Source organism: Culex quinquefasciatus, chromosome 3, assembly GCF_015732765.1.
Source record: "Culex quinquefasciatus strain JHB chromosome 3, VPISU_Cqui_1.0_pri_paternal, whole genome shotgun sequence".
NCBI lineage: Eukaryota > Metazoa > Arthropoda > Insecta > Diptera > Culicidae > Culex > Culex quinquefasciatus.
In genome coordinates this window covers 62517937-62590025 of record NC_051863.1, presented here as the reverse complement: position 1 = coordinate 62590025, position 72089 = coordinate 62517937, and the positions used below count along the sequence as shown (strand labels likewise).

The 72089-nt window shown below is 39.6% G+C and overlaps 5 protein-coding genes and 1 long non-coding RNA gene across 8 annotated transcripts in view; 2 read left to right on the top strand and 4 right to left on the bottom strand.

The window, feature by feature from the left end:
* Positions 1–30515, top strand: part of LOC6046831 — a 138646-nt gene extending 108131 nt beyond the window's left edge. For all 3 annotated transcript variants that reach the window (XM_038262458.1, XM_038262457.1, XM_038262459.1), the window contains exons 8-10: positions 17099–17254; positions 20560–20698; positions 28954–30515. In XM_038262458.1, coding sequence (XP_038118386.1) covers positions 17099–17254; positions 20560–20698; positions 28954–29801 — 1143 coding nt within the window. In that variant the 3' untranslated portion in view covers positions 29802–30515. The remainder of the gene's footprint in view (positions 1–17098; positions 17255–20559; positions 20699–28953) is intronic.
* Positions 21342–22417, bottom strand: LOC119769559. The gene is made up of 3 exons (XR_005278423.1): positions 22403–22417; positions 21898–22083; positions 21342–21840 (listed from the first exon to the last, which is right to left on the bottom strand). It is a non-coding gene; the product is annotated as an uncharacterized LOC119769559 (long non-coding RNA).
* Positions 30516–51856: 21341 nt separating the features above from the next.
* LOC119770694 (uncharacterized transmembrane protein DDB_G0289901-like) lies at positions 51857–57671 on the top strand. The gene is made up of 2 exons (XM_038266032.1): positions 51857–51937; positions 55892–57671. Exon 2 carries the CDS (start codon positions 55898–55900, stop codon positions 57503–57505), a length of 1608 nt encoding a protein of 535 aa, XP_038121960.1. The 5' UTR covers positions 51857–51937; positions 55892–55897; the 3' UTR covers positions 57506–57671.
* Positions 57672–59043: 1372 nt separating this feature from the next.
* LOC119769943 lies at positions 59044–60946 on the bottom strand. The gene is made up of 2 exons (XM_038263822.1): positions 60479–60946; positions 59044–60420 (listed from the first exon to the last, which is right to left on the bottom strand). The coding sequence occupies exon 1, from the start codon at positions 60922–60924 to the stop codon at positions 60589–60591; it is 336 nt and encodes a 111-aa protein (XP_038119750.1). The 5' UTR covers positions 60925–60946; the 3' UTR covers positions 59044–60420; positions 60479–60588.
* Positions 60947–60959: 13 nt separating this feature from the next.
* On the bottom strand, positions 60960–63228 carry LOC119768974. Its single transcript, XM_038260834.1, has 2 exons — positions 61840–63228; positions 60960–61769 (listed from the first exon to the last, which is right to left on the bottom strand). Exons 1-2 carry the CDS (start codon positions 63226–63228, stop codon positions 60960–60962), a joined length of 2199 nt encoding a protein of 732 aa, XP_038116762.1.
* Positions 63229–63248: 20 nt separating this feature from the next.
* On the bottom strand, positions 63249–65527 carry LOC119768973. The gene is made up of 4 exons (XM_038260833.1): positions 64615–65527; positions 64094–64573; positions 63695–64026; positions 63249–63647 (listed from the first exon to the last, which is right to left on the bottom strand). The coding sequence occupies exons 1-4, from the start codon at positions 65525–65527 to the stop codon at positions 63249–63251; spliced, it is 2124 nt and encodes a 707-aa protein (XP_038116761.1).
* Between the last annotated feature and the right edge of the window lie 6562 nt (positions 65528–72089).

Here is a 72089-nt window from a genome sequence, read left to right as displayed (position 1 = left end):
TTTGAGGAGTGATCTAGCGGGAGAGTAAGCATTTTCACATATTTTTGTCAAAACGGGCATTTCAACACACACAAAAACCATTAGCTGTTTTTTTATCTGAATTGGTATTTTAAAATGGATAACTAAAAACCGAATCAAACGTTTCTCACGCTTGATATTCATAAAGGACTACAATGGAGGGGGCGTAATTTGATCAACGGTTTGCATTATGGTGCAGCTCCATCCACAATCAAATTTGCATGGTGTGGTTAACCTTTGACTTTTTTACGCCAATCGAACAAATGGGGGTTTGGATCATAGCGTTCCAATTAGTATCAGAAAATTAATTGAGCTGGATGAAAAGTTATTTATCTGCATTAATGAACTGATAGGCATTGTTAATTTATACTTAACTAGAACATTTAAAAATTATTTCACAAAATCAGCAGGAAAAAAGTTTACCTATTTAAAATCTGAGCTTTTGTAAAAATAATTATGCCTTTTTCAACATAATTAAAAAAAAACATCTATTAAACTCTGTTACGATACAAATTTCAATGCTTTTCAGTCAATATATTCAAAATGCTTGATTGGTGTACAATACTAATTAAACCGCCCCTCCCTCTCAACTGATTAACTGCTACTAATTAAAACACTGACCACAGCTGCCCTGCGCTAAATGGGCGCAAGGCGTGGGTTAACCGAGGTGTATGCAAATTTGAATGAAAGTTAAGCTGCAGCATTATGCTGCTCGTTGATCAAATTATGCACCTCAATTACGCCGATGGGATGAATATCAAATGGGAAAAATCAACGTGCTATCATATCACACGTGCATTTTGGGCTAAATTGAGTTAATAACGCTATTTTGGGCTGCTTTAAATGCCTTACCTTTTGACCTCTCAAGGTTTCCAAACCTCGATTTCAATCCTGTGATTTTTAACAAAACCTTTAAAACTCTGTGCAATGTTGACACTCTTCATATAAACTGTAGTTGCGATCTGTCCGTGGCGTATTTCAATGGAACCATCAGTCTTTCTGATAAGCTTTTAACAATTTTCATAAACTTCACCTGAAATTCTTTTTTCAGCCATTTTTGCATAAAGAAATCAGTGCTTAAAGCTCCGTTCTATGCATAAATTATGACTTCCAGGGCACCAGCCAGTCATTTGCTGTCGGGAAAATTTGCATTTTTACACCGCCATTTTCCATGTGCAAATCGGGGCTGCACTGAATGCCATAATTGATTCATTGAGCCTTACTGTATATTGGTGAGCGGCGAGGGGGGTTTCCCTCACAGTCGCGCCTACTGTTGGCTTTTCATTAGCATTCTAGCGCTGTCCTTTGTTGGCAACAGTAAAACACCGACGGTTTGACAGTCGTCATTATTAGGGTTGCAAATTATGTTTATTGTCAATATTATTATTTTTTTAAATATTTCAACTTTCAAATCTTATTTTTGTGAGCGTTTGTTCATCTGACCTTTTCGATTTCATTTTAAAGTGAACGTTCTTCAAAATCGAAATGTGTCAAATCACTAAGGTTCAACTGTATCATGTCCCAGTGAATACCGTACCATCTATTGGAGAAGAGAGGGAAGAGATTGGGGGTGAAATTATCTGTCGAATCCCGCCAGTAGACAGGAAGATTTGCGAAACGGTGTAATTAGTTGCCTGAACAGGGGAAAACCAACAAACCGCAACGACGCGAAACGTAATTCCGGCGGATTCCACCAGTTGGATTGCGCGAAGTCATTGGGACAGGGAAAACGAATGTATGGATTCAACTTTGAGCAGATATTTCGAAATAAACTAAACAAAATTATACTGAGGATTTTACATTTTAGTTCAGTGTTTCTCAACCGGTGAGGAATTTCCCCCTGGGGGGAATTTGGTCATTCTAGGGGGGGAATGAGGGTTCAATAGAAATTCAATGTCTTAAATCATTTTCTGACACATTCTTTGCCACTACCAGTTTCTTTGATTAGTAATAACAACATTTGTTTTTTTTTCACAAAAAATAATTTTTAAAGTTTCAATTTTTGTTAATTTTGGCATTTCTTGAAACAATAAAATGATTTTTTTGATATTTCTCAGGCATTTGTATTTTTTGGACACAAGCAGTTTTTTTGTGACAGATTTTTTTGCTGGTTTCTGTGATATTTTTGTACAGTTTTTAACAAGAACACTTTTTGAGAAATAATTGGAAATTTAAAAAAAAAAGATTTTCAAATATTAGTTAAGATTGTTTGAATTCTTCACATTTTTTAGAGTAATCTGTCTTATGCAGCAGATAGTTATTAATTTAATTGCACACATTTCATCATTGTATTTATTTATTGTAATTTAAACGAAAAGAAGCCTAGAATAGTGACTTTTCTTGTTCAAGAAAAATTGATCAAATAAACAATCCACCTAAAGTTTGAATTTAAATCGTCTCTTACTCAGTTTAGTCACGCAATATCGTTATGAAACTTTCAGGATTGATAGAAAGTCATCTACTTATTGGATTTAGTGAATTTTCTGTAATATAAAATTTCGTGATTTTCTACATGTAATTAACCCCTTAAATTTGTCTGAGAAACGTTTTAGATAAGATAAGTGGCTGAAAAACAGCCACTTTTCTAGGAATTTTGCGATCGTATTGGTGTCTTCGGAAAAGTTTTAGATATTGAGAGAACTATACTGCCGTTCTACGCATAATAGTCCCATGTCAGTTTTGACGATTTTGACTTTATGCCATTTTTAAGTTTAGTCTGATGTGTACTTTAAGAAAAACACATAAAATCTGGTACTTTGTTCGGAAACTCATCAAAAACAACACCAAGTCTGTTTGTCCCATCGTTGAACTTCTACGCATAATTGTCCCACCAAGTATTTTCTTACACGGAATCATTAGTTTAACGAAGCATTATGCCTTGTTTATTTGTTGTATAGCAAGAGGATCACAAATAAGGGTGATAAACTGCTAACTGGGGCGATTAGGGACACATAGGGTGAATAGGAACCCACGGGACAATTATGCGTAGAAACACAGAAATCGGTCGAAAAATTTCAATCGCGTTTTTCTCAGTTGCACTTTTTTGAACATGGGACAATTATGCGTAGAACGGCAGTATAGAAGACACAAATTCGATTTTTTTCGAACGATATTCGTTTTAAAAAAAATAATATTACTCCATTTCGCATTTTCAAGGACTCAGTTTTATTAAAATTGTTATCGATAACTACTTTACAGAAATTTTGCACAAGTCCACCGTTTTGAAGACGATTTATAATTTATAATTTTGCTTAAGATTGGCCATGTGATTGCTGAGATAATAGAAAAAGAAACAGGAAATGTTATGATCACTGAGTCTCACCCAAACATCCGCCCATTTTGAAATGCCAATATCCCAGCAACTGATGGTTCAAATTTCTGTGTAGAACAATGATACAATTGTGAAATTTTCTAATACATTTAAAAACAGTTTTGAAACACTCCAACAGAACAGAACAAAAATAGAATGGAAAATTAATACCAGTGCTAAAAAGTAGAACTGGTAGAAATGGGTAGAAATGGGTGCTGAAAAATGGAACTTTTCAGCACTGGTACCTAAAATTAACATTTTTCAATATTTTTTTATCTTGAACGACTCGTGCTAAAAATCTTCCTTTTGCGATTCCGTCGTGAAACTACTTACTTTTCCTGTCATTCTTGAACGACGAAATAGCCTACTTTTCTGTACCAAAAATAACAGAATCGAATAGCAACACTTTTCAAAATAAATGCTGAAAAGTTCTACTTTTCAGCACTCAAATGGGTGCTGAAAAGTTGAACTTGTTTCGAAAAGTAACACTTTTCAACATTATTTTGTTTTAAACGGTTGATTGACAAAATACATGATGTTTTTAGGAATTGCAAAGAATGTTGTATGGAACTCGTTGCAAAAATTTATTTTTTCAGCACTTGTCATATTTATTCAACTAGGTGAACCTCGTTGGATAAATGTATGACTCGTGCTGAAAAAATCTTCTTTTTGCAACTTGTTGCATAAACTACTATTTTTTGTATGGAGCGTGGACAATCCAAAAAGTGTATAAATAACACTTAAGTGCTGATAACTTTTAATAGGGTTGTCAGATCCTCGATGTTTTAGACACATTTGAAAGGTCTTCCGATTATCTAACTAGCGACAGATCGCATAATGAACCCTGACATCATTTTCATTGAAATATCTAAGATCCGGCCTCCAAAAAGAGTATAAATAACACTTAAGTGCTAAAAACTTTTGATAGGGTTGTCAGATCTTCAATGTTTTGGGCTCATTGGAAAGGTATTTTTAATACCTTTCTGAAAATGTATAACATGACAGGTTTTCTTGTAAAAACCACCCTTTGTACAATCTTCCGGACATATGCCTAAATCGTTTTTTTAGCATAACTTTTGAAGTACTTAACTAAACTTGCTGATTTTAAATAGAGACTTGGGGTCTCAGATCGAATGAGTTTAATACCGTCAAAATCCGTTAATCCAGCCCGGAGATAATCGAGTGGCATTTTTTTTGTCCACCCACCTACACACATCCACACAGACATTTGCTCAGAACATGATTCTGAGTCGATATGTACACGTAAAGGTGGGTCTACGAGGTAAAATAAGTTCATTTTTCGAGTGATTTTATAGCCTTTCCTCAGTAAGATGAGGAAGGCAAAAATGGACAAATTGTCAAAATCATTCCATCTTGGAACGGTTCTTTCAAAAGACCAAAGTTTCAAAAAGAACCTCGGCTCTTTTTTTGAGAGCCATGGCTCATTCGTTCTTTTTAGTGGACCGGCTCTTTGAGCAGTTCGCTCTTTTTTGCCCACCTCTATTTCCAGCATTAAAAATTGACCATCAGTTGCATTAGGAAAACTTCAATTTTCCTTTATCTTTTCTTTTATTCGCTGTATCTTAGCAATCAAAGAGCCAATCTTCATTAGGCATTTTTAAGATTTTATTCTGAACTCTTTCGAAAAAAAATATTTTGGAAATGTATTTATATCAAACTTTAAGTGGCTATAATTTGAAAACGACACGTTTTTTTACTAACTTCAACTGCTGCACTAAAAAATGGCAATAAAATACCAAATTTTAGTATTACTTGTGCACATACCAGCGACCAAAATGTGCCCTTGGTTGCCCAGTAATTGATGGTAAAATACCATGAAATCATACCAAAGTCTTGTATGTGGAAGGGCACAACAATACCAAACCATAATATTCCAAGGGAAAAATAATACCTCAAAATAAAACCATTTCAATACCAAGTTGAATAACAAAACTTGGTATTGCCATGGTTTTATTTTTAATTTTTCCCGCGCCCTTGGAAAATCATATTTTGGTATTCCTGTGGTCTCCCAAGTAACATTTTTTTCCATGAGTTCTACAAGAGCTCTTCAAGATATTTGGAATTTGGGAATTAAAAATATTTTTGTTATACGTTTAAAAGTTTACGAAATGCCAAGTTTGCTTTTACGAATAATATCATTGTTAGTGTTTTCACGAAAACGTTTCTAGAGGTCCTATAAATACAAGCACAACACAAGGTTTTCACAAGCCAAAATTTGATCTTTTATTTAATAAATATGTTTTGTAAGGATTTTGAAAAGAACAATCATTGACAATCAAGTTTGAACTGAGGGACACCCGGAAAGTTATGCAAGTTATCCCTTTAAAATCAAACTGACAGTTAAATAAAAATATCTTAATAGAGAAAGCTTTGGCCCAATCAAAAAAGCAATGAAATTTTTATAAAGTTGTTAAAATTCCGTACAAATCCGTATTATGCAGAAAATTCCGTACCAAAATTCCGGCCTGTTAAAAATCCGCGGAGAAGGTTGAAAATCCGTACGGTAAGGAAAAAATACGTACAGTTGGTAGCCTTATTGATACCAGAGAAAGGTATTATTACACATTTCCCTTGTTGTCCCCATGCTCGGGAAACCAGGCCAAAATTAATTCAGTGTCTTGCGAACCTTCGAGGTGAACGGACACTAGAGCTGCGGTATTTTTTACTACCTAAGCTCAGAGTTATTTCAAACAAAATTCACAGTCTTTTTAAAGACTACCTGAGTTACTTTCCAAAATTCTAAACAGTCTTTTCAAGACTAACCCCACCTGAAATTTTGTTGTATTTTACAAACGAAGCCATCTTTTAAGAGAACTTTGCTTGCAAAATGCGTCAAAACAAAGGTAAACGCAAATCTTCTGAAGATTTGATCGTTACGTCGGTGAAGCGTTTGAACGCTAAACCGGCTAACGGAAACAGAAAAAGAAAACAGCCTCTTCTGAGGTCTGATTCTGATTCTGAAAGTGAGGTCAATCCTCCAATTCCATTGGCAAACGGTTTCGGTGTTTTATCCGAAACTGTGGACAAGGATCCTTCTCCTCGTACTGAGCCTTCTGCCGTCGAGAAACGAGTAAAGGCTCCGCCAATTGTAGTGACTTCCGTCTCCGATTTGGCAAGCTTTCGAACGCAACTGAAGAATTGCAAGGAAACTTGCAATTTGAAGGTTTCGTTCCAGCTTGGTCGAAGAGGAGAATGTCGCTTGTTGACGGAATCTTTACAAGATCACCAAACTTTTGTTGGTTATTTGAAAAACCACAAACACAATTTCTACACGTATGAGACCAAGAATGCTCGTCCATTCAAGGCGGTCTTAAAGGTCTCTCCAACGACTTGTCGGTGGATGAGATCAAAAACGAACTTAAGGTGTTGCTTGGCTTTGCCCCATCCCAAGTAATACCAATGAAGAAAAAATCAAACGGGAATATTTCTCGCTTTGGTTTGACTTCACAATTTTATCTGATTCATTTCAACAGAAATGAAATCAACAATTTGAAACTTTTGGACAAAGTTCAGTTTTTGTTCCATGTACGGGTAAAGTGGGAGCATTTTAAGAAACATGGCGGTAATGGCCAGAATCTGACCCAGTGCCGGCGTTGCCAGGCATTCGGTCACGGTACTGATCATTGCGCCATGGTTCCAAAATGCATGGTTTGCGGGGATTCTTCTCACGACAAGGACAATTGTCCCGTGAAAGAAGTCACCCAATTTAAATGTGCAAATTGTGGTGGAAATCACAAATCAAATTTCTGGGATTGCCCCATCAGAAAAAAGGTTTTGGATTCTCGTGCTAAGCATCAGCCGAAATCCAAACCGAAATTTTCTTAAAGTCAGGTTGTACCTGCATCTTTAAATCAAACGTTCGTGCTGTCTCACTCGAACAATACCCCTACCGTGGAAAAGTTAGGTAACACTAATGGTATTTCTTATGCCAACGTCGTTTCGGGTTCGGGTTCATCCACGAATTTTAAATCCTCTACCAATATTCCTGAAATTGGGCAGGTACCTCAAATCTCATTTGAAAATGTTTCTGCTGGCAACGCTTTGGGATCTTCTGATCTCGGCGATGTTACGTTTGAAAAAAATGACTTTTTTGCAAAACTCACTGTTTGGTTTGATTCAAACAATGAGTAATGCTACATCCATGATGGAAGCTATCCAGATTGGATTAAAATTTGCGAATGATGTTGTTCTTACCCTGAAGTTTAATCATGGATCTAAGTAATTCCATCAATATTATGAATTTTAATGCTCGCTCTTTGAAAGCGAAAGAAAATGAATTTTTCAACTTTTTTACGAGTTCATAACGTGCATGTTGCTGTTATAACCGAAACATTTTTAAAAACTGGCACTTATTTGAAAAGTGATCCAGATTATAAAGTTATAACCAATAACAGAATGAATCGAAATGGCGGTGGAGTTGCAATAGTTATCCACCGTAGTATGACTTATAGCACGTTACGTGACTTTAAGTTAAAAGTTATTGAAAGTTTGGGCATTGAACTTGAAACTTCTTTTGGAAAAATTATGATTGCAGCTGCATATTTGCCATTCCAATGCACTGGGGAAAATAAAAATTATTTCAAAGGGGATTTGAATAAACTTACTCGGCATAGATCTCGATTTTTGATCATCGGTGATTTTAATGCCAAACACCAATCTTGGAATAATTCAAAAGTAAATTCCAATGGTAAAATTCTATTCAGAGATTGCACTTCTGGTCTTTATTCGGTTTTATACCCGAATGGGCCAACTTGCTTTTCTTCTGTTAGAAATCCATCAACAATTGATTTGGTTTTGACAAATCAAAGTCAGTATTGTGGTCCTTTAGTGACTCATGCTGATTTTGATTCTGATCACCTTCCAGTAACATTTTCACTTTCTCATGAAGCAGTTACCAGACCCAATAGTTCTGTGTTTAATTACCACAAAGCTAATTGGGACAGGTATCAGCATCATATTGAGAATAATTTAAATCATGATTTTGTTTTAGAAACCAAAGCTGATATTGATTCAGCCTTGGAATCTTTAACTAATGCAATTTTGGATGCTAGGAATATTGCTATTCCTAAAGTCCAAGTCAAATTTGATTCTCCCATTATTGATGACGATCTTCAGCTTCTGATTCGTCTGAAAATGTTCGCCGAAGACAGTATCAACGTTCTCGTGATCCTGCACTGAAGCGAATTCAAAAGATTTGCAAAAGGTTATTGACCACAGATTCACTCTCCTGCGAAATGAAAAGTTCGCAAGAGATGTCGAACAAATTAAACCTTATTCCAAACCTTTTTGGAAACTTTCAAAGGTTCTTAAGAAACCTCAAAACCAATCCCTTCTTTAAAAGATGGTGATAATATTCTATTAACTAATGGGGAAAAAGCTCAAAAACTTGCTCAGCAGTTTGAGAGTGCTCATAATTTCAACTTGAATGTTTTGAGTCCTATTGAAGAACAAATTTCAATAGAATTTCAGAATATTGTTGAACAAGAATTTTCATCAGATGAAGTTTTTAATACGGATCTGAATGAAATAAAATCTATTATCAAAAATTTAAAAATATGAAAGCCCCTGGTGAGGATGGCATTTTTTACATTTTAATTAAAAATTACCTGAAGCAACTTTAAGTAGCTTGGTCAAAATTTGCAACAAATGTTTTGATTTGGCATATTTTCCCAGTAGTTGGAAAAATGCCAAAGTAGTTCCGATTTTGAAACCGGATAAAAATCCTGCTGAAGCCTCAAGCTATCGGCCCATTAGTTTGCTTTCATCTATTAGTAAATTATTCGAAAGAATAATTCTTAATAGAATGATGACACACATTAATGAAAATTCAATTTTCGCTGATGAGCAGTTTGGATTTCGCCTTGGGCATTCAACTACTCATCAGTTGTTGAGAGTTTCAAATTTAATTCGAAGCAACAAATCTGAGGGCTATTCTACTGGCGCTGCTCTTCTAGACATAGAAAAAGCATTTGACAGTGTTTGGCATAAAGGTTTGATTGCGAAATTGAAAAGGTTTAATTTTCCGATTTATATCGTGAAAATTATTCAAAATTATTTGACGGATCGTACTCTGCAGGTATGTTATCAGAATAGCAAATCTGATCAACTACCTGTACGTGCTGGCGTCCCTCAAGGAAGCATTTTGGGTCCAATTTTATACAATATTTTTACTTCTGACTTGCCTGATTTGCCCCAGGATGTCAGAAATCACTTTTGCTGATGATACAAGCATCTCCGCCAAAGGTAGAAGCCTTCGTGTCATCACAAGAAGATTACAAAAAGCTTGGATATTTTCAATTCTTATTTGAAAGAATGGAAAATTACTCCAAATGCTGCAAAACTCAACTTATTATTTTCCCTCACAAACCAAGGGCTGATTTTCTTAAACCAAAAGTCATCACATTATAAAGATGAATGAGGTAAATTTAAAGTGGGAGGATAAAGTGAAATATCTTGGACTTGCTTTTGACAAAAACCTTACTTACAAGGATCACATTGAAAGTATCCAGGTTAAATGTAACAAATATATTAAATGTTTGTATCCACTTATAAACAGGAATTCTAGACTTTGTCTCAAGAATAAACTGTTAATTTATAAACAAATTTTCAGACCTGCCATGCTTTATGCTGTGCCGATCTGGACAAGCTGTTGCTTAACCAGGAAGAAAAAACTTCAGAGGATTCAGAACAAAATTCTGAAAATGATTCTGAAACTTCCTCCTGGTTCAGCACCAGTGAACTTCATCAATTAGCCGAAGTTGACACTTTGGATGTTATGTCCAATAAGATAATTGATGCATTTCGACAAAAATCATTGCAGTCTTCAGCTGCATTGATCCGCTCTTTATATAGTTTATAAGTTAGTTTTAAGGTATCCCTTTTCCCTTTTGTACATGTAGGACCTCCTACATTTGAAATCACTGAATAGCGAAAGCTACAATATTTCATGAATAAATGAAAGTTGCTAGTATAATAGTAAAATTGAGGTGAAAAGTCATCGATTGTGATTGGACACTCAATAATATTTTAACTGAATGAATGTACATGGAAAAGAAAATCTGAATAAATATAACATAAAAAAAAAAAAAAAAAAAAAGGCCAAAATTAATTAACCAAAGCCGAGAAAACGTGTGCATATTTTGGATCAACATCATGGTCTAAAAAACGAAACTATTGGCACTACGCCCCCCGGGGCATGGCCTTCCTCTAACGTGGGATTTCTGCTCCAGCGCCTCTGACGAGACAGGAGAAACCGGGACCGACGTTTTACTTCACCATCCGATAGAAGCTCAGTGGATAAGGCGGGAATCGAACCCGCGTCTCATAGCATCATCGGGATCGGCAGCCGAAGCCGCTACCCCTGCGCCACGAGACCCACAACATCATGGTCTATATGGTCTAAATAACAAAATACTTTTCGAGTGAATGTATGGTCTTCCCCTATTGAGACAAAGACACTATTTAAACTTGAACACCATTTATGTAAGCGTTGTAATAACACGTACACACAAAACATTGTGGAGTTTGATTTAGTTCCTTCCGTCACCAGATACGACAATACATCCCAACAAAGCCTTCCAAACTCTCATTGTCCTGCCATGAAGCTATATTCAACTAAATAAACCGTAAATATAGCTGAACGATCCAGATAAAAAAAAAGCTAGCTTCAATACTTCACCACACCATGATGTCAGCTAATTTAATTTAACGACACTTTAATGGCGTGCCGCAAGTTACTGGCACGTGGCCATGCGAAAGCTTTCAATGTCAGTGTCCTGAAATAGACTCCCCGGGTTGGTCCGGAACATAAATAAAAAATCTCGGGCGCAGAGGACGCAGCCCCGGGTTTGTTTGGTGCGATGAAAAAGAGAAACCGAACAAAGTTTTAATAATTTAACGGCCAAGTCAGCGCGTCATACTCTCGGGCTGACATGACAGCAGTAAGCAGTGTTGCCGGTGTTGACGATTAATGTCGGCAAGTGTCACCAGAGTGGTGATCGCGGTCTCCGAAGGACCTTGTTTGGAAAGTTTTTAATTCATTCCGATGGGGACACTGATAAGATCGTTGATTGGCATCGTTAACAGTTTGCAAACAATGCATAATATGGGTCAATATTTTTAAGCTTGTTCGCTCAATTGAACTTTGCAAAGTTTTCCCTTAATGAAGTGAATTATTTTGCATCACAATGTAATTTCAGAAATCACTATCACTGCATCGAAAGAGTTTCCATTCCATCGGTTTATTAAATTCTCAGCACTAAAATCATAATAGAAGCTCGGGTGGTCGTATCCTGAACAAGGATTTTATTCGTTGCAATTCCAGTAATATACGATAGAATGATGGTTTTCAATTTGCAATCACTAACGAGCAGCTCAAATCGACAGGAAACTATCACCATGCTGTGTAGCTGTGAATTGTGAATACTGCATAAATTGGAATGCTTGTGCAGGAGTAACGTGTCATTTTTTTTTGGGACTAACTGAAAAGATCACAATCGGAGAGAATATTTTCACGTTTAAAATAAACATGTTTAACATATAAAAAAAACTAACCATACGAATATAATTATTTTATCTGCCCAAAAAAGGTCCGATTGCTCTGAGCGCAAAGCAAACCATCCCAATGCATGCCTCAATTCAGTACAGGATCGTTAGTCTATTTCACGTGTCGTGCATCGTTATGATAATTATTAATACCTCTTTAGAAATATTGTTGCAAACGGAAATAAGCTCTCCCTTTTGCATAGGAGTGAAATGCGATTTGCTTTAATTGTATTAATGTAAGTAGCTGCGTAATGTTTGCTGTGTTTCTGTAGCAATAATTTATAGTTTGCCATCATCATATGTAAAACAATATTTACTTAGAGCAAAGATCCTTAACTTTATTAAGCTTGAGTTTTTAATTTTTAATTAATTTAACTATTAAAAAATACAAAAAAGCTTTTTTTTAAATTATATGAAAGAACTGGCTCGGGTAAAATAATTAGACCCGATTTTTTAAGTTTGGGGTGTTCTAGCTAAGTTAGGGTGATCCAAAAATTGCATTTGTCATTTTTATTCGCGAAAACCACATTTAAAAAAACAACCTTCAGAACGAAAAAAGGAAAATCAATATAGGTCACGTGAGAGCATTACTTGCTGATTAGTAGTTTCGGAAGCCTTTTGTCATGAATAGGGGAAATATACCATTGCTCAGCCTATTTTAATTTTCGGCCTATCAGCACTTTGATCATGGATTACAACTTTCATAAAGAGTTTTTGTCTGTTACTAAGTAATAAATAGTTCAAATAAAAATGAGCAAACAACTCTCCATTGTTGATTTTTCTAAAAATGTTGATTTAATAGCGGAAAACTACAAAAGTAATGGGTACATTTCCCCTACCTTTTAGTAATTTTTCGAGTATCCACGTATTGTGAAAATTCCAAGGAACATTCACAAAAAAGAAATGGAGAGATTTTTTTTTGGAAAATCATTGGATCTTCGTTAGTTATTTATAAACATCAAAAATATTTTTTGTATATGAGATTTATCAATTTTTAAGTTTAACTACAACTTTTTTTTAAACTGGTCTAAAGGTCAAAATTTATAAAAACCGATAATGAGAATCAATTTTCCAAACAATTTTACATAAAAGTCTCCATATTGATCATCGTCCTAAGTTCAATCCTTGGGAAGATATAAAGGAGCAGTTCTCTCAGATTTCGGTCATTCGATTTTTTTGGTATTTTTTAATCCGGCTGAAACTTTTTTGGTGCCTTCGGTATGCCCAAAGAAGCCATTTTGCATCATTAGTTTGTCCATATAATTTTCCATACAAATTTGGCAGCTGTCCATACAAAAATGATGTATGAAAATTCAAAAATCTGTATCTTTTGAAGGAATTTTTTGATCGATTTGGTGTCTTCGGCAAAGTTGTAGGTATGGATATGGACTACACTGAAAAAAAATGTTACACGGTAAAAAATTTGGTGATTTTTTATTTAACTTTTTGTCACTAAAACTTAATTTGCAAAAAAACACTATTTTTAATTTTTTTTATTTTTTGATATGTTTTAGAGGACATCAAATGCCAACTTTTCAGAAATTTCCAAGTTGTGCAAAAAATCATTGGCCGAGTTATGAATTTTTGAATCAATACTGTTTTTTTCAAAAAGTCGAAATATTGGTCGCAAAAATTTTTCAACTTCAGTTTTCGATGTAAAATTGAATTTGCAATCAAAAAGTGCTGTAGTGAAATTTTGATAAAGTGCACCGCTTTCAAGTTATAGCCATTTTTAGTTGACTTTTTTGAAAATAGTCGCAGTTTTTAATTTTTTTAAATTAGTGCACATGTTTGCCCACTTTTGAAAAAAATATTTTTGAAAAGCTGGGAAAATTCTCTACATTTTGCTTTTTCGAACTTTAATGATACGTCCCTTAGTTGCTGAGATATTGCCATGCAAAGGTTTAAAAACAGGAAAATTGATGTTTTCTAAGTCTCACCCAAACAACCCACCATTTTCTAATGTCGATATCTCAGCAACTAATGGTCCGATTTGCAATGTTAAAATATGAAACTTTCGTGAAATTTTCCAATCTTTTAAAAAAAATATTTCAATTTTTTTTAAACAAAACTAACATTTAAAAGGGCCAAACATTTAATATTACGTCCTTTTAAAATGTTAGTCTTGATTTCAATATTTTGAAAATATTTTTTTTTCGAAAAGATCGGAAAATTTCACGAATGTTCCACATATTAACATTGCAAATCGGACCATTAGTTGCTGATATATCGACATTAGAAAATGGTGGGTTGTTTGGGTGAGACTTAGAAAACATTAAATTTTCTGGCATGGCAATATCTCAGCAACTAAGCGACGCATCAACAAAGTTCAATAAAGCAAAATATAGAGAATTTTCTCAGCTCTTCAAAAATATTTTTTCAAAATTGCCCCTAGTGCACTAATTAAAAAAAAATAAAAACTGCGAATATGTTAAAAAAAGTCACCTAAAAATGGCTATAACTTGAAAACGGTGCACTTTATCAAAATTTCACTAAAGCACTTTTTGATTGCAAATTCGATTTTACATCGAAAACTGAAGTTGAAAAAATTTTGAGACCAATATTTCGATTTTTTGAAAAAAATCAGTATTGATTCAAAAATTCATAACTCGGCCAGTGATTATTTGCACAACTTGGAAATTTCTGAAAAGTTGGCATTTGATGTCCTCTAAAACATATCAAAAAATGAAAAAAAAATAAAAATAGTGTTTTTTGCAAATCAAGTTTTAGTGACAAAAAGTAAAATTAAAAATCACCAATTTTTTTTACCGTGTATCATTTTTTTCAGTGTAGTCCATATCCATACCTACAACTTTGCCGAAGACACCAAATCGATCAAAAAATTCCTTCAAAAGATACAGATTTTTGAATTTTCATACATCATTTTTGTATGGACAGCTGCCACATTTGTTTGGAAAATTATATGGACAAACTAATGATGCAAAATGGCTTCTTTGGGCATACCGAAGGCACCAAAAAAGTTTCAGCCGGATTAAAAAATACAAAAATTAAAATTGAAGAAAAAATACCGATTTCGTAGAGAATTACTCAGAGGTTATAGTAATTTTTTTGCCATTTCTTTATGACAGACTTGATTTTTCTGTCTCGTAAATATTTTTACCGAAAAGCTCACCCAATTTCCCATAAGTTTATCTTTGACAGCATTTCAATTGGATGTATGGGTTGGCAAATATAAGCCTAATTACATTGCTCATAACAGAAAATAGGATGTTTTTTCAGTGTGTTTAGTTGGATAGTAGAAACCTGGATTAGTAAATTTGCTTACATAATTATTAAAACTAGTCGAATTGAAAAGTGGCCAAAGAGGGTTGGGTACAAAAGTACCAGAAAAATTCCTAATTTGAGCTAGAATTGCTCTTTATGAAATTTCATGCATATCATGTTACTTGACCGGCTTCAATCTAAATTTTTAATGCTTCAATGTTTCTTCCGAATTGATTTAGTATTTAAGAATAAATGATGAAGAGACCGATTCTTAGCACTTTTTTGTCAAACAGTCAATTTTTAAGTTGAACTTTGTATGGATCTGATAATTTTTGAAATCCAATACAAAAATATTCATCGAAACTTTTATTTAAACACTATAAAAAACTTTATTTTCCAAAAAATAGTTCATAGACATTGAGTGGCCTACCCTAGTACAGCCCATGTTCGCATAAATATCCCATATGCAAAAACAGCATGCTGAGAAAAATGTTAAGTTTTCTAAAAAAAACTGGATTTAATCCAGATTGCTAGGACAAAGTACTGGATATTTTTGGGTTTTCTGAAAGAGCACACGATTTTGAACCAAACTGCATTTTAATCAACTAAAAATTGATTAAAATGCATATGGGACATTTTTGCGATCAGGGGCACACCACTCGAAATTGACTTTCCCTGATCAAGCTTAAATTTGGTGTAGCTATTGATACTATCAAAACACGTAAGTATCTCGATTTCGAACTAGAAGTGGGACTTAGGATCGGATATTCAAATCCGGATAATTGTCCGGAAACTATCCGGAGCTCCGATAAAACGGATATTATCCGAAATTTACGGATATCCGGATACTTTTTCAAATACTGCAACAAGAAGGAAGCATTATTTTCCCCAATTTTTGGTGTTTGGAGCATTATCAATAGGGGCAGAACATGTAGTTCAGAAAGGTAAGGGACATAGCGCCCTAAACAATCAAAATTGATGAGATTTGAATCAAATGGATTACACTGGCCTACAAAAAAATGACAAAAATGACTGCGCAGCCTCTACTCGAGGGGAAACACGTGCACTTTGAATTTTTCAAAAATATTTGGTCTGGGCCGAATGGTTTTTCTCCAAAGTTTGTATTTTTCGTCAGTCTTTTTGTAACATCTTTGGCTATTTCCTCAAAAATTTTGAACGAAAAAAAATCTGGGCATCACCTTAAAATTTGACTTTTACACCTAAAAATTTAAAAATCTCATAGAAGAGGCGTGTATTTTTATTTCAGTGTATTTTTTTTTTGTTCAGAAAGCCCGTGCAATTTCCTACAAGTTTGTCTTTGACCACTTTTGATACGATGTAACGGCTTCGAGGTACACTAATTAACTTCGAGGTACAAAAATATTTAAATAACTTACGCCCTTCTCAAATGTTATTTTCGAGTACTATTGGCTCCATATACACAAAAATGGCTTATATAGGCCTAGGACAACATGGCTACAAAGTTTCATTGAAATCGGAGAGGGTCCGATACAAAAGTACCAGGAAATTTTTTGATTCGAGCTGGAATTGCTCTATATCAATCAAACTCAAGTACCATGCTCCTCCATCAAATGAGTTCCCAGCTAGGTTCCCAGTATACTTTTTCTGGTGACACATGGTGGTTTGACGAGGAATCTCCGCTTTTTTTTCAATTTTTAGTGTTACATTTTAATTTTTCGCATTGTTGGATATCCGTCAGGTTTTGTTGGGCAGTGGTAAACGTATATTGTATTATCCAAAAAATGTGTTACATTTTAATTTTTCGCATTGTTGGATATCCGTCAGGTTTTGTTGGGCAGTGGTAAACGTATATTGTATTATCCAAAAAATGGTTCAAAAAAAAGAAATTTAAAACATATTTTGTAAATTTCAGTCAAGTATTCAAAACATTAAAACATAAAAAAATCATAAATCGTCAACAATGTTTCAAACCCTTCTTCCCTTTTCCCTCCTCCTCAGGGTCCCCAGGTGTCGGTGGACAAACCCTTCCTGTGGGCGGACGGCCGGGTCAACCTGAAGGCGTCGCTCAACAAGGCCGCGTACGTGCACGGCGAGAACGTCACCGTCACGCTCGACATCAAGAACGATAGCCGGAAGGTGGTGCGCAAAATTCGGGTGAGTATCCTCTATCGTCATTCGTCCGATGAGTGCGCCGGGAGTTGCATATATTCAGGACTGTCTGTGGGAAAGGACGATTCCGATTGAAAATGCATGGAATTGCCAATCACACAAAGCGAGATCAAAAGCTTTTGGGTTAAATTGGGGAGGCATTTCTGGGAACACTCTAGTTGTAGCCACTTCAATTGAACTCATGATTTGGCAAAAGTACATTGAAGCTATTTTACACCAAATTGGAAATCAAATCGACATGGATTTTCCGGTAATGTAGAGGAAAGTATCCGGAAATTATACTGCTGGTACTGATTTCAATCTCAAAGAGAACATTTTTCGTAAAATTACTAGAATGAAGAGTTTCGAAACACGAATTCAAACTTTTAATATTTAATTTCTAGTATAAAATTCAACATTAGTTCAAAAATATCACTTTTTTTTAATCACCGTCGAAAAATGTCAACTCAGGTTCGTGTCAAAACCATTGCTTCTGGCTTTGATCAACTTTGGAAACTTTTAACAGAACACCTTTGGTGTCGCTTTGATGCTTGAAATTTCGAAGCAAATCAAATATTCAAACAGCTTTTCGTCACCATTATTTTCCATTGCTTCCGTTTCAAATCAATATCAAAACGAGAGGGTGCGCGCCACCAAATATCAATTCATAATTTAATCTCACTCGTACGGATTGCCACTTGCGTCAATTTTTCGACTCTCAAGGGTAGTTGGGCCAATTGTGATACTTTCAAGCGTCTTAGTTGTGCTATCTTGTCGTAACAATGAGTACACAATCCTGTAACACGATCCTGTGCTGTGCGACAAAGACGCCACTTTTTTTTGGTAAAAAAATGTATGACGTGTGGCAACATTGCACAAATTTGAATAGTTTTAGGTTAAAACTGAGTTTCGGGGATCTGTATAAACAACAAGGGTAAAGCATTTCAAGCATGTGACAACAAAGCACAATCACGATAGTAAGAAAAAAATGTGAATGTTAAAGTGCCTTAGGGATTCAGGTTTTTTGGCATGATTTTCATCCCTTCTGTGCGAAGATTTATGCCATATTTATGTAGATTCTTGTACCATGTCACCTGTACATATGCTGAAAAGCACTTGAAACTGACACACACCCCCAAGGGTGGAAGAGATTTGTGTTCCGCTTAAAGAACTGTGAAAAACCACGAGCAAAAAATAAAGTCTTGCTGAGACCAACTTTAAAATACTTCCAAAAGAAAAGAAAAAAAACTGGCATTTATTCGCTCTCTCAATTTTGCATAACATTACGTACAGATGGTCACATTTTCGACGATTAGTAAACTAGACGCTGCTCGTGCACGGAACTCATCAATATTCATGAGCAAATAGTTTGGTCGTACCTCTATCGAATGTGGGAAAGTTACTCTGCAAACACAGCCAGGTTGTCGAGGGAGTTTTACACGCCAGTGATGTAAAACCCAAAATGAAGTCCAATGCAGAAAAAAAAAATTGTTAGCTTTTCAAAAGTTTGTTCAAGGTTGAAATTTTAAGGTACCAAAGTCACAAATTGGTTTTCAAAAAGGCTAGAATTATAGCAACAAAAATCCATCATACGCCTCCATGCTTTTTGTGGGATAAACTTTCGATTAACTTGATGCAATCCCCCATGGCAAACCGGACACTATTATTCTTTGAGCAGTTCTCTGGAAAAGACAATTATTTCCATTGGAAACTAACCTAAATGAACTTGAATTATTTTTACGAAAAACGTAATTTTGAGAAAAAGCGTACGGCAATTCAGGAATTTTCCCAACTTTTCTCGAAGTAAGTTTTTCTGAAAATGCGCATGCTTTGAACCAGATTGCATTATTTACACGAATTTCAGATTTTAAATTTTAAATTAAAATAAAAAAGAAAATTAAATTCACGAAACCCCATAGAAACGCTTCACTGGGTCCAGAACACGCACGACCAAAAACGGATGAAATGCCCTGAAGCAACCATCAGCTACACAGTTAAAAAAAATGTGTAAATTTCAAAGCTGTTATTTGGAAGGTTGAACATTACCACTTTTAAGATTTCATTTTACTTCAATTTAGACATAAAAATTTAAATTACAACAGAACAGTGGTAAAATTACACATCTTCAGAGGTAAAATTACACATTTTTACTGATACAAAAGATGTACCCCTTCCCAGTTGTAATATTACCATGTTTTTTTTACTGTGTAGCAGCTTCGACACGCCACGCCGGAAGCACACGCATGCAAACAACCGGACGTGCACTTTACTCGGCCAACAGAGTTTAACTTCTGGCACGGTGTGTTTTATTTTTATTTTTTTATTCCATTTTTTGCAATTGCAGGCAAGTAGTCCCTTTCAAGCCCACCGTGCTATATAGAACCGTCATTTTTCTGCGTTCCCGGTTTCCCTGTATGTAAAACTACATGAGATTGTCTTCACTGTAAAACTAGGGAAAAGCGGATGATGGCATTTACCTGATGCAGAGTGCGTGTCGTTTCTACATAGAAGTGAGGCCGGTTTGGAGATTACAGTGGGCACCGTTCAAACGTGTGTATTATGCAATGTTTGAACTCGGATCGAGGGTTTTACCTCCAGGTGATTGGAAGTTGCAGTTTAGAAAAGCCAATTTCGGAAAGTGGATTTTTGCTGGATGAGCAGAAGATCAATATCCCATCAGTTTTGGTTTCATTAACCAAGCACAAAATTTGCCCAAAACACATTGATTTTAACTTTTAACATAAAAAATAACTGGAAGTTCAAATCAGTATCTCATGTTGGAATCAATTTCAAATTAGCTTAATAAAACACATATCATGCTCATCAATGTCATCAAGGGCCAAAAGAGATTATTGGAATCCACTCTGCACTAACTAATCATCCATCAGTGACTGTTTAATTGAGCATTTGAGTGCCAACACCAGCAGCTAAACTACTGCACATTAGGGGAAATTCTCGTATCTTTGGCAGGTTAAGCACTCGCTCCTAACTCCATCCAATTTGCTGATTTTCACTATTCAAACAACTAATTTTGCAAAACTTTTGATAGAAACTTGCATGCTCACTTCTTATTGAGCTATTTATCACTCGAGTTCAGTTGAAAACGCTTTTAATTAGCTTTAATTGAATGTCAAAATTCTGACCTGCCAACATTAGAGGCACGCTGGAATTAGATGCTGTTCCCCTACTACACATCTACGTTTGTTTGCTCAAACCCCGCTCTCCCCATACGACTCATCAAACCCCCGACACTAATGACCACCAGGCAAGCAACCCTCTGATGATGGAATTTCTCCCCCTTTCTCTTCCAGCTCGTGGCGGTGCAGCACGTGGACGTGTGCATGTTCAGCAATGGCAAGTTCAAAAATGTCGTCGCCGAGGTGGACGTCAGCAAACACATTGGCCCGGGGGACACCCTGCACGCCTCGTACTCGCTGCTTCCGGTTAGAGGTAAGAAGGTTGTGGGTAGGGTTCCATGCCTGCGTCTATCTGCATTAGCTTGATGGTTTGGCTGTTGGTTTAGAATGGAGAGCCTTTCAACTAGGGGAACTATACCCTTTCTCAGCCTATTTCTATTATCAGCCTATCAGCACTTTGATCGTGTAATTAAAGCTTTCATAATGTGTTTTTGACTGTTCCAAACTAATACATAGCTCAAATAAAAGTGAACAAGCATCTCTTCATTTTTTATACATCTGAAAATGTTGATTTAATAGCGGAAACGGCAAAAGTGATGAGAATTGGTCAAACGGCTTAGTTAAAAAATTAAAATGGGTATATTTCCCCTATATCATGTTGTACACGCTTACCAAATAAAACCAAAAAAATGGTAATTATCATGATTTTTGAAGTTCAACTCGGATAACACTTTTTTTGGTAAAGAGGGTCGAACTGGCAAAATCATGATTTTCGTGATTTGTTGAGTTCGAGCGTGGGGAAATATTTCACCGGTTGTAAGGTTGCCTACTTAAGGGCGTTTTCAGGGGTTTTCTTTGAGTTAGTAATTAAACTAATTGCAGTAAATAATTGATAAACAACTAAACGGCATTTTTATTAAATTATTTGATAATAATTACACAAATATAATGACAGGTTTATATTTTATAAAACAAAGCTTCGTGCAAGATAGTTTGTCACGGTAATCAATGTTGGTTCCTTGGGGAAAATGTTTACGATCTCTCCTGGTTCCAGCAGGCTGCTTCGCGTAGGGTGGTGCAGCGATATCGAGGTCAAGGATTACGTTCCAGGACCAAAATTTACACAGGGCGGCAATGACGTTGTTCACTTTTCTCCAGCTTTTCTACAGCTTCGTGTATTCATCGATCCGGTCAGGCAGGCCTACGTCTCGGAAAACTTGTGCAGCGACTACGTGCTGGTCTCCTCGTCGTCGTAGAACTGCAACTTGCACATAAGCGTGTCGTTGGTCACCGGCCGCCGGGAAGCCCGTGGAGGAGTTGATCGTTGCCGCCGCCGTCTGCCGAGATCGGTGACAATGATAGAGCCAGTTTCTTACGAGTAGGATGGCCGTTCGTGCCATATTTGCCTGCAGCTCGGTTCTTGCTGGATTTCGTCGTTTCGTATAAGTTGGTTGTCTGAAAAAGGTCGAGTTAGAACAGATTTGGATGTTGTGCAACACTGATGGGACAAACCTTCGTCACCTGATGGACAACGTCGAGTCGGACTGCCAGAAGAACGAGGAACGACGACTCCGCAACAGATCATCTCCGTCCGTGTCCAAAATGATCGAGATTTGAATGTTCTCATCCTGTGGTCAATATTGCGTGTAGAACAGAATCGAGTCCCTTTCATTCCGCTTCCACACTGGCCACTTGGTTCTGCCGGAAAAAGTAAACAAAATATTATAATGTCCTTTGCAAAACTGTCCAAAGTTGGTCCGGTTCGTCCTGCCAACTTTGGCAGGCAATCCGTCCACCGGTGGACGGATTCCTCTTGCAAAACTTTTTCCACCTTCTCGCCAAGATTGGCAGGCAATCCGTCCACCGGTGGACGGATTCCTCTTGCAAAACTTTGTCCAGTATTCCGTCCACCGGTGGACCGTACCTTTTCGCCAACGTTGGCGGGCAATCCGTCCACCGGTGGACGGATTCCTCTCGCAAAACTTTGTCCAGTATTCCATCCACCGTTGGACCGTACCTTTTCGCCAACGTTGGCGGGCAATCCGTCCACCGGTGGACAATCCTTCCTTTTCACTTACCAGAAATATAACCCGAAACTCCGGAGCGCAAAAAAACAACTAACTTGTATTTAGGACGAAATGTTTCAAGCGAATTAAAAAAAATCGCTAAGTCCAAAATCACACTTTTGGGAGTTCGCTTAACTGAACTCGTTTTTTGGTGATTTTTACCATTTTTCGAGTTCGCGATTTCGCACTTTTTTGAGTTCGATTAAGCGAACTCCCAAAAGTGCGATTTTCAGTAACCGTGTATTATATGAGAACCCAATAACAAATAAACAAAACAATTTTTCACCTCTGAGAGAAAAGTCACTCAACATTACACACTGCAAGTAAAATGTTTACGGCATTTGTGAATGACCTTCAGACAAATATGGAACAAATATTTGTCGAAGTGGATCACGCCCTAGTCATATTTTAAGTTTTAACTAGGCCATAGAAGTCTGTTTAGGTTGTATTGGGGTTTCCAGAATCATGCAAAAAATAAGAAATTTTTTTCCAACAATTTGTATGCCGTGAGTTCTCATTTAACGATGTTTTGTTTTTTTCTTCGATTTTCACATAAATGTCCCATATGCAAAATCAGAAAGCTGAGAAAAACGCATTTGAAGTTTGTCTAACACACTACGTCTTAATTTTCCGCAAAAAAATGGATTTCCTCCTAATTTCTAGAACAAAGTACTGGATGTTGCAGGCTTTTCTGAAAGAGCACATGATTTTGAACCAAACTGCATCAATGGCTCAAAAGCGATAAAAATGCATATGTGTCATTTATGTGATCAGGGGCAGCGTATTTCATGAAAATACTTTAATTTTCATTATTTTCAATTTTAAATACCAATGTGATGCGAAATTTTGTTGGAATCTCTGATAAAGTGAAAATGCATAAAAAATACGAATCGTTTGGGTCTAATATTTCCAGTTAGGAAATTTGAGTATTTTCATTAAATAAGGCATTTTGTGAAAATTTCAGTATTTTCCTTGTTTTTGTGTTGTTTTTTGATGTGGACTCTACAAAAAAAAATCTCTAATAAAATAAAAATGCTCACAAAATTTCGCACCACTGTGAAAATTTTTCAGTGTTTTCATGAAATACAGTTTTTTGGTGTATTGTGAAAAATTGCGTAATTTGCATGAAACAAAATAGTTTATAGGACATTTTCAAAAAAAAATCTTGAAATGCATTCTTATTTTGTTATACCTTGACACCCATATATCAAATCATAAAAATTTGAGTACATTGGCTTGAGCCACCATGCGCCTCCTTGCATGGTACCTTACAGCAGGCCTGCCCAACGTCCGGCCCGTGAGGCCATTTCATCCGGCCCGCGACGGCTTTTCAAAATAGTTCTATGACCGGCCCTTAAAGCTGTTCATGAAATATTAAATAAATAAATTGATTGTCTGAGTTAAAAAAAAAGTAAGCCTTAGATCAAATTTTAACATAATATAACAACATTCTTCATGTTTGAATTTAATTATTCTAATTTCTATATCGATATTTTTAAACTGAAAAATGGTGCAAGAAAACAAAATTATTCATTTCGTAAAATTGTAAAATTTTTGAAAAAATCTTGAATTGTTGTCTAAAAATGTACAAAATTACTCTAAATTTAAATTTCTTTTAGTTTTATCACATTGAGGTTTTTTTTTCTATTTTCATTTTTTTATAAATAACTAAGCAAAAACTAATGTATTTTTCCAACATTTCTGTGATAAAGTTTAAAAAAAAAAGCTTTAAAAAGCAAATTATTCGTACTGATCGCTGCAAATATTTTAAAAATATTAAAAAATGTCTCAAAACGGGTCAAGAAATTAGAGAGCAAATCAATTGAAAATTTAATAATATCATTTAATTTAATTAATTTATTTAATATCAAATTTTTTGTGAAAATAGCCTAAGATGTTACAAAAATACTCACGAAAAATGCAGGATGGAGCAACTCACCTAAAAAAATACAAAAATCATTTACTGAAACTGTTTTTTTTTTAAATGCTCTAAACGTCAAAATTTTCAAAAACCGAATACGGGAATCGATTCTCCAGACAATTTTACATAAAAGTCTGCATATTGACCATTGTCCAAAGTCCAATCCTTGTAAAGTTACAGCGGTTTTAAAAATAAAAATGTTGAAAAAATAGGTTTTTTGATGGTTTTTGGCAATTTCTATATGACCGACTTGATTTTTCAGTCACGAAAATATTTTTACCGGAAAGCTTGTCTTTGACCACATTTCAATTGCATGTATGGGCTTACAGATATAAGCTAATTACATTGCTCATAACCAGGGAAGGGAAATAAGTACCTGCACCTTGTAGTAAGGTAACTACGATAAGCACCGAACTTTAAAATATTTGGGTGCGGTGCTGGTGCATATTTTTCAAACAAGGTAACTATGACTTGTCTTTCTTTGTTACCACAGACAAAATAACTGTTGTCAACATTGTCAATTAAAACTTTGTTTTTGGTCAGTTCCTAGCAGATTCTGTACTTCTTGAGGAGCAATGGCATGTTACAATGTGGCCAAAATTAGACATATGTGACCAAATTTTGAGTGTATATCGTGAGAAGACGGCTTCGAGTCCTATTTTTGAGCAGACTTCAGCATTGGTAAAACAATCACTGTCTTCAAGCGACTTTATTTGAACTTTTACCCGGAATAGGGTCAATTGGCGTGGAGGCACCAAATCCTTCATAAAGATGAGGCAGAAAGTGTGAAAATGAACCATGAGTGCAGCTGTTTAGACCTAGTAAAAAGCCACTTTGAACGCAGGCCACAATCCCCATATGCCCCTCGATCTCTTTGAGAAACGTTTCAAAAATGTCATCCGTCAATTCTCGCAAGGTCAAATCCGTACTGAGGGAAATGCTGCGGCATTTCTTCCCATTTTCAAAAAATGTCAAGAAGCAAGATGATTTACATTTAAAATAACAGCTACAGCAATTATCTCCAAATATACATACAAATTTTATCATCCTAAAGCCTAAATAAAAAAAAACGTTGCAAAAATAAGCACCTTCAAGCTGGGGTGCTTATTATAAGCACCCAAAATAATGGGTTCTGGTGACAACTAAAGCACTGCACCTTTGATATTTCGCAAAACATGGTGCTTATGTTCGTTCTCTGCTGATAACTGAAAACATAATATTTTTTCAGTGTAGTATAGTAACCTGGATAGTAAATTAGCTTATATCTGAAAGCCCATGCATCCAATTGAAATGTGGTCAAAGACAAACTTTTGGAAAATTGGACGAGCTTTCCGGTAAAAATATTTTCGTGACTGAAAAATCAAGTCGGTCATATAGAAATTGCCAAAAACCATCAAAAAACCTATTTTTTCAACATTTTTATTTTTAAAACCGCTGTAACTTTACAAGGATTGGACTTTGGACAATGGTCAATATGCAGACTTTTATGTAATATTGTCTGGAGAAACGATTCCCGTATTCGGTTTTTGAAAATTTTGACGTTTAGAGCACTTTTCAAAAAAACAATTTCAGTAAATGACTTTTGTATTTTTTTAGGTGAGTTGCTCCATCCTGCATTTTTCATGAGTATTTTTGTAACATCTTAGGCTATTTTCACAAAAATTTTGAACGAAAAAAAATCGTGGGCTCACCTTCAAATTTGACTTTTAAACTAAAAAATCCAAAAATCTCATAAATGTGAAGTGTTTTTTTCTTTCAGTGTATTTTTTTCGGAAAGCGCGTCAAATTTCCTACAAGTTTGTCTTTGACCACTTTTTGATACGATGCTACGGCTTCGAGATACAGCAATATTTGAATTACGAAATACAAAAATATTTAAAACAATTACGCCTTTCTCAAATGTCATTATCGAGTGTAACTGGCTCCATATACACAAAAATGGCTTATATATGCCTAGGATAACATGTCTACAAAGTTTCATTGAAATCGGAGAGGGTCGGGTACAACAGATTCCCTATTTGACATGGAATTGCTCAATATTTGAATAAAGGTGTACAACAAGTTTTTTTTTCGAAAAAGATATTCGAATCCAAATTTCGTTTGAATAAATTTCAGTATGGCTTATTGATTTTTTAATATTGTAGTGTTGAGGAAATTAAACTTAAAAAAATGGCAACGACCATTGAAATTTGAATGTTTTTCGAGGGGTTCAATTGCAATCGTCAAAAACAATAACTATACAAATTTAAACAAACAAAAATAAAAATATGTCATTTAAACACATTTTTGAAAGTTATCTTTGTGCTTTATTCTTAAAATCAAGATTTACTTTTTTCAACTTTTATCAAATGTTAGTTCCGGCCCACCCATTTAGAAAAATCAGAAATGGTCCGCAGGGCCAAGAGGTTGGGCACCCTACTTGGGAAAGGAGTTTGCCCTACTTTGTATTCTCCTAAAGAGCTCATGTTTTGACTTAAAAGTTAGTATTATAAGTTTAACCCTCTACTGCCCAATTATTTTCCGAAAATTTCTATTTTTCCCGTGTTCATTTTGAGCAATTTTTGCTCTACTAAGCAGTTCTCTCAGATTTCGGTCATTCGATTTTTTTTGTATTTTTTAATCCGACTGAAACTTTTTTGGTGCCTTTCATATGCCCAAAGAAGCCATTTTGCATCATTAGTTTGTCTATATAATTTTTCATACAAATTTGGTAGCTGTTCATACAAAAATGATATATAAAAATTCAAAAATCTGTATCTTTTGAAGGAATTTTTTGATCGATTTGATCTTCAGCATTATGAATTTTTGAATTTTTTAATTAATACAGATTTTTTCAAAAAATCGAAATATTGCTCGCAAAAAATTTTCAACTTCATTTTTCGATTAAAATCAAATTTGCAATCGAAAAGTACTTTAGTAAAATTTTTATAAAGTGCACCGTTTTCAAGTTAAATCCATTTTAGGTGACTTTTTTGAAAATAGTCGCAGTTTTTCATTTTTTTTAAATAAGTGCACATATTTGCCCACCTTTGAAAAAAAATATTTTTGAAAAGCTGAGAAAATTCTCTATATTTTGCTTTTTTGAACTTTGTTGATACGACCCTTAGTTGCTGAGATATTGCCATGCAAGTGTTTAAAAACATGAAAATTTATGTTTTCCAAGTTTCACCCAAACAACCCACCATTTTCTAATGTTGATATCTCAGCAACTAATAGTTAAAATATGAAACAATCGTGAAATTTACCGATCTTTAAAAAAAAATATCTTCAAAATTTTTAAACCAAGACTAACATTTTAAAAGGGCGTAATATTGAATATTTGGCCTTTAAGAAATGTTAGTCTTGATGAAGTTGAAAAAGATTTTTTGCACAACCTGGAAATTTTCTGAAAAGTTGGAGCGGCCGTGGCTGACTGGTTACGGTGTTCGCTTTGTAAGCGAATGGTCCTAGGTTCGAATCCCATCTGCTCCCAACGAGAAGGTATAGGAAATACAATTCTTGAAACCCTGAACATGAACGAAAAATCAAAGTCGCTCGAGTCGGGGTTCGATCCCCCGTCCTTTGGATTGGTAAGCAAAAAGGCTAATCACTAGGCCATCGCGACTTGGTGAGCTACAACTGCATTTAGGAATACTGTTACTACCAACTATATACGCGCTGGGTCCCTGTCCATTTGACAAGGGTTCGGAAGTTCTAAATAACGTTTGAATCCGATTGGTGCAAACGTTCTTCAGGGCGGGGCTTGTCGACAAAGCTGAAGTACCTCGCGCTCGGCTAGCCAGCGTAGAAATGGGTCACCAGAATTTTGAATTTTCATATATCGTTTATGTATGGACAGCTACCAAATTTGTATGGAAAATAATATGGACAAACTAATGATGCAAAATGGCTTCATTGGGCATACCGAAGGCACCAAAAAAGTTTCAGCCGGATTAAAAAATACAAAAATTAAAATTGAAGAAAAAAGACCGATTTCGTAGAGAATTGCTCTAGAATGAATTTTTAAAAGTTCAGTAATTGGGCAGTATGACGCATCTCCAAGACAAAGTCTGGATTTTTTTTTTAAAAAAAAAGGTCCAATGAATCAAATTTCTAGTTTTTGCTTTTTGGGTGTTTTTGTAACCGCCTTGAGTCTGGGGTATTAAAAAACACACAAAATGCAAAAACTGAAAATTTGGTTTATTGAACCTCTTCAAAAAAAACTCCAGAAGTGTGTTTGATTTTGTAGGAGCCGCATGGTCTTTTATAAATATGCACATAAATTTATAAAATGCACAACCCTTGATTATTCCAAAGTTAAAAAATGCAATCTAACAGGGGCAAACATATCCAAAAGTATTTTTACATATCCATCTCCTGCAAAGGTATTCTATTCCTTAGTATAATCACCACACTAACGATGGTCACCGCAACTGTCGCGTGCGCTTGGATAAATAAATTCCCCCATGTGCTAGCATTAATGATGCACCACAAACCACAATATTTATTGCACCTCCTCCACCTCCTGGTTGGTGCTGTTCTAATCAGATAAGCTGCAGCAGTTGTACAAGTCTACATTTCTTCTATCGTCCTTCATTGCAGGCACGACCAAGAACTGGATAGCGGTCGAGGGTGCGCTCTTCAGCAGCAACTACAACGATCCCAGCGCGTCGGCCTACAACTCCAAGCTGGCCACCAGCGCACCGCGGGGACTCATCACGGCCCCAACGACCACCACCTCCTTGGCCGGTTCGTCCGAGGCAGAAAAGAACGTGTTTGCCATCTACGTGTCGTACTACGTGAAGGTGAAGTTGGTGCTGAGCAGCATGGGCGGCGAGGTGTCGTTGAAGCTTCCGTTTGTGCTGGGGAATGTGGAGTTGAACGAGCCTAATGGTAACAGTACGACGTTGAGCGGGCTGAAGAAGTTGAAGGAGTTGAGTAGGAAAGCGAGTTCGGTGACCAGTAATGGGGGAGGGGGAAGCTTTGACCTTGGTCCGCGATCGCCGCTGACCAAGGAGATTAGCATGCGAGGATCGGACGACGAGTCGGAACAGGCGTCGCTCATCCAGCGAAACCAGCAGAACAAGTGGTCCTGCTCGTTGTCTTCGCCGATGCGAAAGCCGGAAACGCCTTCGCCAACGAAACCCTCGACGACGACGACGACGAAGGACTCGACGACCAACAACCGGCGCGAGCTGTTCAAGAACTCCAAGTTCAACGACAACCTCAACAGTACAATCGATGTGATAACCGAAGACTTCCAGACCCTCACGGCCAACATCAGCAGCCTGATCAAGTCTGACTCGAGCAAGTCGCTCCTGAACGAATCCGGCCAGCAGGAGATCAGCGTCGAGGCGCAGATCCACTGTCAGGCGCAGCAGACGACGCCCTCCACCACGATGGACGACGCGACGACCGGCAGCAGCCCGGCGCTGGTCCAGCAGAATTGATAATCAGAACACAGAACTAGAAGTCAAACCAAAGAGCCAAAGATAGTCGGGTGGAACCGACGACTTTACAAACTACCCGCAGAACGATGCGTATATCGAGTACTTTCTACCTTTTTACTAAACTCTGGTCAACCTGCTGGTTAGCGTTGAATGTTCATATACAAAAACTAAAAACTAAATAAAATAAACAAAGAAACGGTTTTATCCTGACTATACCAAACTTAAGCGTTTAGCGTTCGGACTGCAGCAAAAAAAAACAAAAGAGACTCTATAGCCATTATTTAGGAAATAACAAACTGCACACATAATTTGTCACTACTATATTAGTAATACTAACGCAACTATTACATAAAAAAAGTACATTTAATATACAGGAGCACCCTATTTGTGATGTTGACTTAAAACCCTGCAACTGAATGTGTCTATTTTGTACATGAAGATGATGACGATGACGAAGTGTAGAATCACCTATTAGCTGTTAAGTAGTCGTACGACGTAGATGAGTTGCCTAATACTCAAGAAAAAAAACATTTGAATGAAACTTGGTGTACAACTTCCGTTGATAAATAGAGTTCACTTTTGCTGGATGAAGTGTGTTACGAAACGTTCTGTTATAGTGTCAATGTAGAAACAGTTTTGAAAGCACACAAACGAATCACATTGCAATCGGTTAAATAAAATGCTTGGATTTTCGAACTTTTGCTGGGGCATTAATGACATGAGTTGGGGTAACAAAAAATCTTCGTGAAAGAAAACAGACATCTTTTCTCATCCAATTAATTTCTTCTCAATACTTTTTTCGGAATCTAGATAATCCTCAAACTATGTTCTTTTTTTCTTTTACACAATTTTTTTTATTGAGGTCATCTTTTAAAAGGATTTCCGGATTACACAACCTTATTTAAAGTCAAGAATCAGATTGTTTAATGACTTAACATTCAGTTTTACATGTTTTTTGAAGAGTTTTCAACATGTATTTCAAAATTTCTTTGGAATATCCAGGAAGTTCCGTAAACCGTGGTTTGATTGATATAATTTCAATTTCAATTTAGCTTATTTTAAAATTGTATATTTTAATCTTACTGGTACGTGTTCTCAATGATGCTTCAGAAAAAAAGCTGCGTTGATAATTATTATTGTAAAATCCTGGGTGATTTTGAAACTTCTGATAAAATCTTAAACAATTTTAGGTACAGTAAATAACAAAAACAACTTTGCTAAAAATATAATAAATGATTTTTCATAAAAATATCAATTCCATCAGAATTTGTAAAAATATCAAACTCTATGTTATCAGCGACTACAATAATCATGCCTGAACACTCGACATTATTGGTGACAGTTGAATGAGCTCGTCTTTCGTTTTCTCTGCGTCCGTCTGACTTTGATACCCACCTCTCGCTCACACACATCCGAATGAATGAGCGCAACGCAAAGTCAGTCACACCTCTTTCATTCGCGCGAAGCTCCGTTGATGAAATTCTACCAAAATTCCTATCACTTCACCCATAACAGCGTAAAAATGATTGCTGTCATTACACTTACCCGCACAGGCAAGAAAGAGATAGCCCAGTCACGAAATATTCTAGCAGAGCTGGTTCTGTCAGAATCCTGCTAGAACCATGGAACGTTCCTGCTAGAATGCTGTTAGAATATCCACCTCTGTTAGAACTCTGCTAGAATCCTGCTAGAACGCCGTGACTGGGAGGAAAAGAGAGAAAGAGCATGGGAGCATTCTTTTATTACGTAACGCAGTAGGGGGAGAGGGGGGGTCGGAGGCCGTGTTACGCTCCATACAAAATTTTTAAAATTTGTATGGAAATTTTGTTACGAGGGGGGGGAGGGGGTCTAAAAGTCCGATTTTTCGCGTTACGTAATAAAAGAACGCTCCTCATGTGTGGTCGTGTCGCTGGGCTGTTTGAATGTTGTGCTCGAGCGCGGTTTAGTTACCCTCCAACTTCCCACCCTCCAGATATTTTAAACGGAACTTTACCCTCCACCCTCCAAAATTCCAAGCAACTTTTTCAAAACGACGTATGTTTAATTCGATTTAATATAACATACAACATCTTGAAGTGATACTCCTGGCCAAAAAGTATATTTGAGAGCTCTCCGAAGGATTCACTCGATCAATTGTAGAGTAATCTCTTGCAACAACACCACCACCAACCACCCTGTTCCGCTATCGATGGCTAAGTTATGTTTCAAGCAGCACCACTACCCACACTAGTAATGTTACATCAGCGATGGATAAATCAAAGTTTTTAATCAATAGGCTTTTGGGAGCGATTTAGATTAATAATTTGCATAATTTACCGTTTTTACTTTCAAACAAACAATTAATTAACAGATTAATCACATTTCGCTTTTCAACGAATGAATCATTCCTTTCTAAGATTTTTATTCATTTCAATCATTTTGAGCATTTCAATAGTTTGAAGTATGTTAAGTTGATTTTAAATATTACGACTAATTTTTATATTTAAGGTATTTCAGGTATACGAGTGTATCAAGTTTTTTAAAGTTTTCAAGGATTTAAAGTGCTTCAAGTATTTCAAATATTGTATGTATATCATGTATTCCAAGTTATTCAAATATTGTTTATCCAATTAGTTTTAGTTTTTTAAATAATTCAAATACTATATTTTTTTAAATTGTTTCAATTATTTCAAATTGATTTTAATTATTTCAAGGATTTAAAGTGTAATAATAACATCATGTGATTCAAGAGCTTCAAGTATGTAACGTATTTTGTGGATTTTAAGTATTGCAAGTATTTCAAGTTTTCAAAGTATTTCATGTATTTAAGTACCTATTTCAAGAATTTCTAGGATTTAAAGTATTTCAGATTGATCTTAAATATTTCAAGAATTTGTAGTTTTTTTTTATGTATTTTGAGTGTTTCAAACAAGATTCATGTTTGGAGTTTTTTTAAGTCCAATGAACAAAATTTAGTTTTTTTTTTTTGTGTTTCTGAAACCACATTGCGTCAAAAACACTCTAAAGCCAAAAAATCAAAATTGGACCTTTATAAAACCAATAGAAGCAAATAAAAATATCAAATGTTTCTATTAATTCATGTTTATTAAATACTTCGTATACTAGTGTCTTAGTATTTCATGCAATTCAAGTTATTTAATTACTTATAATATATTTTTTCAATTATTTTAAATTCCTTCAAATAATTCAAAATGATTTTAAATATTTTAAGAATTTAGATTTTCAAACATTTCAAGAATTTCAAGTATTTCAAGTTTTCATTATAAGTAATTGAAGTATTTCAATTTTTCCAAATTTTCGAAGTAGGTATTCAAGTATATCAAGTGTTTGTATAATTTTAAGGATTTAAAGTATTGCGAGAACTGAATGTAATTCAAGAATGTATAGTATTTCAGATAGATCTTAGATATTTCAAGAATTTGTAGTAGTTTAATATTTCGTAGTATTTGGAGTGTTTAAGCAAGTTTCAAGTATCTGAAGGGTTTTAAGTACTTGAAGGGGTCTGTGGTTTTTTTCAAGTCCAGTTAGCAAAATTTAGTTTTTTGTTGTTGTTGTTTTTTTGTGTCTCTGAAACCGCAATGAGTTAGCGGTATTCAAAAACACAGGCAAAATATTGGTATGGACCTTCAAAAAAACTAAATACTTCTTGTATATACTTGTATATACTTCATTTTTTCAGATATTTCAAGGATTTCATGTTTTTCATAAATTTCGAGTTTTGAAGTATTTCATGTATTTCAATTTTTATGATTTGAAATATTCTAAATTGATCTTAAATATCTCAAGAATTCGGTCTTTTATGTATTTTGAGTGTTTCAAGCAATTTTCATGTATTTGAAGAATTTCAAGGATTTCATGAACTTGAAGGATTTCAAGTACTTCATGTTTGGAGTTTTTTACAGTCAAATGAACAAAATTTTGTCTTTTTGGTGTATCTGAAACCGCATTGAGTCAGAGGTAGCAAAATTGGACCTTTAAAGAAACAATAGAAGTAAATAAATATGTTTTAAGTATTTCAAATACTTCATGTTTTCAAATTCTTCAAATATTTCAAATCGATTTTGAATATTTCAAGAGTGTTATAAGTACCGCCATCAGGGGTGACATTAGGTCTGGGGGTGAGATTGCATCATACAAATTTCGAAATTTTTGTCTGACCCAATGTCACCCCTGATGACGGTACATCAAGCATTTCATGTTTTGGAGTATTGGGTTTTAAGTCTCATAAGTACTTTAAGTTTTTAAATTTTTCCAAGTTTTCGAAGTAGGATTTCAAGGATTTAAAGTATTGTGAGAACCGAAAATGTTTCAAGAATCAATAGTATTTCAGATTGATCTTAGATATTTCAAAAACTTGTAGTATTTTATGTATTTCGAGTATTTCGAGTGTTTCAAGTATATGAAGAATTTCAAGTACTTCAAATCTGGGGTTTTTTCAAGTCCAGTAAACACATTTTTGTTTTTTGGTGTTTCTGGAACCGCATTTAGTTAGTAGTATTCAAAAACACAGCAAATTGGACCTTTAAAAACTATAGAAGTAAAACAAGTATCAAACATTTCTAGTAATTCAAATACTTCAAATTTCTTGTAATTGAAAAACTTCGTGTTTTCGTGTTTTTCAGGAATTTCAAGTTTTTCCAATATTAAATGTATTTCAAGCTATTCAATTAATTCGAGAATTTTGTTTTTTGAATTAATTCGACTATTTTGTTTTTTTCAAGACCTTGAAGTATTTCTATTACATTAAGTAATTCATGTGATTCATGTTATTAATTCTAGTTGTTTAAGTCATTCAAGCATTTCATTATTTTCAAGGACTTTAAGTATTTCGAAATGATTTAACATTTTTCGATTACTTTTATTTTTCATGTATTTCAATTATTTCAAAGATTCCAAGTATATTAAATTTTCAAGTTTCTATTATTTAAAGTCTTTCTGCTTTGTTTTTTTGTTATTATATTGAGCATTTTAGGTTTGTCAGTATTTTGATCATATGAAGCTTGAATTTTTACGTGTTTCAGTGTTTTAAAAATATGTTAGTGATTTCGAATGTTTTAAATGTTGTTGAAGTATTTTAAGAATTGTTGACACGTCAAATACTTCCTGTTTAAATATTTTATCATGTATTCCAAGCTACAAAAATATTTCAACTGTTCAAGTGATCTTTGAAAATATTGTAAATATTGAAAGTACAATAAATAGTTTATGTATTTCAAGTACCATTTTATTCGGGTTTTAGAATGATTTTCACTTCATAAGAACATTTTTTAAATTTTAAACTGTTAACTGTTTTATGTTATTAAAGTGTTTGAAGAATCGAAAACATCGACAAATTTCTATTGTTCCAAGATTTCTTTTGTATATTCAGATGAGTTTCAATCATTATTATTACTTTTCAGTTTACATAAACTCCTTAAAATATGATGCTTTTATAATAATAACATACGGTTTTTAAAATTTTATTCAAAAAAGGAAATTAATTTAAATCAGTTATTTTATTTATTTAGAAACACTTATAAAACTGATATTTTTGTCAAACTTTTGCTCAAATAATTAAAGTATTTCATGTACTTGGTACTTGAAATACCTTAAAAATCTTAAATTATTGTAATTCTTAAAAAAAATTAAATAAAAAAACATGAACATAATTGAAGTGCTTGAAAATTAAAAAAGTGTTAAGATGATGAAAATATTTGATACACTCCAAATATTTTTAAAACTGGAATCACTTGAAAATGAATAACTTTAAAAACTTAATATAATAGAATTACGTGAAATACTTGAAATACCAGAAATATTTTAAATTTGGATGTGTACATCGAGGGTTACAAACATGTATAAAACCAAAACAAAAATCATATTACTGAAAATTTATTAAATCCTCTAAAAAAATCATTTTCAATCACTCCTGAAACGTTTATAAAGATATTTCATGATTAAACTTAGTAAAAGACGATTAAATCTAAAAAAAAAATGAATTGAAATTATAGAAAAATTAAAATATTAACATTAACTGAATTACTTGAAATACATGACTTATTTGTATTACTTGAAATGCTTGAAAAACACAAAATACTTGAAGTACAGGAAATATTTCAAATTCTTTATGAAATTAAAATAAATGAAAAAGATACTTGAAATATTTACTTTAACTACTTGAAACACTTGAAATACTACAAATATTAAATATCAATTTGAAAAACTTGAAATCCATGAAATAGTTACAAATGTTGAAATGATTGTGTTCAAGAAATACTTGAAAACTTGATTTACTTGAAATGCTTAGAAAAAAATTAATACTTGAAATTCTTTAAACCCTTGAAATACTTGATGCACCGTGAGGGGGTGAGATTGGGTCATACAAATTTCTGCATTTTTGTATGAACCAATCTCACTCCTGATTGCGGTACTTATAATACTTGAAATGCTGGAAATACTTATTATACTTAAAATCCATGAAAACTGCAAAAACTTGAATTACGTGAAATCTTTATAAACCTTCAAAAACTTGATACACTCGTATACCTGAAATACCTTATATATAAAAATTAGTCGTAATATTTAAAATCAACTTAACATACTTCAAACTATTGAAATGCTCAAAATGATTGAAATGAATAAAAATCTTAGAAAGGAATGATTCATTCGTTGAAAAGCGAAATGTGATTAATCTGTTAATTAATTGTTTGTTTGAAAGTAAAAACGGTAAATTATGCAAATTATTAATCTAAATCGCTCCCAAAAGCCTATTGATTAAAAACTTTGATTTATCCATCGCTGATGTAACATTACTAGTGTGGGTATTGGTGCTGCTTGAAACATAACTTAGCCATCGATAGCGGAACAGGGCGGTTGGTGGTGGTGTTGTTGCAAGAGATTACTCTACAATTGATCGAGTGAATCCTTCGGAGAGCTCTCAAATATACTTTTTGGCCAGGAGTATCACTTCAAGATGTTGTATGTTATATTAAATCGAATTAAACATACGTCGTTTTGAAAAAGTTGCTTGGAATTTTGGAGGGTGGAGGGTAAAGTTCCGTTTAAAATATCTGGAGGGTGGGAAGTTGGAGGGTAACTAAACCGCGCTTTGTGCTCGGCACTTTCTTGTGTCAAACTTGTGTCAAACGGGGTGGTATCAACCGGCGGTCGCATACAAACGGGGGGATGGCAACCCTATTCCGACCAAAGCAAACTGACAACAGTCGACATTAGCACGGTTGTCAAATGAGAGCCCACAACAAAAGCACTAGCTGTGAAATGGTAGCCCATAAAAAATCATTGTTTGGGTTTTTTTCCCGCAATTCAAACGATAAATACCTGAAAAAAACAAGTGAATTGTGTTGCTGATGGCAAATTCTATCATATCCTTGGAGATTCCATCCCAATATTAATTGAAAATTCATATCGAAAAAAGTGATTTTTCTGTTTACCTTTTTTGGCTTTTTTTTCTTTTGGTCGATCAAACAGTGCGCCCGTACACTGTGAATCGGCATTACACATTTTTCAGTTTGGTTTTACACATTTGCTTGGGACTTTTGAGTTCAACCAGGATAACACACTTAGTGTTACCAAAGTAATATGAGTAATACTGATTCTGAGTGTTTGTTATCTGAACTTCCAAGATGGCGGCTTCTTCGCTACCCCCTGCATACAAATGACGATTCTTTCCATCCACTTACTCGTCCTCTTACTGCGCCTAATATAGAAAACATTCTCTTTTTCTCTCACCTTCCCACATTCACAATCATCCCCCCTCAACAAATCCAATTTCGCCAGCGCAATCTCTTGGAACGTAATGCAATCTTTCATGGCGGATTTTTGAGAGAATGAAAAACTCAGCGGTGAGAACGCGTGATCGAGGAAAAGAGGAGGAGTGCTAGAGAGAGAATGCTTTTGCTGGGGATCACGAGACAAAAGGAGAGATCTTCGCTGTATTCTCTTATATTTTAGTGCAGAAATTATCATTTGATGATTATTTTTTTCTACTATCGCTCATTGCCATTAAAACCAATTTTGAATCATGATTCATAAGCATTTCTCATTTACTAAGGAATTAGTTCTAATGAAAGTATTTTACTATGAAGTTACCGTCAACTGGGGCGAATTGGGACAACAGTTTTAACCATGTAGGAGCACAATATTTTGATTTTTCAGGATGGTTTCGGTAAAAGCAGATTAAAACCAACAAAATGTGTACATCCATTTCCAATTTTAAAACCATTAAATGCTCTAAACACTGCTGTCCCTATTCAGACTGTAGTCTCGATTCGCCCCAGATGACGGTACTATGAAACTATTTTTTTAAATTAAACTATTGCAAAATTGAACCCCAATAGAAGTGTCCGTACATATTTACGTAGATACAACGTGTCTCAAGAAAATCGACGAATTAAGAAGAAATGATAACATTTCTTTTATTAAAAATTTATCCACCCTGAACCTTTTTCGATTATAATTTTTTTTATGGACTAAAAATAGAAATTTCTGATCAATTGTCTTTACGGACGAATTGTTACACGAATCTTGTCAAACCCCCGATTTTGCCTGCGACGGCAGACCCACAAGTCCCTATTAATCTAAGGACTTTTTGGATGACCTACAACCATGCACCAATGTATTGCACCAGCTGGATAGGATCCATAATCAAAATCTTAAAAATTTTTAAGTTTTACATTGGAAGGCCTCTTCCCCAAAATTCAAGGAAGTTTTGGCGTCTAAATAAACGGAATCATTATTCTGCTACTTGTTTCCAACATTGGCTAAATCACTTTCACGTGTAAACAATGATCTAGATTTGAATATTACTTTTTCATGTGTTTAAAAATTCGTTTTTTAATGTCTACATTTCAAAATAAAATATTTTTATTAAATTAAAAAAAACTAAACACCTATCTACCTTAAACTTCCATCAGGACAACTCGTCAAGCTTGAAAGCATATGTTGAAAGCACAAAACATAAAACCAACTAGTTTGTATCAAACTCACTTAACTGATGTGCTTCTATACTAGCTGTGCGTACAAACCACTCGATGTGAACGAATCAAATCCAGACCTAACTCAAAAGAAGTGCAATGAACCTTTAACAAAACTTACCTACTTTTGTAACACCGATGCCTCCAACTCACACCGAGAGAAAAAACAAGTCATCTTAAAAAAAAACAAAATGTGTAGCCAAAACCACGCTAGAAAATTAAGTTGAAAAAAAAATAGATAAAAGGTCTAAAACGATACAAAATTGTGTCACGAAAGATGCGATCAACTGAGTTTCCGGCCTATAGCCCAAAAAATTGGTGCAAGCTGCAAGCGAAAATGCTTGAAAAGCTTTTCAGATGGAGCCCACTTGTGGTTGAGTGTGAGTGTGGCGAAAGTAAACCCTTTAGACCGTGTTTCCATGGCGAATTAGTATGAATTACTTGTTTATTATATAGTTAAAAATTGACAGTTGAAACTGTTGGACGGTTCCAATAAATCTGTGTTTTTAGACAAATGTCACAACGGTTGTTTTATTTTGAGAAGTTGCCAAACAAAATTATTATTATTTTTTCCACTCTAAACACAAACTCAAAACAAGTGACGACCAGCACGTGCCAGTGAAACAAAGCAAGGTATAAAAAGTGAAAAACATGTGGAAAGCGCAAACAAATAAACTCATAAAAAGCAAACTTTATGCGGAAATTTATTGTTACCAGTCGGCGTGCACTGGATGACTTTTCCGCAGCAAAAAGGCGTGCTTTCATCTGGTTTATTTTTAAACTTCCTGATTGTGGAAGCTTGTTGCGTTCTCTGCTGTCGGCGGGACCCGGGAAACCGCCCAGTCAAATCAATCCGAATTCTGAAACGGAATCTAATTAGAATCGTATACAAATTCCGTTTCAAACGCAACAACCGGTTCCGCGTTCGAACCGGTTGTTGCGTTTGAAACGGAATTTGTGTACGATTCTGATTAGATTCTGTTTCAGAATTCGGATTGATTTGACTGGGCGGAAACAAATATGGAGCCTAACATTTCAAAAGGGCACATAACTTTTGTAAACAATAGTGTATCCCTTTCACTCAAATGTAAGGCTACCAACTCTTGCTGAGCAAAAATGCGTAGGGGAGAGTGGGGAGACTTGATCCCCGGGGAGACTTGATCCCAAGCCTGTATCTCGTCAGCATGTGGGTAAAACAATTAGCTTTGTTCTAAAAAGTTGTGCGAAATTGACTAAAACTCATTGTAGAAAACAGAAAAAAAATAAAAAAAATGTTTAGATTGAGTTACACACATTTTTCTAAAAAGTGCTGCAAAAAACTTCCAAGAGATCTTTTTTCTTTGTTTTGATAAGTATAGAAAACACTCAAAAAATATTCAAAAAAATATTTTTTATACATGAATTGTTTGATAAATTTATCAACTCGAAAACCCTTACGCATTTGACTTTAAATTTATCGTCATACTATTTTTACAATCAATTGTTTAAAAAAGTGCGTTTAGGGAGACTTGATCCCTGCATTTTTACAGTAACTGGAATCAGCCTCAAGATTAAATAATTCGGCTGGGTTTTCGTACATAGTTTTCTTTAGTATAGTTGTATATAACTTACTGCAGTTTGAACCATTTTTCAAAAGTTTTGTAAACAAAAATTACCAGCTTTTGTAAACATGCTCAATTTTGGTCTAAAAAAGAAAATTTTATGTTTTTAAATATTTTGCATGCAAAACTTGTTATATTTTGAACACAAACTTACAGGTTTAATGTGAAATAGCTGTAACTTATAGAAAATTGAAAGTTTGGATGAATAAGAAACATTTTGCTTAAGATTTCTTCAAAATGTTGAAAGGGGGATCAAGTTACCCCCAACATTTTGAAAATGCCGGTTTAAAATATTTTTTTAAAACGCTTGGCATGATTCGAAGAGTTTATCTGATGAAATACCCTTATCAGCCAAACATAGTTGAATGTTTAAGCTTTCAATTCATGCAAAAAGATCATAGTTTTGTGAGAAATTGACAGAGTTATGTGCGATACAAAAAAAGGGGATCAAGTCTCCCCACTCTCCCCTACACTTTGCCGATATGACACCATGGTATAACAAAAACTGTCAATGAATTATTTAGATAAATTAAATTTAATAAATTTGGGAATTAAAAATTTAAAACTGTGTCGTTTTTACAGCTAACAAATTTCACAAAATGCTATCAGAGTGCTAATGACTTGCACGTTTAAAAGTATTCATAAAATAAACTGTGATTTGAATCAAATCATTATGTTCGGGAAATCGCGTGTTTTCGCCTTTCTTACAAGTGCCCTTACAAACTGCGTACAAAGTACACGTACGCGACTGCCGGTGGGTTAAACGTTTAAAAGTTTACGAAATGTCAAGTTTGCTTTTACGAATAATATCGTTCTTAGTGTTTTCACGAACACTTTTCCAGAGTTTTTTTTATTGAAAATGTCCTATAACATGTGAAATACAACAGTTTATAGGACCTTTAAAAACTCTAGATTTGTTAATTCAAATGTTCAAATGTTTTCACAAGTTTTAGAAAGCCTTTGGAAAGGGATAAATATATTTAGTAAGGAATTTCTAAAAGATGAATTCTAGAGTTTTTTTAAAAGGTCCTTTCAACATATGAAAGACAATAGTTCAAAAACTCTAGAATTATTGATAATCAAGTTCGAATTGAGGAAACCCCGGAAACTCTCCCTTTTCAAATCAAACTCACAGAAAAAAAAATTTCTAGTTAACAAAAGCTTCGACCAAATCAAAAAAGCAATTCAGTGATTAAAAAGTTGTTAAAATTCCGTACAAATCTGTATTATGCGTAAAATTCCCTACACAAATTCCACGAAGAGGTTCGAAAATCCGTATGGTAAGGAAAAAATCCGTACAGTTGGTAGCCTAACTCAAATAACAGTTTACATTAGGTGTGAAAGGGTTATGTGCCCTAATGAAATGGCAAGCACGATATCTATACATTTGTTTGAAGGTTTGATGTTTTCTATAGATACAGTCGACTCTCTGGTTGTCAATATCCAAGGGACCGTCGAGGAAGAGAATCATCAGTTTACAGAACGATGCAAAATGAAGACTCGATTGAATATATTTTTTTCTTGATACCCAGCTATGGGAGAGAATCATGGCAACGTCCATCAAACAAAAACAAACTAATGTCAAACACCCTTCAAAGCTTCGTTTTGCAAAGAAAAATGTCTATGCAAGCCATGAGATAGTGACAATATTGACAACCGGAAGTGATTTTTAAAGCAAACAGAATCCAAGGTACCGTCGAGGAAGAGATCCTTCAAGCAAGAGAAAATATCGAGAAATAAAGCCAATCGAAGTGTGCAGTTTGAAGGGACTAAAGAATTCATCGATAGATGGAGCAATATTGATATCGAGAAGATCGACAGCCAGAGAGTCGACTGTATTACCACGAGCAGTGGAAAGAATTGTGCAATTGAACAATGAGGAATTCATAATTTACTACTACGATTTGAGTGTTTTATTTTTCTTTAAACACTCAAACTAAATTAAAAAAAAAATGTTTAAAATTTTACATTAACACCCGGAATTTACAATAAGAAAAATCATGGAAATTAAACAATCGTGCTTCTCCATCAAGTAGGTAGTTTCGAGACGAATGTTTTTTTGGTGCACATTATTATTTTCCTGCCTGCTCCGGTGGAATCGCTGGCGGCGGTCGGACTCGCAATCCAAAAGTCGTCAGTTCGAACCCTGGGATGGAAGGTTCCTTGGAGCAAAAAGAGGTTTGGGTGCCCTCCTTATTCAAGCCTTCGGACTCCTAGGTTCGTGCAGAAACTTGCAATAGAGACCACTAAAGAACTGATGGTCATTAGAGTGGATGGTTTGATTGTTTTTATTATTTTTATTTTCCTCAGCCAACCACGAGTGTGGGGTATAATTTCGTCCGTGGTAAAATAATAGGAACATTCACTTTAACCTCTGTGCTGTAACTTCTGTAATCTAAATTTGTTCATGATTGCTCTGGGTGCTGAAAAGACAGAATGCGTAACGTGATTTCCGAATGATCCCCACTGCTCCTCACTAATACAACTGCACTAGAGCTGTAAACATAAACAAAGTAGAAGGCTTTGTTCAAGCTCAAGCGTGACATATTTTTTGCTGCTGAAGTGACTCGTTTTGAAACATTTTGGATCTAATGATATTAAAGTTTCCGTTGAAAAATTAAGTTCTTCGTGCTTTTTTGTTCGTAAACTAAACGATGGGCGGTTAAAAGAGTCCTTTTTTGTTTTCAACGTGATGAAATATTGAGTCAGAAGTGGGGGAATTTTGTGAATCAGAAAAGCAACCCGATGGAAGTTACGAGATTATGTATCTTTGAAGCGCAGTGATAATAAAGGAGTACCCGCATAGTCATGAACTATATAACTACTTTATGACAAATAGTTACTCAACTATTTATCAAATGGTCTCTACTATTCATTAAATTGTAACCCAACTATATATGTACGATATATCAAACCATTAATTCCATTCCCAAAATAGTTTTGGTCGATTTTACTATATGAGAAATTAGTTGTTAGGCAGAAAACTATATGAGGTTTTCATACATATGTAAGTATTTTTATAAACTTGGATTTTACGTCAAATAGTCATTGCCCAAAAAATTGACTATTCCCTATATAGTTTCTGAAAAACTACTTTACCGACACTACTTTGCCGACACTTTAAAAAGACCGCAAAAATGAACCCTACAATTGTTGTGATAACTACTTCGGATATAATCAAATTTGATTTTTAAGTTCTATCGATAGTTGGTGAATGTTTACCGCCATTATATGTGATGTTATTTACGTTGCTGCCGAACTGCTGCCGCCTTATCCGATTGATCTATATCTGTTGGTGGTTTTTCAGTGGTTTTGGTGACATGTTGTGTTAGAAGGAGCAAGCTCGGGGGCAAGTATTTTCGATAAGTCCAAGTAGTCCAAACAATTGACTCATTTTATAGTGAACAGTAATAGTCCACCATGTAGTACATATTTTTGGTGTATGGTAAGAACAGCATGCCTACTTTTTCTGGAATAGTGAAAGTCAATTTCATGAGCCCTCGTAACATTTTTCTTCTTTTGGGGAGTTTTCTGATAATCTGAGGAGAAGTGGGGGTGTTGAAGGTTCTCTATCATCCAGAGGAATCGACTGTGATCAATTTACTTGATAAAAGTTGAAATTTTGTACCAATCGTTTAACATATAGTTGGATTATATAACAAACTGTAATTGTACTCCATACTGTTGAAATATTGTTTGAACTATTTGGACTTATAGAAATTTTTAATTCAAAATAGTATGGTGTATAGTAATTTTACTTCATGTAAGTTGACAAATTATTTGGATTATACAAACTTATCGAAAAAAATGTGGCCGTGTGTTCTACTATAGCATTTATAGTAGGTTTTTAGTTCTTACAGGTTCTGACTATAAAAATCTAAAATCTGTGGAATTTTGCTATATTGTTCTCAATAAAGTTGATAAATTGTTTGAACTATTTGGACTTGTACATTTTTTCGTTGAGTCACGTTGTCTAAACAATCCGAACTGTTTAGTGTAAGGTTATTGTACCCCAAATAGCTTAAAAATAGTTAGAATCATTAGATTTACTTCAATAAAAACGTCATCATTTGACGATCAGTTTCGTTATGGTTTTGTATAGTGCCGTAACTATATGATAATGGTTAAGTATGTGGTAACTACATCTCTTTTAGTAGTAATATAGTTTGGACTATTCCCCCGATGGTTTTTGATTATGCGGGATGTTTAATTTTCCGTCTACTTTGATGCAATATTGCACACGACAGTGTTTCGAACATGACTTTCGAAACAGAAAGTTGTGTGCCATCTGTACTTGCGTGAATTTAGCTCCATTTTTCTCCAGCTCCATTTTTCACCCCAGCGCCCTCTAGCGGCCAATGAGAGAACTAATGCCGCCACATCTCATCTTGTCTTCCCAAGACACAAACCATGAACAGCGCCATCTGTGAGAATATTTGGTAACTAAATGTGTGAATTTAGCTCCATTTTCCTAAAATATCATTGTTCATATATATGTCACAATTATGCTCCAATCTGGCTATGTTGGCTCATGAAACTCAACATTCCAATGAATAGGAAGTGTGGTTCAGGTCTCTAGCTATCAGAAAAACCAATTGAATTGAGGGAAGGTATCTTGAAATGGGCCCTATAGACCCAATTCCCCTAAAATATCATTTTTCATATATATGTCACAATTATGCTCCAATCTAGCTATGTTGGCTCATGAAACTCAACATTCCAATGAATAGGAAGTGTGGTTCAGGTCTCTAGCTATCAGAAAAACCATTTGAATTGAGGGAAGGTATCTTGAAATGGGCCCGATAGACCCAATTCCCCTAAAATATCATTTTTCATATATATGTCACAATTATGCTCCAATCTAGCTATGTTGGCTCATGAAACTCAACATTCCAATGAATAGGAAGTGTGGTTCAGGTCTCTAGCTATCAGAAAAACCATTTGAATTGAGGGAAGGTATCTTGAAATGGGCCCTATAGACCCAATTCCCCTAAAATATCATTTTTCATATATATGTCACAATTATGCTCCAATCTAGCTATGTTGGCTCATGAAACTCAACATTCCAATGAATAGGAAGTGTGGTTCAGATCTCTAGCTATCAGAAAAACCGATTGAATTGAGGGAAGGTATCTTGAAATGGGCCCGATAGACCCAATTCCCCTAAAATATCATTTTTCATATATATGTCACAATTATGCTCCAATCTGGCTATGTTGGCTCATGAAACTCAACATTCCAATGAATAGGAAGTGTGGTTCAGGTCTCTAGCTATCAGAAAAACCATTTGAATTGAGGGAAGGTATCTTGAAATGGGCCCTATAGACCCAATTCCCCTAAAATATCATTTTTCATATATATGTCACAATTATGCTCCAATCTAGCTATGTTGGCTCATGAAACTCAACATTCCAATGAATAGGAAGTGTGGTTCAGATCTCTAGCTATCAGAAAAACCGATTGAATTGAGGGAAGGTATCTTGAAATGGGCCCTATAGACCCAATTCCCCTAAAATATCATTTTTCATATATATGTCACAATTATGCTCCAATCTAGCTATGTTGGCTCATGAAACTCAACATTCCAATGAATAGGAAGTGTGGTTCAGATCTCTAGCTATCAGAAAAACCGATTGAATTGAGGGAAGGTATCTTGAAATGGGCCCTATAGACCCAATTCCCCTAAAATATCATTTTTCATATATATGTCACAATTATGCTCCAATCTAGCTATGTTGGCTCATGAAACTCAACATTCCAATGAATAGGAAGTGTGGTTCAGGTCTCTAGCTATCAGAAAAACCGATTGAATTGAGGGAAGGTATCTTGAAATGGGCCCTGTGTGAGTCCAGATTCCGTCAGGGAAATCGGTCTAGCTTCCGATCCGGCCGAGCGTCACACGAGGAAAGAGGACGCGAGCTGGACTTGCATTGCCAGCTGTCATCGAGCCGTCGTGTGGCTGCATCCATGCTTTGACAGTGCAAGGCTGCGTCATGCCAATCGTACGAGGGGCCTATTCAACTGGATCTAATGCAGTGCGCTCACTTACACCGCAATAGGGTGTATCACTCCACACATCTCTCCTCTTCTCCATTAAAAAAATATTGTTGAAACAATTGAACTAGGAAATAAATACCACAACTACGTAACGGCATTCCATGGAATCTACAAAAGTTTCCATTAAAACCAACAACATAGTTCTTAGCAACCTTTGGATTCATTGCCAACTTTTCTTTAAAAAAAGAAGCTTACGTTAGAATTTTCAAACAAAACACCTAATGCAACTAACGAAACTGCTAGTTTGTCCATCTCAGCTCTGATCAAATCTAGATCTTTCCCAATCAAGGTAGACCACGAACGATTGTGGTGTCATGATTTTATAATTTAACTTAACATAAACCTCCATCCCAACTCCCACGCTCTCTCTCTCTACCTCTATCTCTCTCTACCTCTATCTCTCTCTACCTCTAACTCTCTATTTATCTCTCTCTAACTCTCTATTTATCTCTCTATCTTTCTATCTATCTATCTATCTACCTATCTAACCATCTATTACTCTCTCTATCTATCACACTCTCTACCTATCACTCTCTCTATCTCTCTCTCGCCCTATCTATCTCTTGCTCTATCACTCTCTCGCTCTATCTCTCTCTTGCTCTATCTCTCTCTCGCTTTATCTCGCTCTCTTTTATTTCTTTCTCGGTTTCCCTAAACCATTCTGGCCTATAACCTACTCTATAGTAATTGAGGTTTAGAGTTGCTCGCAATAGACTACCTAAAAATTCAAGTCTTATTTTTCACTCTCCTCATTGAACTACAATCTGGCAAACCCAGCACAGACATAAAAAAAAAATCTTTAAAACATTTCAATATTCCTTACACTTTCTTTTAATTTGCTCACTTTAACCTTAACCAAGTCATTAGCGTAGCATCGTCATCTGGGCACAGCTTTGTCCTACAATTTATTACAAGAGCATTTGTGACTATATTCTAACTATTTCACAAAGCAATTTCAATAACCGACCTTTTGCCTGATTCAAACTTTTCTACACAACCATTTTCTAAACTACGGCTGGACAAACTGGCCTACCGTAACTCTCGCGATTTCAGTAAATCAATCGCAGCTTTTCAAGCATCACATTGGACCAATCGCGGTTTTCCAGGCTAGTTACCACGGTGAGCCTATCTGACCCACCGTGCCCAACGCGACTCATTATTGCTCGGAAATATCGCGGCCTTCCAGGCTATTTACCACGACGGGCCCATCATGCCCACCGTGACCGACGCGAAGAAATGTTCCAACAATCGCGGTCTTCCAGGCTATTTACCACGGCGGGCCCATCATGCCCACCGTGCCCAACGCGACTCATTATTTCTCGGAACTATCGCGGCCTTCCAGGCTATTTACCACGGCGGATCAAACTGACCCACCGTGCCCGACGCGAAGAAATGTTCCACTAATCGCGGCCTCCCAGGCTATTTACCACGGCGGGCCCATCATGCCCACCGTGCCCAACGCGACTCATTATTTCTCGGAACTATCGCGGCCTTCCAGGCTATTTACCACGGCGGATCAAACTGACCCACCGTGCCCGACGCGAAGAAATGTTCCACTAATCGCGGCCTCCCAGGCTATTTACCACGGCGGGCCCATCATGCCCACCGTGCCCAACGCGACTCATTATTGCTCGGAAATATCGCGGCCTTCCAGGCTATTTACCACGGCGGGTCAAACTGACTCAACGTGCCCGACGCGAAGAAATGTTCCACTAATCGCGGCCTTCCAGGCTATTTACCACAGCGGGCCCATCATGCCCACCGTGCCCAACGCGACTCATTATTTCTCGGAACTATCGCGGCCTTCCAGGCTATTTACCACGGCGGGTCAAACTGACCCACCGTGCCCGACGCGAAGAAATGTTCCACTAATCGCGGCCTCCCAGGCTATTTACCACGGCGGGCCCATCATGCCCACCGTGCCCAACGCGACTCATTATTTCTCGGAACTATCGCGGCCTTCCAGGCTATTTACCACGGCGGGTCAAACTGACCCACCGTGCCCGACGCGAAGAAATGTTCCACTAATCGCGGCCTTCCAGGCTATTTACCACGGCGGGCCTATCATGCCCACCGTGCCCAACGCGACTCATTGCTCGGAACTATCGCGGCCTTCCAGGCTATTTACCACGGCGGGTCAAACTGACCCACCGTGCCCGACGCGAAGAAATGTTCCACCAATCGCGGCCTTCCAGGCTATTTACCACGGCGGGCCCATCTGATCCACCGTGCCCAACGCGACTTATTTTTCTCGGAACTATCGCGGCCTTCCAGGCTATTTACCACGGCGGGTCAAACTGACCCTCCGTGCCCGACGCGAAGAAATGTTCCACCAATCGCGGCCTTCCAGGCTATTTACCACGGCGGGCCCATCTGACCCACCGTGCCCAACGCGACTTATTTTTTCTCGGAACTATCGCGGCCTTCCAGGCTATTTACCACGGCGGGTCAAACTGACCCACCGTGCCCGACGCGAAGAAATGTTCCACCAATCGCGGCCTTCCAGGCTATTTACCACGGCGGGCCCATCTGATCCACCGTGCCCAACGCGACTTATTTTTCTCGGAACTATCGCGGCCTTCCAGGCTATTTACCACGGCGGGTCAAACTGACCCACCGTGCCCGACGCGAAGAAATGTTCCACCAATCGCGGCCTTCCAGGCTATTTACCACGGCGGGCCCATCTGACCCACCGTGCCCAACGCGACTTATTTTTCACGGAACTATCGCGGCCTTCCAGGCTATTTACCACGGCGGGTCAAACTGACCCACCGTGCCCGACGCGAAGAAATGTTCCACTAATCGCGGCCTTCCAGGCTATTTACCACGGCGGGCCCATCTGATCCACCGTGCCCAACGCGACTTATTTTTCTCGGAACTATCGCGGCCTTCCAGGCTATTTACCACGGCGGGTCAAACTGACCCTCCGTGCCCGACGCGAAGAAATGTTCCACCAATCGCGGCCTTCCAGGCTATTTACCACGGCGGGCCCATCTGACCCACCGTGCCCAACGCGACTTATTTTTCTCGGAACTATCGCGGCCTTCCAGGCTATTTACCACGGCGGGTCAAACTGACCCACCGTGTCCGACGCGAAGAAATGTTCCACCAATCGCGGCCTTCCAGGCTATTTACCACGGCGGGCCCATCTGATCCACCGTGCCCAACGCGACTTATTTTTCTCGGAACTATCGCGGCCTTCCAGGCTATTTACCACGGCGGGTCAAACTGACCCACCGTGCCCGACGCGAAGAAATGTTCCACCAATCGCGGCCTTCCAGGCTATTTACCACGGCGGGCCCATCTGACCCACCGTGCCCAACGCGACTTATTTTTCTCGGAACTATCGCGGCCTTCCAGGCTATTTACCACGGCGGGTCAAACTGACCCACCGTGCCCGACGCGAAGAAATGTTCCACCAATCGCGGCCTTCCAGGCTATTTACCACGGTGGGCCCATCATGCCCACCGTGCCCAACGCGATTCTTGAAAATGATTTGACTTTCTGTCAAATTCAATTCCACCAACAAATAAACTTGCTCTAAACATCGAGCAAAAACCGCACACAACTACAAATCTCCATTTCACGAATCCTTGTCCACTTGTCACCCTCTACTTACGTAAACAATCTTGCTAACGCCTCTTTTTTTACGAATAGAATTTTCCTCCATTTCACTTTCCTTGGCAGACGATTTCCCGCAGATTCTTATACATTGCAAAGTAAAATGCAACTCCGTCACGGTCGCCAATGTGTGAGTCCAGATTCCGTCAGGGAAATCGGTCTAGCTTCCGATCCGGCCGAGCGTCACACGAGGAAAGAGGACGCGAGCTGGACTTGCATTGCCAGCTGTCATCGAGCCGTCGTGTGGCTGCATCCATGCTTTGACAGTGCAAGGCTGCGTCATGCCAATCGTACGAGGGGCCTATTCAACTGGATCTAATGCAGTGCGCTCACTTACACCGCAATAGGGTGTATCACTCCACACAGGCCCTATAGACCCAATTCCCCTAAAATATCATTTTTCATATATATGTCACAATTATGCTCCAATCTAGCTATGTTGGCTCATGAAACTCAACATTCCAATGAATAGGAAGTGTGGTTCAGATCTCTAGCTATCAGAAAAACCGATTGAATTGAGGGAAGGTATCTTGAAATGGGCCCTATAGACCCAATTCCCCTAAAATATCATTTTCATATATATATGTCACAATTATGCTCCAATCTAGCTATGTTGGCTCATGAAACTCAACATTCCAATGAATAGGAAGTGTGGTTCAGGTCTCTAGGAAATGCTGTAGAGCGAACAATTTATTTTTATTTTTTAGATACTCCTACTGTAACCTTGACTGTAACAGTAGTTTTCATATGAAAAAGTACTGTGGCATTAAAAGTAGGTCTACTTTTGATTTAAAAATGTTATACTCTCTATTGAAAGTCACCAATACATATTTGTATCTCAACCAACGAAACTTTTGGCCCAACAGTAGTATTTCTTTTTTTGTACGTTTCAAGTGCCGATTTAAATTGTATCGGCCAGACTGTCTGTCATGGAAACGACCCATATTTTTTAAAGGTTTTCGAAATATCTTGCAAAACAATGCAAAATTGTCGTTGTGCGTGATGTTGTTTACCATGTAAACAGTGCACGCGAGCTGTCAAATGAATTCACGGCGTAAAACCTAATTACGGGTCACGAAATGAATGCGCAACTTTTCTTGACCGCCTTTCTTCCGGTCTGCATACTTAGCTTAATGAATAAATATCATAGTACTTTTGTTAATTTGATTTGGTTAACCGCGGTAGATTTTCTTGAAATAATTCGAACTGTCAAAAATCCACCAAAGCATCGACCACATTGATCGCACAAAAAATGTGGTACAAAAGTATCCACCGGTAGATGTTTTGGTGGATTTTTGACAGTTCGAATTATTTCAAGAAAATCCACCGCGGTTAACCAAATCAAATTAACAAAAGTACTCATATTTCCTAGACCTTCTTCAGTAATTTTTCGGTGAAACATTTCATAAAGCTGTAATTTTTTCCTTTAATACACGTACACGGAACCGGTTGCTGCGTTTTAAACGGAATACGTATATAATTCGAATTGAATTCCGTTAATGAGTTCCGATTGCGTTGACTGGGTATTTATCTATCGAACAACAGGAACAACAGCGAACCTAGTGGCAAAACTGTTAATCTTCCAAGCAACACTTTGGGCATTGATTCGTTTCGACCTTCGCATCTGAACCCACGGGCCACGCCAACGAACAAAAGGCAAATCCAATCGAGAAATTAAAAGTGAGAGTGTGTGCAACATGGAGTTAAACTTTCTGTGCAGTTGCTGTGAAGGTTCCCATGGCACTTTGAAAAGTTTAACTCCATGTTGCACGCACACACTCTCACTTTTAATTTCTCGATAGCGTTTCTTTTCGAACTTGTGGCCGTCCTGGGAAGACGTTTTTTTGTTCAAGTGTGCTCTAAGTGCGTGTGTTCTGCGAAAAAAGTAAGTTATAAATTGTTTAATGATTTGCAAGAAAGTGTGGAAAGTTGGTTTTATAAAAAAAACGAGGCTGTGGGAGTGGCCGCCGGATTCCCGGGAGATGTTCCGATGGGGGGACATTTGCCGTACTATTAGCGTTGGGGCTATATGGGTATTAAAGGGGCTTGAAGGTGTATGGAAAAATTTCAAAAATAGCTTAATTTAATCATAACAGGCATTTTCCGGTTCCATTTCGGCCCCCAAACAACCCCAATTTCCTAGGTTGCTTTCTTATATCGTTAAAAATCAAGACTTGGAAAAATGTTCTATTCCGACCCGTAGTACTGGCAGTGTTGGCAAGAAATATTATTTTCAGCACTTATTTTGGAATCCCTCTTTTAAAAACTCTATCTTTTTTCATAAGCGAGTCCTATCTTTCTTCGGGAAAGTTTGAGATGACATTTAGTGCTATACTTTTACGGTGTTAGTTTTTTAAATGCAGTGAAAAATTAAAATTATTCAACAAGCATCTTGAAAAGTTCGCACAAGCATCAAAAGGTGAGGAATGGAGAGCTGCACAAAATGGTATCCTTAACTCAATTTGGCCCTAAATATACGTTCGACAAGTTAGCACGCCAACGACCACTTTCTTGTTAAAAATACCTAATTACCTGTCTCCAGATGCGCTGCCAGGCTGCCACTAAACTCGGTCCTAGGAATTCCCACATGTTGTAGGCCCTGGCAAGTGTAAGTCTTGAATTAGAAATTTGGACAAATTTATTTCGAAAAGATCTGAAAATTTTGAGAATGGCCCCAAAAAGTAATTCTTGTGTAAAAGTGTCTGATCTTTCCGATAAAAATATTTTCAGATTTTTAAAAAAAATTGATGAAAACGTCCATAAATGCATTAGTAGCGGAATTGGGGTTAAATGGGTCCTAGATAATTTTTGCGGTGCATGTGGTTATTTATACTGGATTCCTGGGACATTTTCACATTAGTTAAGTGTATTTTGGATGGCCGCATAAAGCCTTTTTTCTGAAAACCGAGCGATTTCGAAGAAAAATTGTTAAAAAATGGGGAATTGGGGCAAAATGGACCCTTTACTATTTCGTGTGGTGAAAAAAAACCATCACCAATCGACTCTGCGTTTTTGCCTTCTTCACCTCAATGAGGCAAGGCTATAAAATCAGTCGAAAAATGAACTTCTTAAATATACCTCCTAGATATACCTTCACGTATCGAGCAATTAAAAGTGCAACATGGAGTTAAACTTTCTGTCAAGCTTCTGTGAAGTTTACCATGACAGTTGCGAAAGTTTTACTCCATGTTACCGGCTCACATCTCTCTTTTTAATTTCACGATACCTATCGACTCAGAATCAAATTCTGAACAAATGTCTGTTGGGATGTGTGTAGACATGATTTTTTTTCCACACGATTATCTCAGAACTGGCTGAACCGATTTTGGCCGGATCCGCCTTATTCTGTTCCTTTTGGGGTCCCCTAAGACCCTATTAAATTTTATTCTGTTTAGTGAAGTACTTTTAAAGTTATGCTATGAAAAAGTTTTTTTGTAGCTACTAAAAAGGGTGATTAACCTCAAAGGCCGGGTCTATTTGGTTACGCGCGAGAGTCGCGCAGCATGCATATCGCCCGGTTGCCACATTGCTTAAGCATTGTCTGCGTCTCTTCTGGAAAAAGTCTGTATCTCGGTCTGTATCTCGACAAAGATTTACACAACGTTTTACTGAAATATACAACTCATAAGACATTGTTTACTAAGACTAGGGGGACAGCTTGCAATTCCATCGTGCACGTAATGTTGGCTTATCAGCACTTTTAAATTCAATCACTGCCACCCTTTCTCCTTTATTTGGGAGAGTTGGTTAAAAAAGAATTGAAAATTGCTGTTAATAATTATTAATAACTTAAATGAAAAAAAAAAATTAAATATAACAAAATTTTATAAAAAAAACGATACTTAATCCACCTTTAGGTGGTTGGTGCCTTCCTCACATTCATAAAGTCAATACATTCAGTAAAAATAGCAACATTCCCTTAACATGTTTAACAAATCAATTTTATTACTGATTTCTTTTGGTAGGGTTCGCAGACCTTCAATTTTTCTGGCTCATCGGCAAGGTCTGATAAAAAAACCTATCCAACGAAAGTTCACATGGAAGATTCAGACATAATTTTTACTGAAATACCTGAGATCCGGCATCCAAAAAGTGTATAAATAACACTTAAGTGCTAATAACTTTTTAACACTTAAGTGCTAATAACTTTTTATAGAGTTGTCAGATCCTTGATGTTTTATGCTCATTTGAAAGGTCTTTCAATTATCTAACTAATGATGGGTCGCATGATGGACCCGGACATCATTTTTACTGAAATATCTGAGATCCGGCCTCCAAAAAGTGTATAAATAACACTTAAGTGCTAATAACTTTTGATAGGGTTGTCAGATCCTTGATGTTTTAGGCTCATTTGAAAGGTCTTTCAATTATCTGACTAATGATGGGTCGCATGATGGACCCGGACATCATTTTTACTGAAATATCTGAGATCCGGCCTCCAAAAAGTGTATAAATAACACTTAAGTGCTAATAACTTTTGATAGGGTTGTCAGATCTTCAATGTTTTGGGCTCATTGGAAAGGTCTTTTTAATACCTTTCTGAAAATGTATAACATGATAGGGTTTCTTGCAAAAACCACCCTTTTTACAATCTTCCGGACATACGCAAAAATCGTTTTTAGCATAACTTTTGAAGTACTTAACTAAACTTGCTGATTTTAAATAGAGACCTATGGGACCCCAAGACGGATCGAATGAGACTTATACGGTCAAAATCCGTTCATCCAGTCCGGAGATAATCGAGTGACAATTTTTTTGTCCACCCACCTACACACATCCACACAGACATTTGCTCAGAACATGATTCTGAGTCGATAGGTATACGTGAAGGTGGGTCTACGAGGTCGAATTAAGAAGTTCATTTTTCGAGTGATTTTATAGCCTTTCCTCAGTAAGGTGAGGAAGGCAAAAACTCTTAAATTATTTGTAAATACAACCTAAAATATAACATGAATATGAGGAAGGCACCAACCACCTTAAGGTGGATTAAGTAACGTTTTTACATAAGAGACATTAGTTTTCATAGATGGAAACCAGCCGTTTTATTAGGTGCGTTTTTGGGTGCGGTGGTTGGACTCGCATTCCAATGGTTCGAATCCTGCACAGAAAAAAAACCATGGTAATATTACATCTGGGAAGGGGTACATCTTTTATGTCAGAAAAAATGTGTAATTTTACCTCTGGAAATGTGTAAATTTACCACTTTTCTGGTGTAATGCCACTTTTTCCGTCTAAATTGAGGTAAAATTACATCATAAAAGAGGTAAAATTACATCATAAAAGAGGTAATATTCAACCTTCGAAAATTACAGCTTCCAAATTTACATTATTTTTTATTGTGTGTGCTGGAAGGTTTCTTGGAGAAAAAAAAGGTTTGGGTGCTCTCCCATTTAAGCATTACCTTATAAAATCTAACACTCAAAGATTGGTTGTGCCTTCTGTCAACATCCTTATCTTCAAAAGTTTTTTTTTGCAATTACGTCGTGAAACTACTTACTTTTCCTGTCATTCTTGAACGACGAAATAGCCTACTTTTCTGTACCAAAAATAACAGAATCGAATAGCAACACTTTTCAAAATACTCAAATGGGTGCTGAACTTTTCAGCACTTGTTTTGAAAAGTAACACTTTTCAACATTTTTTGATTTAAACGATTTATTGAAAGAATACATGAAAATTTGACATAAAATTTCACTCAGTGTGTGTTTTTTGGAATTGCAAAAAATGTTGTATGGAACTCGTTGCAAAATCCTCTTTTTGCAACTTGTTGCATAAACTACTATTGCGAGTCTTTTTTCTCCTGTTTTAAATAACTTTTTTTAATATTAATTATTTTCAGGCTACCATGTCGGTTACAATTGACACCCACGTGCTGTACGCCATGTTGACCAAAGCAAATAAATTGGGCCAAGTTGCGCAGGAACTTATGCTCCAGGACGTTTGCACGGTGTCCCCCAAGGTGAAAGTCCCCATAAACTTCTTCTACCAGCTGAAAGATTGTGCTGACAATCTTTCTCGAATTGCGGAAGAGAAAGATCGACCGCACTACCTTGAGATAAACCGGGCATATTTGCCCTACCCACCGCCAGGGCGCGGTAGTAGTTATCAGCAAGGCACGGATAATCGCCCGCGTGCCAACGCTGGAGAGAAAGTTTCTGAGCAGTCGCTGCTCTTCGTTGGAAAACGTACCAACGCTGGCGAAAATGTGGGTGGTCAACCGCAGCGCACCTTGATTCCCATCAAAGGCATTGATGGTGCCGCAGATGGAAATGGATCCCAAGTAAGATCGGTTCACCGACAGCAGCAACTGCCCAAAGTTGACGGTGGTGCTGTAGCTGCCGCGCATCAATCCGGTGCGCATTCCGGCCAGGTCAAGGCTGTCGTCCCCGATGCACGAGGAAGTCCGGTTACCAGCCAGCAGCTGCCCGAAGTTGACGGTGGTGCTGTAGCTGCCGCGCTTCAATCCGGTGAGCATTCCGGACAGGTCCAGGCTGTCGTCGCCGGTGCACGAGGAAGTCCGGTTACCAGCCAGCAGCTGCCCGAAGTTGACGGTGGTGCTGTAGCTGCCGCGCTTCAATCCGGTGAGCATTCCGGACAGGTCCAGGCTGTCGTCGCCGGTGCACGAGGAAGTCCGGTTACCAGCCAGCAGCTGCCCGAAGTTGACGGTGGTGCTGTAGCTGCCGCGCTTCAATCCGGTGAGCATTCCGGACAGGTCAAGGCTGTCGTCGCAGGTGCACGAGGAAGTCCGGTAACCAGCCAGCAGCTGCCCGAAGTTGACGGTGGTGCTGTAGCTGCCGCGCTTCAATCCGGTGAGCATTCTGAACAGGTCGAGGCCGTCGGGAACCGGGAACTCGTCCAGCACGTTGCCCGTAATCAGACGGTCGAGGAAATTATTGCTGCGATGACAGCCGTCAATGGTGAAGATGCCGGCAAAACCGAACCAGCGCATGATGCTCCCGAAATACATCCTGACGATCATAACGGTTACGAACTGCATGCTCATGGCCACATTCAAACTGAAGCCGCGGCCGCGGGCGAACTTAACCCTGCTCAGCTTGCTTCAATCCAACCTAGCCCGGATGGTGTCCTGTTGCGAAACGGTCAACAACAAAAATTCGTTGGTGGTGGGCAGTACGGCGGGCAGTACGGCGGGAACTACGGCGGGCAGTACGGCGGGCAGTATGGTGGGCAGTACGGCGGACAGTACGGCGGGAACTACGGTGGGCAGTACGGCGGGAACTACGGCGGGCATTATCGCGGCGGTCCGTATAACGTCGGTCAATTCGGCGGAGGCGACTGGAGCGCCCAACAGCATCAAGTCCAATGGCGTGGCCCTCAATTGGACGGAAACCATTATTCAATGGGTCCGACCCAAGGGCCGCAATACAATTGGAGCTACGGTCCGCAACAAGGGCCAGGCCCATCCGGAAATTCCGGACACAATTTTTATTGATTTCTTTACCAAGCCATATACCGTAAATTCCGGACGCAGTTCGGACGGCACCAAGCGTTGTTATTGTTATTTTTAATGTTTTTTGACCACATCTGTCTTAACCATGTCTTGGTTTGCGATGCATCATATTAAATTTTCGGAACCTAAATAAATGTTCACAAACGAATAACTTGTTTTACATCTTGACTAGGAGAAATTCTCGTATTTTTGGCAGGTTAAGCAGTCGCTCCTAACTCCATCTTTGGCCGCCATCTTGGATTGCACATTTCCTGAGTTCCAGCTTTGCCATGTTGGCCGCCATCTTGGATTGCACGTTTCTTGAGTACTTAGGAGTATTCCAGATCCCATATTCGAGTTCAGGGACCCCAAATTTGACCTGTTTATTGAACTAAACAATCCTTTAATGGTGGTTTTTCCATTCAGGCGCCATGGTGGACGTCTTCTTGAATATCTCGGTTCGCTTTCAAAATCTGGAAAATCAACGGGATTCGGATTCAGGAGGGTCGATTTAGTCTAGATCCATAAAAACTGACTTGTTACACGATTTCCCAGTTACCTCAATCCGGATTCTGAAACGGAATCTAATTAGAATCGTATACAAATTCCGTTTCAAACGCAACAACCGGTTCCGTGTTCGAATCGGTTGTTGCGTTTGAAACGGAATTTGTATACGATTCGGAATTGTATTAGATTCCGTTTCAGAATTCGGATTGATTTGACTGGGTTGCTTCTTGCATCGCTATTTTCGGGTTGGGACCATCCATAAACCACGTGGACAACTTGGGGGTGTTGGCGATTGTCCACGCTCCATACAAAAAGATTTTATTTGTATGGAAATTGTCCACGATGGGGGGGGGGGGGGTTTGAGATTTCCAAAAAAGTGTCCACGTGGTTTGTGGATGGTCCCGTTTTGTGCTTTGACTAATAGGCCGATAACAGAAATAGGCTGAGAAAGGATGTATTTCCTTTAGTAGGCTAGGACTTGCCTACTCAGCGCATTCCGTTTGAATTCCGTTTAGAATTCCGCTTGAGCGAAAAAAGTTCGATTCGAATTCTTAACAGTGTTCGTTTTAGTTTCTAAACCGCATTCCGTTTCAAGCGCAACAACCGGTTCCGTTTGAGTTTTCGGCGCCAATCGGTTCAAGCGGAATTCAAACGGAATGGACGGGTTGCTTTGGACAGGTGCTTCTTCTTCTTATTTTTGGTTGCTGGTTTTCTTTCTTGTTTTGGTTGAATCCGTTGAATCCAAAGTGAATTGGAATTCTATCCCAGTCAAATCAATCCGAATTCTGAAACAGAATCTAATTAGAATCGTATACAAATTCTGTTTCAAACGCAACAACCGGTTCGAACACGGAACCGGTTGTTGCGTTTGAAACGGAATTTGTATACGATTCTAATTAGATTCCGTTTCAGAATTCGGATTGATTTGACTGGGAGAGCTTTATTAAAGTGTTTTTCTTATTCTCAACTAGTTTTATTTACTTTTCCTTAAATTTGTCGTTAAATGAAATGCCCAACAGTCCTCTTATTTTTAATTATCCATTATGAATAAACAAAAAGTTAGTATTCCTCGGGACATTCCATTGCGACGTCATTCTTGGCGGCCCCGGCCATCACTTCGGATCCCTTGCCACCGCCATCGCCGTGCAGCTCCATTATAGGTTGACCAGATCGACGCGGACCTCCAGCGGGTACACTTTCTGGTACGCCGAATCAAACGTAGTGCTTGTTGCCGGCCGGGCTCAGCGGACCAAACTAGCTGTACTGCGTCGGGAGAAGGGAGGTAGGTCGGCAGCGGGTGCGCTGGAAGAACCTGCCTGCAGGAAACGTTGTGGACCGGTGGTGGCACCACCCGGGTATACGTCTGGAACGGCGCCTGAGACACAAACGCGACCGCCGGTAGATATCACCCTAGGTGAAGTTAATGTTCCGGTGATCGTGAGGCGGGGCGGATACTACGGTTGCTACTGACATGCTGCCGCCGCTTCCCATCATCCTCAGATCGGCTGCGGAAGAGGACGACGAAGGCATGTACACCGCGGTCGATTCCCGCTTGCGGCCACTGAAGTAGCGTTTGTCCATTTGCAGATATTCGTACGCCACAAACTCGTTCGGCTCCTGCTTGAACACGTGCAGCGTTTGGTTCGTCTTGGAGGATGGCGCTTTTTCCAGGATTGACACGCGTGATGCTCGTACATACTTGATACACAGGCTGTCGACGTGGACGCCACCGTCGTGCTCTTCATCTTCCTTCCGGGACTACTGCTACTACTGCTGCCACTTCTCGTACCGCAAATATGACTTCCACTGTTAATCACGCTGGTGTGGTCCTGTTGCGGATGTTGCTGTTGCTGCTGCCAACTGCGCTGATACTGCAAAAGTTGATACGAACTGCTTTCGGAAGTCAGTGATTTGGCGGAACCTCCCACCGACACTGGTTCGTCGAGGACATTCCACACTCGTTGCCACTTGCTGCTTGAACGACTTCACGTCTGGCGCCTCGTCCTCGCTATCGTAATGACCGCTGGCGTGGTACAGTTGGCAAATATGTGCCCCTCGTCCCTGTTGCTGTTGCTGGTTGTAGTGTTGCTGCTGGTGCGATGGAGTGTTCTCCTTGACGCGCTTCTTGACCGGCGATAGCTGATTGTTTTCCTTTTTGTCGTGGCGAAAAAACGACCAAATGTGTGCGACCCGGTCTGCCGTATCCACGATGCCAAGATCGCTACCTGCCGACCCCCGTTCTGGGGCCGCGTTGGTTGTACGTGTCAACCCTTGAGTCCTTTCGAAAGCAATCCTCCATCAACGCCTTCACGCTGTGACAATCCGCGTAATCTACCAGATGAGCAAGTGTCGTAAACGGATGGTTCAGTGCCTCGCCGGCTCATCCTGCATAGCTGGTTTATTCACGAGTCCTAAATAAGAAGGATATATTAAGATTACAGTACAATTTTCCATTTATTTAATTTTTACCTTTTCGAATGTACTCCATAACGTAGAACTCATCATATCGCAGAAAAAGAAAAAAGAAATAAAAAGTCACTTTTCTTCTGCAAACATCCTCCCCGCCTTGAGACAGCGTCTCAATTCGGAAGCGGACAGATCTTCTGCACCGAGCGTTGGTACTCGTGCTTCCCACGACGCAGCGTCACGTTCCGAACCAGTCCTGCTCGATCCGGATGAACTGCTACGACACGGGCCAGCTCCCAGGCGGATGATGGAGCGTTGTCATTCTTGACCAGGACCAGTTGCCCCAGCTTGATGTTCTCCTCACTTGCGCGCCACTTTCCTCTCGGCTGCAACGTCGCGATGTATTCGTCACGCCAGCGGTTCCAAAACTCGGTGGAGTAGCGCCGCATCTTCTGCCAACGATCGAGCTGATTCATCTTCAAGTGCATGACGTCGGGCTCTGGAATCATGTTCAGCGGCTGGCCCACAAGAAAGTGCCCCGGCGTCAGAGCTTCGAGACTGATGGTGATGTTGACAACGGGCAGAGTGGTCTCGAATTCAAGCAGGCCTTGATTTGGCAGAGCACCGTACTGAGTTCTTCGAACGTCAGTTTTTCGTTCCCAACGACTGGACGCAGCAGGCTCTTAGCACTTTTGACGGCTGCTTCCCAGATGCCACCCTGGTGAGTGCTGGCCGGCGGAATAAACTTCCACTTGATGCCGAGATTGCAAAGGAATTGCTCGGCTTCCTTGCTGTGTGCCATAATCGCTTCGTAGATCTCCTGCAGCAGTCGGTCCGCACCAACCAGATTAGTGCCGTTGTCCGACCAGATTTCGCAAAAATAACCGCGACGTGCGATCATCCTCTTGAGTACGGAAATGAATCCCTGCGACGTGAGGTCGCTGACCGCCTCCAGGTGTACGGCCTTGGTTGAGAGGCACACAAATACGACGATGTATCCCTTCATACCGCGTGTTCCTCGGGTGTTGCTGCAGCGTACTTGTATGGGCCCTGCGTAATCCACCCCCACGTGAGTGAATGGCCGGCACGCCGTGACTCGAGCTGCAGGGAGGCTGCCCATCAGCTGCTGCGCCGTCTTGGCCTTCAGACGACGGCACCTCACACAGTTGTGAATCACCTGCTTGATTACCGATTGGCAGCCTTGAATCCAATAGCGTTGGTTGACCGTAGCAGTCAAGAGCGACGGTCCGGCGTGGCAGTTCTGCGAGTGGAGCTCCGCCACCAGCAGCTTCGTAAATCGATGATCCTTGGGAAGAATCACCGGGTGCTTGACCTCTAACGGTAGGGACGACTGCTGCAAACGACCGCCAATTCGGAGCGTTCCATCGCCGTCCAATCGTGGCAATCTTAGACTTCGGTGAAACCTCGCGACCCGCGGCGAGGGTTTTGATCTCCTTCTGGAAGACGTCGTGCTGAGCCAGCCTTACGAACTGCATTCGCGCGCTGTGCAGCTCAGCCGGGGCGATCGAGCCGGAACGCTTCTCCTTGTTTCCCGGTCGCAGGTTGTAGAGGAACCGGTTGACCCGTGACAGCTGTCGGCACGCTCCAAGCAGTGAAGAACGCTTCTCAAGAATCTGCTTCTCCTCTTCGTACGTGGTTTTTGGTAGTCTGACCACAATGTTGAACGTTCGGAACTTCTTGCGTACCTCCAGCGTTGCTTCGTCGAATTCCTCGTCAGGCATCTCATGCTTCCAGGTTGACGCATGTGCCTTCAGCCACGGCGGGCCGAACCACCACAAGGGATGATTGACCAGCTCCGCCGGTGAGATTCCACGGGAGGCACAGTCTGCCGGATTCTCTTCTGACTTGACGTGGAACCAGCGAGACCGTGGCAGTACCTCCAGGATCGATGCCGTTCTGTTGGCCACGTACGTGTCAAGTTTGCGTGGGTGGATAGCAAGTTGGTGCAGAACGATTGTTGAGTCTGTGTATGCAAATATTTCCACCTTGAACCGCTCGAACGCCTTGGCCACCCGTTTCATCAACCTTACTAGTAGCCACGCTCCGTTCAACTCCAGCCGAGGTAGTGAAACCTGCCGGATCGGTGCGACCTTCGTTTTGGCCGCGACTAGGTTGACGTAGGCACTGTCAATCTCGTTGAACGTTCGTATGTAGACGACGGCAGAATAGGCTTCCTCGGATGCATCCGAGAAACCGTGTAGCTCGACGCGTCCATTGTAGCTCGACATCCACCTTGGTATCTTGACCTGCTCCAGGCGCGGCAGGTTCTCCTTAAACTCGATCCACATTTGCTCGACCGCGGCGGGCAGCGGGTCGTGCCAATTCATGTCGTACAGCCAACACTGTTGAAACAGGATCTTCGCTCGCACTGTCACTGGCGCCAGCCATCCGATGGGGTCGAACAGCTTCGCCGAGTCGGACAGTAACTGGTGCTTCGTGTTTGGTCCATCCGTTTTCATGTTGACCTTGAAGGTGAACGCATCCTCTTGCGGCAACCAGTGGATCCCCAGCGCCTTGATGGCGTTGCGTTCGTCGGGGAACTGGATTGGCACCGCTGCGTTCTTCACGTCGGCGAGTGGTAGAAGCGCTTCGTCCACGTTGGAGCACCACTTGCGGAGAGTGAAGCCGACCTTACCAGCAATCTCATCGATCTGCTCCACCAACCGCGTTGCTTCTGCCGCCGAATCTGCACCGGAGACCAGGTCGTCCACGTACGTGTGTTCCTTGATCCGCTCAGCAGCCCCAGGGTATTGCTGCTCGAAGTCCTCTGCTGCTTTCTTGAGCGCTGACATCGCCAGGTACCCGGAGTTCTTCAACCCGTACGAAAGTGCCGGATCGGTTCGTCGGGCGACTCTCTCCAGACGATGCGCTGATAGTCCGTGTCGTCACGATGCACCCAGACCTGGCGGTACATTTTTTCAACATCCGCCGTGAACACTACCGGGTAGGTTCGGAATCGCAGCAGCACATCGAAGAGATCTGCGTTGACGTTGGGTGCGTTCAAGAGTAGGTCGTTTAGTGAGACTCCGGTCGTGGTGGCGCAAGAGCCGTCGAAAACGACCCGGAGTTTGGTCGTGGAGCTGTCATCCTTCACGACCCCGTGGTGTGGGAGGTAGTAGGACTTGGTGCAGTCTGCTTGAACCTCCGTCTCGGGAATTTCCTCCATGTGGCCCAGCTTCTGGTACTCGCGCATGAAGGCAACGTACCGTTCCTAGAAGTTGGGATCCCGTTGGAACTTGCGTTCCATGGCCCGCAGGCGCTTGGTTGCTGCGTTGAGCGATTCTCCCAGTTTGCACTTTGAATCGTCGAGGGGGAGACGATAAAGTGGCCATCCTTCTCTGAGCGCGTGAGAGTCGAATCGAAGTGTTCGATGACCCTTTTCTCATCGGTTGTCAGCAGCTTGCCTTCAGGGATCTCCTGGTCCTCCCAGAACAACCGCAAGGTGCGGTCGATGTCAAACTCCTGGGCGACGTTGAGAACTGCATGGTGACTGCTTGTGCGAAACGGCTGGGAGATCTTCCCCGATACCATCCACCCAAAGATGGAACGCTGGGCCACGGGGATTCCTTGGCGATTCTTGACCTGTCCGGCTTGTAGAATGGACAAGAAGCTCGGATCCGCTAACTCCAGCCCCTCCAGGAAGGGCAGGTCTGCTACATCGAAGCGCTGGTTGGGCCGTCAGCCTTCCCAACACGTAGACTTGCGTGGTGAGCTTGGTCTCTCCGTCGAAACGCGAAGACATCACCAGCGTGACTGCACCGGCCGTGGTGCCGACGATTTCTCCGTTCACTCCGGTGGCTTCCAGGGAGGCGTTCGTGCGCTTCAGTCCAATGCGCTTGACACATGCCTCCTTAATCAGCGACGCTTGTGATCCGCTGTCGACGAGACATCGCACCTGGTGCAACTTCCCGTCCTTCCCTTCCAAGTTGGCGATCACCGTGGGCAGCAGTGCCACCGACGACGGTTCGTGCTTGGTCGCCTTGGCTTGAGCTGCGTTGGCCGAGACCGACGAGGCCTCCTCCGTCTCTTCGGGTTGGCGTGGAGGATGATCGCGGTCAGCCTTCTCCGGTTCCTGACTGTGCTGCTGCCGCTGCTGGCACAGCGTCGTGTGATGTCGCTGTTTACAATCGGGCGTGACTTCGACGGACACTTGTTCGCCGTGTGGAGCGGCTTCAGACAGTTGAAGCACAGCTTTTTGGAGAACACTAGCTCCCGCCGTCCGGCCACGTCCATGGCCTTGAACAGGTCGCAGTGATACGTCGGGTGATCTTTACTGCATTTCGCGCAGCTCACAGCAGCGCTCGTGTGAAAAGCTTGCCCTTTTCTTTGGGTTGGCTTTTGAGACTCCTTCTTCGAAACTTCAGGGCCCGCCTTCTTGCTGAACGAGCACGTCTCCAACGCGTCACACCGCTGCTCCAGGAACTCTTGGAAGTTTGCAAAAATTGGGTTCTCAACGGTGATGATCTTCTGCGCCCACAGTGAGCGCGTCTCTCGATCCACCTTCTCCAGCAGCAAGTGAATAAGCCACGGATCCCGTGACTCGTACTCGCGTCCTAGGGCCTTCAACTGGCGGACGACGTCGTCGGATGTGGCCACGAGGTTCTTCAATTCCTTGGCGTTGGAGACTGATTGCTGGTCGACAAACTCCCGGACGAGGGCAAACACCGTGTATTTGTGTTTGTCATAGTAGCTCACGAGTGCGTCCCACGTCTCACGGTAGTTGCCATCGTTGATCGAGAACGAGTCGACTTTCCCCTTCGCTTCACCGTCCAGGTAGGAGAACAGGTACTGCATCTTTACCGAATCCCGCAGGTCGGTACGGCTGTGAATTGTGCACAAGAAGAGGTCCTTAAATGAGCGCCAGTGCTTACGCTCCCCGGTGAACTTCGGAATGTCGATTTGTGGCAGCTTGACGACATTATGGGGTACCGGGTTCGATACCTGGCTCCCCGCCGCTAGCGCCAGCGTTTGTGGTGGTGGTTTTTGGCACTGCGCGAGCAGCATCTGTTGCTGGGATTCAAGGAGCGCCTTGACGGCGTCTCGCAGATCGTCCTGCCGATCTTCCGGCCTAACCACAGACCGGTGCGACATGGGAAAGCCGGCTCTGCATTTTTCACTTCTCGTCCAGCATTACGACGTAGATCGAGCAACCACACCCCTTGGTTAAGTGAAGCTTGTAGTTCCAAGCTGTTTGTTTTCGATGACGCGTCTTGGGACTTCTACTTGTTGCAGCATCGGTATTTCACAGCGGAAGTCTTTTAACCACCGATCGCCTTTTAGAGAGAGTGGTTCGTTTCACCCCTTGGCAATGGCACAAAGGTGATGCACGTAAATTTTAACGCTCATCAGCACCGAGGCGATCCACCCAGCAGGATCGACAGTCGCTGGCCTGGTCGACGTCCCGCCGCGATCCTTCTGAAACCGGGCCCGCTGGCCACCGGAAAATGGCCCTGTGGTGCGACAAATTCTGGTTCGAGTAGCTTAGCGCGAACGCGGGATTAAAAGAAACAAAGTCTTGCGCCTGGTACCGCTTCTCGATGCTGAGGTACAGCTGTTCGCGCTTGATCTTCTCTCGTCGTTTGATCATCTCCAGCAGGGTCACCGTTCGTCTTAAATCCCGCCTGAAAGAGTTGAAACAGATTGCATTTAGGTTTAGGTGCCCAAACATCAGTTCCGACGAACTCACCTCAGCTTGAGCATTTTTACGGTTCTTCCTGGTTCGCATCATTTCTCCGCCAGAATGCCTGATAAGGGTTGTTTAGCGTCGAGTTGCCCCTGCTCTCCGTCTTCACCAAAGTGGGTGTTGCTGCAAAAGACAAAATAAAAGTCGCGTCCTTAACAGATTCTCCGGGTCGAAGTGCACCATCTTGAGCCGCTTGTTGAACAAGTAGTCGTACATCGCTATGCTCAGCTCATCGTCCACGGACGCCGAAAGCGAGAACGACTTCCTCCTACTTCACACTTTGACCCGTTTCTAGCTCCTTGGTTTTTGTCAGCAAGTGCTCGGAAACGGCCGACAGTTCGCCGACCTTCGTCTGCATCGATTGCTCGACAGCTAGCAGGTTCTGTCGGATCTCCTCGGATCTCGGTGTCCTTTGCGGTGATAATCTTCGACTGTTCCTCGACGTTCGCTTCCAGAACTTCTATCTTGTTGGACGTTTCTTGAAGTTGCTTGGTTACCTGCTCCAGCTTTTTCGACAAACTTCCGTTACTGCTTGACATCGTCTCGATCTCCACTTCAAGCTGCTTCTTTGACGTTTCCTGCGTGTTAACTCCTTCATCAGATCTTCAATCTCTTTCGTCGCTTCCAGCGTACTCTTTTCCACCTGCAGTTGCTCCACGGACTTGGCCTGCTCGACGACCTTACCCTTCTCCGACAGTGCACCCTCCAGCGTCCTATTTGTCACCTTCTCGCCGATCGCCAGCTTCTCCTCGATCATCGCCCCAAGCTTCCCCCCCCTCCAACCAGTCGGCACTTTACCTCGCGCAACGTGTCCCGATCTTCCTCCAGCACTGCCATCGACTCGGTCAGCTCCTCAACCTGCTCGGCCAGGCTGTCCCGCTTTGACTTGATCGCTTCGTGGGCCGTCAGTAGCTCTTCCTGATCGTCCGTCAGCCGGGTGACTTCCTGCGCTACCGCGCCGAGTTGTGCGTTGAGGTTGGTGAGCTGACAGGTAAATTCTTCGCACTTTTCCTGCTCGCGATCGAGCATCACACCTGGTAATAGCAGCTGGGCTGGTGGAAACGCTGCACCCGATGAAAGGCATCAAGCGCCACCATATAGGCACCCAGTCTTATAGTCGCAACAATCCAGTGACCTACTACCATCATTAGGAGTAGCACAACAGAGCGACTCCTGGAGCGAGGAGCTGCGCTGTCGGGTTGCGGTCAGGGCTTCTGCGAGTTCTGGATCTTCTGCTCCTTGTCGGAGCAGAGTCGAGAGACAGTTGCGGATTGCGCGTTGAATTCTTTCAGGGTTTCCAGGAACGGACGGTTCTAAAAGCTGCGAGTGGACAGCTCCCAGAATGCGCGGAGATGTAGTACTTTTTCGGTTTCACGTCTATCTCCTAACCGGAAGCCGTGTAACCACCGAGCTGCTAATGCTGTTATGGCTGGAACATGTTATTCCGAACCTGCAGACGATAGTGGCTGGTCCCCTTCAGGTACCGGATGATCCGCTTGAGCTCGGTCCAGTCCGTTTGAGTCGGTGCAGCTGTCTTCAGTATCGAAATCGCTGCGGAAATGTCCGGTCTCGTGTTCACCGACAGGTACAGCAGCTGTCCGACCACCTTCTGGTACTCGACGTTGTCCGGCAATGGCTCTCCTTCCGCTTCTTGCTTCAGATACCCAGGGTCCAGGGGCATCTTGGAGACCTTCGCATCGCCCAGACCGTTGCTCACGACGACCTGGTTGATGTACTTCGCTTGGTTGATGAAGAAGTCATCACGCTTATCGCGCTCGACCTCAATTCCGAGATAGTAGTGGATGTCGCCCAGTTGACTGATCTCGAAATTCTTCTCCAGTGCAGCTACCAGCTCTTGGTGGAGTCCACTCGCATCGCTGGCCACGATCAAATCGTCGACGCCAGTACGTAGCAGCACTTGTTCGCCTTCACCTTCTTGTACAGACAGGGGTCCGCCTTGCACCTGGTGAATCCTTTTTTGGCGAGTACGGTGTGCAGCTTGTTGTTCCACGACCTGGCTGCTTGCTTGAGGCCGTAAAGACTTTTCTTGAGTCTGCACACTTTCTGCTCGTTGCCGTCCGCAACAAAGGCTGGTGGTTGGCGCATATAGATCTCCTTCTCAAGATCGCCGTTGAAAAACGCGGTCTTGACATCATACTGCTTCACCACCATGTTCCGCTTCGCAGCTACGGCCAGGAGAGTCCGGAAAGTCGTCTGTCGCACCACGGGCGCAAATACTTCGTCGTAGTCGTACCCGTACTTCTGCGTGAAGCCCTGTGCGACTAATCAGGCCTTGTGACGAACCACTGCGCCTTCCGAGTCACGCTTCGTTTTGAAGTTCCATTTGCAGCCGACGATCTTCCGGGTGGGTCCACCAGGTCCCACGTGCCGTTCTTCATCAGTGAGTCGTACTCCTCCTGCATCGCAGCCGCCCACTGCGCAGATTGCCCACCGCCGAGCGCCTCGCCCACGGTACATGGATCGTCAGTACAGCTGCTCACTTTGTTCAGCCGCTTCCTTGGACGTCCAGCTGCAATCAGGCCTTGTCGATCGTCTGCCGGCGCAGGTCCAGAGCCGAGGTTGTCTGAAACATTGGATCGGGGCACACCTTTGTTGCCCAAATCAAAATCTTTCAACTTGCCTGGTAACGCGCGCTCCCGACAACTTCGCCTCAACACCTGTGACACGGGTGGATTTGAAGATGTGCGTGGAGGGAGCGCCGGAGAAAGCGTCACGGTCACGTCTGCTGGATCTTCTTCGACTGTCTCGTAGCTCGATTCTCCAGACGTTTCGTCATCCGAGGTGTTCTCGAACTGATCCTCTTGATCCGACGGAATGTCCAGCTTACGACTTGGCCCGGGTTGACACAGCTCCGGCTGCTTCCCGGGTTATACCGGCGATTCTAGGAAATCCAGCTTCACGTACACGACACCTTGCTCGGTGGCCACAACTTCCGCGTGACTCGTTTCTCCTTCGCTGATGAACCTCACGTCCCGGCTGACCATGACCGACCGGGTCGTCTTGTTGAAGATTCGGTAACCTTTGGTTTCTGTTTCGGTACATGAGCCATGACCGATGTTCCAAAGATGCGCAGGTGAAACAAATCGGGCTTCTTGCCAAACCAGACTTCCTCCGGAGTCTTCGCGTGTCCCTTCGTCGGTGATCGGTTCAGCAAGTACACCGCTGTGGATGCTGCCTCTGCCCAGAACCGCTTCGGTAGGTTCGCTTCAAAGAGCATGCACCTGGAGTGCTCGACGACGACGACGGATCTGTTGACTCGCTCGGCCATCCCGTTTTGCTCGGGCGTATAGTCAACCGTCGTTTGGTGCCGAATCCCATTCGTCTTCAGATAATCCTGGAACATGCGGTTAATGTACTCCTTACCGTTGTCCGTTCGGATTGTCTTCAGTTTGCGTCCAGTTTGCCTCTCGACCAGACAGTGGCATTCCCGGAACACGGCCAGGACTTTTTCTGCAGACTTGGTCTTCAGGAGGTAGAAGTGGATGCGCCGCGACTTGTCATCAATGAATGTAATATCGCTTGCCTCCCATCGACGTCTCCTCCATGGGTCCGCAGATGTCGGAATGGACCAATTCCAACAGCTCTTCAGCTCGAGACCCGGCCTTCCCGAACGGTAGTCTCGTCTGCTTCCCGAGAGCACATACCTTGCAATCGCCGATGCCGATGCCGTCGTCGCTGAACTTGATGCCGGTTACCAAACCATTCTTGAGCTGCTTCAGTCCGTGCACGTTCAGATGACCCATCCAGATTCTCGACACGCCATCGCTCGGGATTGCTTCTCAGCGCCGAATCGGAAGAGATTGTTCACCCTGGTTCCGGTAGCGAACACATCTCCATCCGGGTTCACGACTTGGCAGACGCGCTTGTCGAAGATCGCCGTGTGGACGAAATTTTCCGGATGCACCAACATTGCGATCTTCGCTCGCGTTTTCCGGTCCAGCTTGGCGTTCACCGCTGGCAACGTTCCGTCGGCGTTCGGGTTGGAAGAACGATTTCCCATAGCTCTTCGTGTTCCAGGTACATCAGGACCTGGAACTTCCAGGTTGCCCAGTTTTCGCGTCCAATCTTCCGTTGAATCGGGGGTAAACCGGCTAGACTTGAACTGGAGCCTGGGGGATTCGTTTGCGCACCATCGCCGCTTCCAGAAGCGTTCGGTAGAACCATCTTGACCAGCAAAACTTCTTGAGAAATTTTTTCAACTTCTAGAATCTTCCAAACTTCCTACACTGGGCCCTTAACCACTTGGTTATTGAAGAGTGTGGATTAAAACACGTCTGTAGGGTTTGGAGTTTATTCGTGTAATGAAATAATTTTAGGTTTGACTTGAAGTCTTCATTCTTCGTTAGCACCTGCCTACTCGGTTATCTCCAACAAAAATGCAATCTTAATCTAACTTATCAATACTCCAAACATATCTTTTTTTAAAACACAAATAGATAGATCAAACACAAATACCGCTAATTGATGTCGTCATTCCGAAGGGATTTTCATTTAATGCAATAATATATTCAAGCAAGCTTAAATGTTATCTATTAAACTTAAAATAAATTTACTGTAAATAAGGCAGGTCTTAATAATAAACTGTAATTAAATGCAATCTTAATCTAACTTATCAATACTCCAAACATATCTTTTTTTTTAAACACAAATAGATGGATCAAACACAAATACCGCTAATTGATGTCGTCAATCCGATGGGATTTTCATTTAATGCAATAATATATTCAAACAAGCTTAAATGTTATCTATTAAACTTAAAATAAATTTACTGTAAATATGGCACGTCTTAATAATAAACTGTAACTAAATGCAATCTTAATCTAACTTATCAATACTCCAAACATATCTTTTTTTAAACACAAATAGATGGATCAAACACAAATACCGCTAATTGATGTCGTCATTCCGATGGGATTTTCATTTAATGCAATAATATATTCAAACAAGCTTAAATGTTATCTATTAAACTTACAATACATTTACTGTAAATAAGGCTCGTCTTAATAATTAAGTGTAATTAAATGCAATCTTAAATATATTCAAACAAGCTTAAATGTTATCTATTGAACTTAAAATACAATTACTGTAAATAAGGCACGTCTTAATAATAAACTGTAATTAAATGCAATCTTAATCTAACTTATCAATACTCCAAACATATCTTTTTTTTTTAACACAAAAAGATGGATCAAACACAAATACCGCTAATTGATGTCGTCATTCCGATGGGATTTTCATTTAATGCAATAATATATTCAAACAAGCTTAAATGTTATCTATTAAACTTAAAATACATTTACTGTAAATAAGGCTCGTCTTAATAATTAAGTGTAATTAAATGCAATCTTAAATATATTCAAACAAGCTTAAATGTTATCTATTGAACTTAAAATACAATTACTGTAAATAAGGCACGTCTTAATAATAAACTGTAATTAAATGCAATCTTAATCTAACTTATCAATACTCCAAACATATCTTTTTTTTAAACACAAATAGATGGATCAAACACAAATACCGCTAATTGATGTCGTCATTCCGATGGGATTTTCATTTAATGCAATAATATATTCAAACAAGCTTAAATGTTATCTATTAAACTTAAAATACATTTACTGTAAATAAGGCACGTCTTAATAATAAAGTGTAATTAAATGCAATCTTAATCTAACTTATCAATACTCCAAACATATCTTTTTTTTTAAACACAAATAGATGGATCAAACACAAATACCGCTAATTGATGTCGTCATTCCGATGGGATTTTCATTTAATGCAATAATATATTCAAACAAGCTTAAATGTTATCTATTAAACTTAAAATACATTTACTGTAAATAAGGCACGTCTTAATAATAAACTGTAATTAAATGCAATCTTAATCTAACTTATCAATACTCCAAACATATCTTTTTTTTTAAACACAAATAGATGGATCAAACACAAATA

Excerpts from the sequence above, each read along its gene's own strand:
- LOC119770694 (XM_038266032.1), top strand. The coding sequence starts at position 55,898 with ATGTCGGTTACAATTGACACCCACGTGCTGTACGCCATGTTGACCAAA.
- LOC119769943 (XM_038263822.1), bottom strand. The coding sequence starts at position 60,924 with ATGATTCCAGAGCCCGACGTCATGCACTTGAAGATGAATCAGCTCGAT.
- LOC119768974 (XM_038260834.1), bottom strand. The coding sequence starts at position 63,228 with ATGTCAGCGCTCAAGAAAGCAGCAGAGGACTTCGAGCAGCAATACCCT. Across the intron at positions 61,770-61,839 it reads CCCTCGCCGCGGGTCGCGAG|CAGTCGTCCCTACCGTTAGA; the intron begins GTTTCACCGAAG and ends GGTCGTTTGCAG.
- LOC119768973 (XM_038260833.1), bottom strand. The coding sequence starts at position 65,527 with ATGTCGCACCGGTCTGTGGTTAGGCCGGAAGATCGGCAGGACGATCTG. Across the intron at positions 64,574-64,614 it reads CAAAAAGCTGTGCTTCAACT|TCACGCCCGATTGTAAACAG; the intron begins GTCTGAAGCCGC and ends TGTCCGTCGAAG. Across the intron at positions 63,648-63,694 it reads GCTCAACGCAGCAACCAAGC|GAACGGTACGTTGCCTTCAT; the intron begins GCCTGCGGGCCA and ends CCCAACTTCTAG.